Source organism: Musca domestica, unplaced genomic scaffold, assembly GCF_030504385.1.
Source record: "Musca domestica strain aabys unplaced genomic scaffold, Musca_domestica.polishedcontigs.V.1.1 1, whole genome shotgun sequence".
Lineage (NCBI taxonomy): Eukaryota > Metazoa > Arthropoda > Insecta > Diptera > Muscidae > Musca > Musca domestica.
The window spans coordinates 1,520,145-1,592,233 of NW_026712114.1; the positions used below are offsets into that span (position 1 = coordinate 1,520,145).

Here is a 72,089-nt window from a genome sequence, read left to right on the forward strand (position 1 = left end):
ATTTTTTTTTTTTAATTTTTTAATTATTTTACACATTTCATTCATTGATCGCCATCCCAGCTGTCGCTGCCTCCTGTTGGATTGATACCTAGATGCGTTCTTTCCCCTTATTTGAGCTTCCGCATCTCCTCCACTAATTCTTCACTTCTCTTGAATTCTTGCAACTTTTTGACGCCTTTACTCTGAAATGAGATTGAAATAATATACACTACAGATTCCCAGATTTATTATTCATCATTACCTTAGAGTTTCGTCCAGAAATGGGTCTTAAATTCGCGTGATTTTGATTTTAACCAAAGAAAATATTTTTTGTCGACAATTTTCACAAAAAAAAAAAAAATCAAAACAAATTTGTCAACAAAGGACAGATTTGAGAAAAGTTTGTGCAAAAAAGTGTTTCTCAAGCATTGTTGAAAAATTCTTATGATAAACTATTTCCATAATATTATTCTCAAGCTGTCTTGTATTTTTGGTATGTTGGGACGTGTGTGGTTAAAACATGTGTATATGTGTTTTCGTAAAATTGTGTATATACCTTCAGCAGAAATAGCAAACATACTTCAGTCGACAGAAAAGAAATGAAATGAAATGAAAAGAAAGGGGAAACCCTTGAAATGGAAACATATGCAGAAATATTAGAAAAACTGAAAATGAAAGTTTATGGAATTCAGTCATTCATTCACTCAATGTTCGTTTGCTACACTCAAGTCATTCATTTTTAGCATTGGGAAAATATTTACACACACACACACATGTACATACTCCCACCCAAGGAGTGGGTTAAATAATAGCATTGAAGGCAGAGAGCGAGTACAAATAATTTTTCGTTTTAAAATTCTGGTCTATCTAAAAAGAAACCTGTTTTTTCACAAAACAAAATTTCTTAAGGAGAATAATAGAAAAAAAAATAATGCCTCATAATTTATTCAATTGTGTGGCTGGTTGTTGTTTTTTTTTTCATACCCTCCCTAATGTTTATCCTTGTACTGTAAATAAATATTTCACATATGCGTAAGGTTGTCTTTTACAGAGAGGTTGAAGAGGAGTGGAGAGGCGGTGCTGGGTGATTGTCGAATGCCAGAGGAAGTTGTTTTTCCTCGTAAAAGAACAATAATAAGAATAATTGTTGGAAACAAAGACATTTACATTAACGCACATGAAGTGTTTGGAGCAATGTATGTGCGTACAAAAACACACACACATTCACTCACTCAGTCGCATAAATTTATAAGCATGTTAGTATATGAAAGTTTTTAACATTTTACTTTTTGTTGTAATGTAAATTTATAATGTTATTATAAAGACGGGGAAAAATTAAAAAAGTTAATAATTTTTTAAGTTGAAGAAAAATTGAGTAAGCAACGATTTAAAGGTGAACTATAAGCTTGTTAATTTAGTGGTATTCCTCTGTTTCCAAATTCAATAATTCAGGTTGAGCCTTGTTTATACGCACGGCTCGGGTCATATTTCAAATGACTTTTCTGCAGTGAAATTATTAAAAAAATTGCAGCGTATGTGGAAAAAATGCTAAATTTTCAGAAATAAAAAAATAATTTTTTTAAAAACAAGTAAAAAAGTTGTAAGTTCGGCCGGGTCGAACTTTGAATACCCTCCACCATTTCGTACTAATTTGGCAATTTTCAAAAAAATAAAATCCCTTAAAAATTCTGTTAAAATCTTAAAAATACCGAATGTAGCCGTATATTAGGGTCCATACGACGACGTGGACCTGCATAAGCAACTTTGAATATTACAATATTCAAATGCGAAACTTGAAAAGAATCTGTTTATAATGTAGCTAAAATCATCAAAATGCCGAATATAGGGTGGTACCATGGGTTATGAAACGTGGACCTGCACAGACAATTCTCTGTCATATTCTGTAGTATCCATTACGAACTTCAAATACCAAATTTGAAATAATTCAGGTAAATAACGTCTTTAAAATCATCCAAATACCGAATATCGGAAGGTACAGTTTACAATTTTCTGTCTTAGGCTGTACTATCCATTACGAACTTCAAATACCAAATTTGAAACAATTCCGGTGAAAAATGTTGCTAAAATCATTAAAATACAAAATATCGGGAGGTACCGCTATATGGGGGCTATAACAAGACGTGGACCTGCACAGACAATTTTCTGTCACAGATCGTAGTTTCCATTACGAACTCTAAATGCGTAATTTGAAACAATTCCGATGAATAATGACGCTAAAATCACCAAAATACCGAATATCGGGAGGTACCGTTATATGGGGGTTATACGAAGACGTCGACCTGCACAGACAATTTTCAGTCTTAGAGTGTAGTATCCATTACGCACTTCAAGTACCAATTTTGAAACGATTCAGGTGAAAAATGTCGCTAAAATCATCAAAATACCGAACATCGGAAGGTACAATTATTTGGGGGCTTTACGAAGACGTGGACCTGTACAGATAATTTTCTGTCTTAGGCTGTAGTATCTATTGCGAACTTCAAATACAAAATTTGAAACAATTCCGGTGAATAATGTCGCTAAAACCATTAAAATACCGAATATGGGGGGGGGGGGGGGGGGGGGAAGGGTAGTACCATTATATGGGGCTATACCAAACATTTGAGTGAAATTTTATCAATCTATTTCAATTCGTTCGGAAGCTAGAGTGATTTCCACAGACGGACGGACATCGCTAAATCGTCATAGAATTTTATGCTGATCAAGAATATATATACTTTGTGGGGTCTAAAATGTATATTTTGAGGTGTTAATAATATGCTGAAATCATCAAAATACCGAATATCGGGAGCTACCGTTACATGGGGGCTATACGAAGATTTGGACCTGCATACAAAAATGTTTGTCATAGGCTGTAGTAAACATTACAAACTTCAAATACGAAGTTTGAAATAATTCCGGTAAATGATGTCGCTGAAATCATGAAAATACCGAATATCGGTAGGTACGTTACATGGGGGCTATACGAAGACGTAGACCTGCATATAAAAATTTTTTGTCATAGGCTGTAGTAATTTTAAATATGCAATTAGAAATAATTCCGGTAAATACTGTCGCTAAAATCATGAAAATATCAAATATCGGGAGGTACCGTTATATGGGGGATATACGAACTACAAATATGAAATTTGAAATAATTCCGCTAAATTATGTCGCTGAAATCATGAAAATACCAAATATCGGAAGGTACGTTAAATGGGGGCTGTACGAAGACGTGGACCAGCATAGGGTCTATTATAAATATTTCGATGAGTTACAAACGGAATGATAAAGTTAATATACCCTCCCTAGAATGGTGGAGGGTATAAAAAAGAACTTTTTTATTTTTACTCAGCTTTCATAATCTGAATGTAAATGAATGTAGGGTACAATGATTTCAGTCAATAGCCCTAAATTATTCGCCATTGCCACATGCCAAAGCACATTCCATAGAAAGTAATTGTTATGTTAATTTAAATAATTTTCCCACTCTTATTCCGTTTTTCTTTCTGCACCAGACATTGGCCTGAATAGAAGAAATTAAAGTGCGTATATGCAAATGTGTATGAGAGTGTGTGTGTGTGTGCGTATGTAAATTTTGTTCCACTTTTCCAAGCATGAAGTGAAAAAATACGAATGTAAATATTTAGCGCACCACTTACTTTCTGCTCACCATTATTCCAAAAATTTTTTCAGCTATGGATGTCCCTGACGGTGTTGTTATTCCTTTTTTTAAATGTTAATATTTATGCTGTTTAATTAGTTCAATTGTATGTATGTGTGTAAACAATTATTTGCCACATTCTGTATATGTAATTAAAATTTTGAATTTGAAGAAAAAAAATTAAAATATTCTCAAGAAATGCCAACCTACAAATGTTGGCATTGAAAGGCTAATTGCGGTACTGCTCCACAAAGCCTCGTCTCCCACCATTCGAGTAAAAAGTTAAATGTGTTTATTATACAAAAAATGTATTCTACAACAGACGTTTATTTTACTTCTGCTATTGTTTTAGAATTTGGTGGAAGTTTTCCTCTTTTGCGGCATATGTTGGCGGAAATAATTGAATAAACAGTTCATATTTGTGCAGAAGCCAATGGCGTAATGTTTGTGTGGATTAATTTTACTCTTTATTTTCGGGAATAAAATGTATAAGTTTTTTAGATTGTTTTAAAGATAAAAAAATCCCGAAATTTATGGTTTTTATAGAAAGTTATTTTTAATATTTCTATAAGTCGACTTAACTTTATCGATTTTGAAATCTTCGATTTTGGTCAAATTTTCATTTTCATCAAAGCAATATTTTAAATATGCCTTTTCTTTATAGGAGAGTAAATACCAGATATATATCATTGAAACTGTACATGGTGAGAAATATGTTACAGGACATACATGGGAATTCTGAGATACACGACATACATGAAAATCCTGATTGAGGTTGTCGATTAACACGTTAAAAAAATAAAAATGTTTTAAAAAAATCTACCTATTATTTTTTTTCGAAATTATTTTTATTTGAAAAAATTATATTTATTTGGTTATTGAGTGAAAGCAAAAAAAAAAAAAATGTCGGATATAGCATCAAATTTTTGAATAAGTTTAGATTTGTTTCAATTGGTCAACTTTGGCACGAATTGTGGCCTTCAAACGGCCAATGAAACCGTCACACGCTGCCCGAATATTGCTCTGCTGTATTTTGGCCCATTCCCGGCGAAGCGATCAACACTTTGGTATTTTTTAGTGCCAACGGAGATTTTGGTGGCCATTGCGCGCTGGAAATGAAGCGTGTGCGATGGTTCTGAATCCTGTTGGAATGTTCAAGATCTGCGGCCGAAATGTTTGCGTGTCCAAGGCTTTAATACACCCTCCAGAATATTTTCGCGATAATATTCAGAATTTATTCTGATGCCACAGTCGATTAATACGAACGGAGAGCGACCATCGGCTGTTATGGCGGTCCACACTATCACTATGGCCGGCACTTGGGTTCTGGTGGCCAACCGAAAGTGCACATTTTCAGCAGACCTCTTTGGCAAGTAAACACGATCATTTTGTTTGTTTACAAACTGCTGGACAATTAATGTTTTCTCATCGGAGAAAACCAAATTCGGCAGTTCACCACTTTCGGCCAAGCGAATCAACTCTTTAGCTCTTTTGAGTATATTTTCTTTCTGTTGCGGTGTAAGATCTTTCAATTTTTGGAATTTCAATTGCTTTACCACGAGCTCATTTTTCAATATTTACCGAATGGAATATTGTGATATGTTCAGCTCACGAGCCATCGCACTCAGCACGCACCATCCAAGAATGGTTACAAAATGAGGTTCCTCGCTGCATTTCCAGCGCACAATGGCCACCAAAGTCTCTGGATACCAGTCGGTTTTACTATTATGTCTGGAGTAATTTTGAAAGCAAGGTTGCCACAAAAAAATACCAAAGTGTCGATCACCTTAAGGAAGCGCTTCGCCGGGAATGGGCCAAAATACCGCAGAGCAACATTCGGGCAGCGTGTGACGGTTACATTGGCCGTTTGAAGGTCATAATTCGTGCCAAAGGTGACAAATGCGAACAAATCTAAACTTATTCTAATAGTTGATATTATTTCTGACATTTTTGCATTCATTCAATAAAATTAAAAAAAATGTAAAAATGATGGCGCTTGACTTTGTTGCAGTTTTTTTATCTCACCCTGTATTTTGTAAAATCGTCAAAATTCCGAAAATGGGTAGCTATAGTTATATGGGGTTATACGAAGACCTACACTAATTTTCTGTTATAGGAAGTGGTAGCCACTACGAAGTCCTAAGAGCGGATTTGAAAAACAAGTAAAAAATTATTAAGTTCGGCCGGGCCGAACTTTTAATACCCTCCATTCTAGGGTAAAGGAAACATTAGAACCCATTATAACCCACATATACCAATTTTTAGACAAATCCGTGAAAAAATGTGGCAAAAATCATCAAAATACCGAATATAGGTAGCTACCATTGTATGGGGAATATACCAAATCGTGGACCTATACATGCACTGTTTCGCCACCGGAGCTAGAACCCATTATGACCTACAAATACCAATTTTCAGACAATTGGGTAAAAAAATGTGGCAAAAATCATCAAAATACCGAATATCGGGAGGTACCGTTTAGCAGAACAATTTGTATTGTGCCTAGGATGGTTGGTATTGAAAGTGAGATATATTGGTCCAGGTTGTGGTATAGTCCCCATACCACAACGTGGACCAATATATCTCATTTTCAATACCAACCATCCTAGACACAATACAAATTGTTCTGCTACATTTTGACTCTCTACGTCAAATAATGTGGGCTGTATCGTGATTTCAACAGACAGACGGACGGACAGACAAACAGACGGAGGTCTACGACCAATATTTTGGGATGTTACAAACGGAATGACAAAGTTAATATACCCTCCTTTCCAAGGTGGATGAAATAAAAATTGAACATCGGGTGGCATCGTTATATCGGGGCTTTGTCAATTTTCCGTACCAACAACTTTAGATCTGACTAAGATTGAATCAACCTACTTCATTTCGTTCGAAAGCTAGAATGATTTCCACAGAAATGGCTAAATCGACATAAATTTGTAAACTGATTAAGATTGTATATAAATTATGTCGTCCGTTTCGTTGAATTATCTCCATATTATGGTGGAGGATATAAAATGCATCTGTTTTGGATTGGAAGTTAAAAATCTGGAGTTTTTCATAAAATTTTTATATAATGACATTTGGCAGTTTATTCCAATTTGTTCAAAAATTTTACCGTGTTGTGCCCCGTTCTGCTATAGTATCGGGTCGTAAACTTCTTCAGCGTGTTTGGAATGGTGCTTAACCAATACACATGAAGTTTTTATACCCTACACCACAAGGTGGTCAGGGTATTATGTCTTGTGCATTTGTTCGTAACATGGAGAAGGAAGCGAGATAGACCCATAGTTACTTTTGAGGATCTCCATAGAATCACTTTCTGAGTTGATTTATGCATGTCAGTCCGTCTGTCCATGTATCCTTGTGAACAAAATGCAGGTAGCATTTATTAACCGATTGAGATGAAATTTTCCAAACAACATTTGTTTGGCCCAAGGATGAACCCTATTGAAATTGAAATTAAACGGTCAAAATTTACATACAGCTTCCATATATATCTTCGTCCGATTTACTTTTGTTTGTGTACCAAACATGTAATATCAGCCCGAATAGTATGGAATGTTGCACATACAACCAAATTAGACCTGAAAATAAGTATGCTAAATTTGATCGAAATCGGTTCAGATATAGCTATAGCTCCCATACATAGTGTCCTCCGCAGCCGTAATACGCATTCTGTAACAACAATATTTGGGAAAATATATCAAATTCAGCTCAGGAATACCTTTGCTAAATTTTATCGAGATTGGTTCAGATTTGGATATAGCTCCCATATATAACTTCATCCGATTTACTGTTTATTGTGCACCAAACGTCTAATATTTGTCCAAATGGAATGGAATTTTGCACTTACGACCGAATTGAGTCAAGGAGATAGTATATGAAATTTCGTGAAGATCGGTTCAGATATAGCTATAGCTCCCATATATACTGTTCATCCTATTTGTTACCCACAGCCGTAATACGCACTCCGTAACAACGATATTCAGGGAAATATATCAAATATAGCTCAGAAATATCTTTGCCAAATTTTATGGAGATCGGTTCCGATTTGGATATAACTCCCATACATGTCTTTATCCGATTTCAAATTAATTGTGCACTAAATGGTCAATACATGTGCGAATTTAAAAGATACAAATGCTTCGGCATATTTAGTCCTTTGAACTTTAAGTTATAATCTTAGCGTGTATGATTGAATTCTCCCATAAAAAAAACTTTTAGTTGTTATGCGGAGCTCTACTAAATTAGAAAAGTGGTGTAGGGTATCATACAATCGGCCCGGCCCGATTTTAATACTTTCTTTAATTTTTTTTTGTTTTTGGCAATCTGGTACGAAATTTATTCTTGGTTGCATTTCATTCATTAAATGAATGAAATTAGCAAAGTGGTGTAGGGTATCATAAAATCGGCCCCGCCCGACTTTAATACTTTCTTTCATGTTTTTTTTTTTTTTTTTTTTTTTTTTTTTTTTTTTTTTTTTTTTTTTTTTGGCAATCTATAACGAATTTTATTCTTGGTTGCATTTCATTCATTATCTCATTGACATAGCACTTAAGGACAAATAACCTTTCGTTTGCAACAATCTGGATAGGGTGCATTTGCATTGACATGATCTCCCAGTGTACAGGGTGCTTTAACACCCTGAGTTCCACAACTGCAACGAAACAGAAACATTTTATACAAAACAAATACCATACCATTTATATGATCTTTGTACATACCCCTGTACGACTCCAAGACCATCGGCACGGTTACATAAGAAACGTTTGCATTTACCGGGAATCTGACCCTCCTTGCCCGGCTCAAGAACTAGACCACCAAAGAAGCACTTTCCCGGATGATCTGAAATTCAAATTTCAATTGCTTACTAGCCGTCACTATACTCAACATTGTAACCCAATCATACCTGGATCTTTAAAATAACCTGTAAATTCGCCAGCCATACAAACGTAGGCAAAGCTGGTCAATATTAAAAATATTGCGACAAATTGACAGCAGTTCATTTTCACTCAATTCGTTTTCAGTTCTAATCACATTCAAATTAAATATTAAACTAATTCCTCTAACGGAGACAAACTAATGTCACTGCATGGTTTGGAAGTGTGTTATCAGTGAAATAAAAATAACTCGGTCGAGTCATGTGAATTGCTTTATATAATAAATCAAAGTCGTCAAATCAGCGTCTAGTCTCTTCGTCCTAAGGAACAATGAATGAATAATTGCGGCTCTCTTTCTAATGATTTGTAACAATTGCTAAGCCAAACAAAAGAGATGACGTAAATAATTATTATTTTTATTGAAAAAATACAAGTTGTCATTTGAAAATTGCATCATGATGTCTGAACTAATAAAATAGAAATGAAAAGGCTTTGCGAAAATTCTTCGAATTCTTTGTCTGAGACATTTGAATAGTGTTTTTTATTAAAAATTTTCCCCAGGCTTTCTGTTTGAACTTTTGTTTCTCAGAATGAAGTAATTCCCATGGATTGACTTAAATTCTATGATTTTGACACAAGTTTTGCCCCCAGACGAGGAAAAAAATCCATAGTCCGATTTCATGTGCTTTACATCAGCTGAGCGACGATTCAAAATATGGATAAAAGTGATTTTCAAGATACTGGAGTATATTCATTAGACCCGCTCCTAATTTTATTTATCTTTAAAAATGGTTCAATATTATTTCTATTATGGTAAATTTTGTAATTACGAAATTTATTTTAAACTTGGAAATTAGATGTTTTTTTTATCAGAGCTTGAGATATTTAAGCTACATTGGTAAAGAGTTATTTTTCTGAATTGGTTTGTTACAAAATTGACGGAGGCTTTTGTACCTCTAGTACCAAAATAACATTGCTATATAGTGCATGATATGACTTCGACAAGAATTATATTAAAGAATATTCATTGGAGCAATAGATATACCAGACTGAGTTTCACCAAATGGTTGAATATGAAAAAAAAAAAAACTATCCAATTTGGGCAGATATTACATACAGGGTGAGATTAAAAAAACTGCAACAAAGTCAAACGCCATAATTGTTATACCCTCAGCCATATGGCTACAGAGGTTATATATCATTTGATACGGTCAAAACGTGCCTAGTCGAAATAACGGTTTTAGACCCTAGGTCTCTTTGGACCAAATTCGTTTCAGAACATTTGGAGTCGATCTAGCGATGTCCGTCCGCCCGTCTATCTGTCTGGCTGGCAGGAGTATCCAATTTGGTCCAAACTTGGGTCATCGTAATATTTTTTGTCAAACTTAGATGGAGTTCGGCGATGGGCAATATCGGTCCACTCCTTCAGGTACCTCCTCCACAAAAGGTCGAAATTTTGAATAATTACAACTCCCATAAAATGGGATGTAAGGGTCCGATTGTCTTCAAATTTCACAAATCCCAATATTTATATTAACCCAAATCTGGTTTAAGATGGAATATATCGGTCCATTCCTTCAGGCACCTCCCTCACAAAAGGTCAAAAATTTCAAATAATATATTTTTTGCTCAGAAAGAGAAAGGATAATCCGATTTTGCTCCAACTTTGCAAATCTTAATATTTTCGTCAGTGCTAGGTCAGGTGTGAAAATGGACAATATCGGTCCACGCCATCAGGTACCTCCCCCACACATGGTCAAAATTTGGAATAATTACAACTCTTATAAAATGTAATGTAAGAGTCCGACTGTCTCCAAATTTCACACATCCCAATATTTTCATCAACCCAAGGTCTGGCGTTCAGATGGAATATATCGGTCCACTCCTTCTGGTACCTCCACCACAAATGGTCGAATTTTTAAAAAAAAAAAATATATATTTTTTGCACAGAAAGAGAAACGACAATCCGATTTTGCTCCAACTTTGCAAATTAGTGCAAGGTCTGGTGCGAAAATAGACAATATCGGTTTACTCCAGTAAGTACCTCCCCCACAAATGTCCCCCAAGGTCTGGTGTTAAGATGGAATGTATCGGTCCACTCCTTCTGGTACCTCCTCCACACAAGATCGAAATTTTCAAAAAAAAAAAAAAATATTTTTTTCCGCACAGAAAGAGAAGCAATTATACGGTTTTGTTCCAGCTTTGCAAATCCAAATATTTGCATCAGTTCAAGGTCAGATGCAAAAAGGGACAATATCGGTCCATTCCATCAAGTGCCTCTCCCACAAAAGGTCGAAACTTTGAATATCCATGAAGCTTATAAAACGCGAAATTAACATCGGATTCCATTTAGACTTGGCACATATGAATATTTCTATCAACACAGCATCTTTTAAAAGAAACGGTAGAGATAGGACAATTCCTTCTGGTATCTCCCCCACAAAGGGTCAACGTTTTTGAATAACTAAAACGTTTATAAAATCCAAAATAAGCATCAGGTTCTCTTCATATTTCACACCATTATTTCCACTAACAAAAGATCCGTTGTGAAGATGGGATATATCGGTACACTCCTTCTGGTACCTCCTCCACAACGGCTCAAAAATTTGAATATCCATGAAGCTCATAAAAAGCGAAATTGAAATCCGATTCCATTCAAGACTTCCCAATATTTCCATCAACACAACACATGTCATATTTATTTAGGACCGATACGAAATGGCCAATATTGTCCCATTCATCCGGAACCTACTGAATAAGGGGTTAAACATTCTCATAACAATAGCGCATAATCATAACAAAAGTCAAAATATTTTTAAATGATCGAACATTGGCTGAGGGTATACAGCTGTCGGCAAAACCGACCGAATTTTTAACTTGTTTTTTCTTTTTTTTTTTGGGAAAATAATATTCACAAACACTTTATTATGTCACGTGATCTCAAAACAACGAAAACTATTCATAAAAAGACTTTTTAATTTTTTTTTTTTTTTTTAATTTATATATTTTTCTATTTGTCATTAACGTTAAAAATACTTTGGAGAACTTGTGAAGGTCCATTTATTTCCGATTTTTTTAAAAATTTCTGTTGTAACTTAGAAAAAAAAAAACAATTCTTTCTTACTTTTTTCTACAGTTATTGTTTATATATTTTTTTTAAATTTTAAACTTATTTTCACTAAAACACAAATATTTCAATAATTTATAAACTAAACAAACACACGTACACACTCTACACATAATGTTCAGGGACATATCTGATGTTTGTTACAACACTCTGGGTAGGGCGCTTCAATGTTGATGTAATCGCCAAAAGAGCAATTTGGCATGGGAGCTTTGTAGGGACAACTGAAATTCCAAATAAAAAATTGTTAATTTATTTCTTCGGTAAGAGGCGATTTAAATTTACCCTTGAATCCTGCCAAAACCGTTTTTGTTGTCGCACAGGAATAGCATGCATTGTCCTCGGGGTTTGCCCTGTTCGCCGGGTAATAAAAATAATCCTTCATGTACACATCTGCCAGGATGGTCTAAATGGTTTTTTTTTCACAAAGAAATTTATTTTTGTTACAAATTTCGTTTGACTGCACTTTAAAAACTGACCTGAATCTTTGAAAAATCCTCTGGCCTCGTCACACACCACGAATGCCACCAACAACGAGGAGGCCACAAGGATAAGAACACCACCAATGAATTTCATCTTAATTTGTGAATGGACGAAACGGAACTAAGTTTAGAAGGCGTTGCTGTTTTACGATGAGCTATGTCTTTGATAAATAAAATACGCACATATTTGTTATATGTATTTATTGAAAAAATAAACGGCCAAGCCAATCAAATCGAGATTCAAATCACTATCGCTGTTATCGCCATCTTGCTCGATTCTGACGTAAACGTTGAAGCGTAATTAAAATCCATCAATCATTTCGAACAAATAAATGCAACATTTAAACTCGTCGGTCTGTCGATGTCCTCAAATGGGCAATGTTGCTGCCGCCGCTGTCGCCGCCTCCACCACCAACGCCGCCAAACTGATGCAAAGGAATTTTGAAGAGGTCGCTTCTAAGAAGAAAGAAGAAATGCTGATAACAGCATAGCACGGTACACATACACACACACACACACACACACACACATACACATGTATGTTGGTCAGCCCACAAAAACATAAAAGATGCATGCATCCATCCGATCCACCCATCGTTGAGACCCATATCAGCCGAGCAGCTGCTGGTGGGTCTTATCAGGGGCAGCCTTCAAGAAGCCGAGCCACAGCGTTCTGTGTCTTCTTATCTGAATTCTCCTGAGGTTGTTTACATTATATTAATGAACGTGATTTTGGCGCCACGGATCTACGTTAATTTGATTACTCGTGCGTTTGTTTTGACTTCTTCCAAGTGAAGACCAATCATCCGAATTTCGTCGAAAACATTTCCATGTATGTGTGTGTGTGTGTGTTGGAAATTTTTTTGTTGTCACATCTGATTTCAATGAATTAGTCATTTACTATAGATTGGTGGTAGTGGTGGTGGTGGTGCTGGTCATTGATGAAATTCTAGTTTGTTTACTATGTGCGGAGATTAGTTTTGAACCTCATGCCGTTAATGGGGAAACCCTTATGAGTTCGTTGTTGAATAGTTTTTTTTTCTGTTTTCAAGAATAAATGATCTTTGATCTTGACAAATAAAAACAAAACAAAATATTTTGACAAAAATGGCTGCTGTAATCACACCATCGATTCCATCATCAGAAACTTTTACAGTTTACCACGGAGATCTTTGTACTGTTTGTAAGAATTTCTTTAGCAAACGGGGGGGATGTAATTGCGTCATTTTAATTCGAAATGTTGTTTTCCTTTCACAATTCATGAAAATCAAAACAAAAATATTCCAAATCGAAAACGAATATTTTTGTGCGTAAACAAATATGTCATTGAGGCGTCACGAAGCCTAGCTGAAAACTATTTGTTTTTTAAGCCTAAAACTGCATTGTCATTGTCCACACGAAACGGCTGAAACAAGAATCTCAAGCGAACGGGTAACGCCAGAGCTCTGGAATTTTTATGTGATTTTTGGTAGGGCAAACCAAACCAGACGGGCGGGGCCGACTTCATGATACCCTAACGACTTGCCTAATTTAGTGGAGCTGCGCATAACAATTAAAAGCTTTTATGGGAGAATTCAATCATACACGCTATGATTATAATTATAATTTAAAGTTCAGAGGACTAAATATGCCGAAGCATTTGTATCTTTTCAATTCGGAATTGTATTGCCCATTTGGTGCACAAATAGCTTGAAATCGGATAAAGATATATATGGGAGCTATATCCAAATCGGAACCGATCTCGATAAAATTTGGCAAAGATATTACTGAGCTGTATTCGCTATATTTCCATGAATATCGTTGTTACGGAGTGCATATTACGGTTGTGGGTAACAAATATAAGAAATCGGATGAACAGAATATATGGGAGCTATAGCTATATCTGAACCGATCTTCGATCGGACGATGTTATATATGGGAGCTATATCCAAATCTGAATCGATTTCGATAAAATTTAGCAACGGTATTTCTGAGCTACATTTGATATATTTCCCCAAATATTTTTGTTACAGAGTGCATATTACGGCTGCGCAGGACAAAAATAACAAATTGGATGAACAATATATATTGGAGCTATAGCTATATCTGAACCGATTTCGATCAAATTTGGCATACTTATTTTCAGGCCTAATTTGGTTGTATGTGCAAAATTCCATACTATTCGGGCTGATATTACACGTTTGGTGCACAATAAAAAGCAAATCAGACGAAGATATATATTGGAGCTATATCTAATTTTTTACCGATTATCTCCAATTTCAATAGGGTTCCTCCTTGGGCCAAGCAAATGATTTGTGCAAAATTTCATCTGGATAGGGCAATAAATGCGAACTGTACTTTGTTTACAAAAATACATGGACAGACGGACGGACCGACATGAATAAATCGACTCAGAATGTGATTCTATGCAGATCATCAAAAGGAACTATGGGTCTATCTCGTTTCCTTTTGCCTGTTACCAACAAATGCACAAATACATAATACTTGTCACCTTATGGTGTAGGGTATAAAAAGGGGTATAGGAAGGTGAAAACAGGGTACCGTTTCACGATGGTTTAGAATTCATTTTTTCTGGCCAAAATTTCAAATCCAATTTTTGGTCGCCACCAATTTTTATACCCTCCACCATAGTATGGAGGGTATATTAAGTTTGTCATTCCGTTTGTAACACCTCGAAATATACATTTAAGACCCCACAAAATGTATCTATTCTTGATCAGCATAACATTTTATGTCGATTTAGCGATGCCCGTCCGCCTGTCCGTTTGTCCGTCTGTGGAAATCACTTTAGCTTCCGAACGAAATGAAGAAGGTTGATAAAATTTTATTCAAATGTGTACTATGTCTGCAGGACTTTGGGTATTGAAAATGGGTCATCTAAGTCCACGTTTTGGTATAGCCCCCAAATAATGGTACCTCCCAAAATTCGGTATTTTGATGATTTTACCGACAATATTCACCGGAATTGTTTCAAATGTGCTATTTGAAGTTCGTAATGGATACTACAGCCTAAGACAGAAAATTATGTGTGCAGGTCCACGTTTTCGTATAGCTCCCATATTATAGCACCTCCTGATATTCTGTATTTTGATGATTTTAGCGACATTATTCGCCAGAATTATTTCAAATTTGGTATTTGAAGTTCGTAATGGGTACTACATCCTTAGCCAGAAAATTGTTCGTGGAGGTCCACGCCTTATATATAACCCCCATATAACGATACCTCCCGATATTCGGTATTTTGATGATTTAAGCGACATTATTCCCTGGAAATGTTTTAAGTTTGGTATTTGAAGTTCGTTATGGATACTACAGCCTATCACCAAAGGGTCCCTGCAGGTCCACGCCTTCGGATGGCCCCCATATAACGGTATCTCCCGACATTGGGTGTTTTGATGATTTCAGCGACATTGTTCACCGGAATTGTTTCAAATTTGGTATTTGAAGTTCGTAATGGATACTACAGCCTATGACAGAAAATTGTCTCATGTGGTCCTGCATCTTCGTATAGTACCTCCATATGTTCGGTATTTTGTTGATTTTAGCTACATTATTCGCCAAATTTTTTTTTTCAAGTTTCGCATTTGAATATTGTAATGGCTTATGACAAAAGTTGCCTATGCAGGTCCACGTCGTCGTTCAGACGACATTCGGAATTTTTAAAAATTTATCAGAATTTTTAACGGATTTATTTATTTATTTATGCATTTTTTCTTTTTTTTTTTTTTTTGGAAAATGCGAAATTCGTTCCAAATGGTGGAGGTTATTCAATGATCGGCCCGGCCGAGCTTACAGCTGTTTTACTTGTTTTCCCCTTACTTTAGCACCGAGCCCTCTTCAAGGAATCTACCAATGAAATTTGCCTTTCTTTTCGGTACTGACCCTTAAGGGAACCATAACAAATTATCAAATACATCTATACGATTTATTTGTCCCCATTTTAAATGATCTAGTTTTCTGTACCGCCAATTGCAGCGCAAACGTATTATTTTGGCCATCACAATCTAGTTTCTTTGGAAATTGGTATTTCGAGAAATTTTGACAATTTTTGAAATTGTCCTCGACCTGATATACAAAAACTCACTACTTATCTAATTTACCCTCATTACATGTTGCCACCAAAGCAGGCACACATATAAATAATATGACAAAATTATAGATTCGTGTACAAATTTACACCATAAGTGGTAGGAATTACGCGACGAAAGACATGCGATTTTTGCCAAGCTCAGATAAACAAATCAGCAAATATTTTTTAGGCAATTGAGGTGGCATTGGCGTAGCTTACGCCAGCTTTTGATGGGGTCGTTAGGAAAAAACCTTAAAAATGGAACTTAAATATTTTAGAGGGGTTCTATGTACGTCCATGCTTTCGCTTATGTTTGAAATGACCCCCCGAGACCGACAATATCAATATCATAAGTGGAAAATTTTAAAATATGACTTGGCTGCTGGTTGACTGCAATAAAGTTACATGAAACATGCTTTTCTGTTGTTTATGGCAAAGACGGAGAAAAGTCACAAGAACAGCAACAACAACACCATACATGTATGGCGAAGAAGTGTACAAGCAATTGTATGAAACAGCGAACAAAATCAGCCCTTTGCTAAAGAAGCCATTAACACGCGATTTTTTATTAATGAAATATGGAGACCGAAATAAAAATTATAGCTCCAAATATACAGCATAAATTATATTTATAACCGAAAAACGCAACACCAAGAACAACACAAACAAAAATGGCATTGGTAAATTCAGTTTTTGGGAGCAACAGCCTAAAAAAGAGAGAAGTGTGCATTTCACTTCTTTCAAAATGTTGAAATGTAACGAAAAACAAGAAGAAACCATTCTTGTCATCGATGTTGTTTTCTTCGGTCAGATTTTACACGCGATAAGCCAAACAATTCCCCATACGTTAGCTTTTACACACAGCTGATAGACAATGAACTTTACTCCGAATTCAAAAGCATACATTTAGGGGCGAATTTGTAAAAGCATATATTTGGACGCAAACTCACCACCACACTACGCTATTTAATTCATTCAAATAAAGAGAATAAATTGAAAGAGTATTTTCAGGCTCTCTTGTGTGCTGACATGGATTTGCAAACAACCGATTTCGATTTCTCTCTCTCTCTCTCTCTCTCTCTTTCTAAGCTCAGAGTTTTACCCACTCATTTCCTTGCTGTGGCGAATTCATTGACCACAATTTCGCCTAATTCTACAAGCCGTGTAAGAGACCTGACCTAGTTTAATTTGTCCAATATACAGATGGGCATGTACATACATATGTTCATATATGTACATATATACACATATCTACATACAATACATATGCAATCATATCGAGTACACAAAAGGCACTTAGACAAATATATGTGTGTATGAGTGTGTTTGAATGTAGGTTTATTATGTGCACAGCTTTGGTTGCACATAGCTTTTGGGGAACATTTTTTCCGGGTTTCCATCATCATGTGGATGCAATAATAACAACAACAACAACTGCAACAGCAATAACAACATGGGCAATGAATCTATTAGTTTGGGTTACCTATGCACTCGAATTCACTTGAATTTAAATTTTTCGGTGTATATGTCCTACCTGAAGCCATTTGTTTTCGGAAACCTAGAAACTTCGTATGGTTTATGATTTTGCCGGAACGTAAAGAATGGTTCTGTGTGCTGGTCTGTTTTTTTTTTCGATAACACAGTATATGCTAGAATATCGTATTGCGTTTAGAATGCCAATTAATTTGAAAGAATGGAATCATTTAAAAATTTCAAAAATTATTTCAAAACCAAATCACTTTAAAACAAGTAAAAAAGCTGAAAGTTCGGCCGGGCCGAACTTTGAATATCCTCCACAATTTGGTAGAAATTTAACAATTTTCAAAAAAATAAAATCCGTTAAAAATGCTGTTAAAATCTTCAAAATACCAAATGTAGCCGCATATTAGGATCTATACGACGACTTGGACCTGCATAAGAAACTTTTGTCACAAGCTATTACAATATTCAAATGCGAAAATTGGAAAAAATTTAATGTAGCTAAAATAATCAAAATACCGAATATAGGGAGGTACCATGGGGGTTAAAATGGACCTGCCCAGACAATTTTCTGCCATAGGCTGTAGTAACCATTACGAAATTCAATTACAAAATTTGAAATAATTCCGGTAAATAATGTCGCTAAAATCATCAAAATACCGAATATTGGGGGTTCCGTTATATGGGGGCTATACGAAGACGTAGACCTATATGGCTCATTTTTGGTGTTATGATGTTGTATCCATTACGAACTTCAAATAACAAAATTGAAACAATTCCGGTAAATAGTGTCGCTAAAATCATCAAAATACCGAATATCGGTGGGTACCGTTATATTGGGGCTATACGAAGACGTGGACCTGCACAAACAATTTTCTTTCATAGGCTGAGTATCCATTACGAACTTCAAATACCAAATTTGAAACAATTCCGCTAAATAATGTCGCTAAAATCATCAAATTACCGAATATCGGGAGGTACCGTTATATGGGGGCTATACGAAGATTTTCAATATCAAAAGTCCTGCAGACATAATACACATTTGCGTAAAATTTTATCAACCTACTTAATTTCATTCGGAAGCTAGAGTGATTTCCACAGACGGACATACAGACAGACGGATAGACGGACGGACATTGATAAATCGACATAGAATGTTATGCTGATCAAAAATATGTAAAATTTATAGGGTCTAAAATGTATATTTCGAGGTGATACAAACGGAATGACAAACTTAATATACCCTCCATACTATGGTGGAGGGTATAATGAAAGAAATAATAACTTCAAAATAATTTAAGAATTGCAGACGTATTTTGCGTAAGCAATGAGAAGCCCTACAATATTATGGTTAAGGAATTGAAATCGATTGAGTCAAACTACTTATATCCTCCATCGTAAGGAAAACTTGAACTAAAATCTGGGATACGATATATTGTGTACGTGTCTGGGATACGTGAAAGTGTGACAAAAATATAAATATAACACTAATAGCAATTCTGTTGTACGGTATAAGAAGTAAAATGCAGACAAGTTCGGTCGGTTCGAACTTTTAATGAATTTCACCCCTTGGAAGGACCGTTACTTCGATGAGACACGGAAATAGCATCAAATTTTAGAATAATGAAATCGTCACACGCTGCCCGAATGTTGCTCTGGGGTATCTCAATATTTATATCAACCATAGATGTGGCTGTCCACTCCTTCTGGTACTCCTCTCTCAAATATAAAAATCTTGATCAACAACAAATCTCATAAAAAAGAAAATATGAGAATTTTGCACATGCCAATATTTTTATTAAAGGGTGAGATAAATAAACCAAAGATAAATAAACTGCAACAAAGTCAAGAGCCATAATTTTTGCCATTTTATTTTTTAATTTTATTGACTGAAAGCAAAAAATGTCGGAAATAGCATCAAATTTTAGAAAAACTTTTGATTTCTTTGAATTGGTGACCTTTAGCAGGAATTATGGCCTTCAAAAGGCCAATGAAACCGTCACACCCTGCCCGATTGTTGCTCTGCGATATTTTGGCCTATTCCCGGCGAAGAGCTTGCTTGAGGTGATCGATACTTTGGTATTTTTAGTGCCAAACTTGCTTTCCCAAATACTCCAGACACAATAGTCCAACGGATTGGTATTCAGAGATTTTGGAGATTTTTGGTGGCCATTGTGCGCGCCGAAATTAAGCGAGGAACCTCATATTGTAACCATTCTTGGCTGGCGCGTGCTAATTGCGATGATGCTGAGTCCTGTTGGAATGCCCATGGACTGCGGCCAAAATGTTTGTATGCCTAAGGCTTAAGTACACCCTCGAGAATATTTTTGCCATAATATTCGGCATTTTTTCTGATACGAGCGGAGCTTGAGTTCTGTTTGCCAACCGAAGGTGCACATTTTCAGTTGACCTCTTTGGCAGGTCAGTTTATTATTTAGTTTTTTTACAAACAGCTGAACAACGAATATTTTCTCATCGGAGAAAACCTAATTCGGCAGTTAACCACTTTCGGCCAAGCGAAGCACCTATTTAGCTCTTTTGAGTCTATTTTCTTTCCGTTGCGGTGTAAGTTTTTGCACTTTTTGGAATTTCAATGGCTTTACCCCTAGCTCATTTTTCAACATTTGCCGAATGGAATATTGCGATACGTTCATTTTTCGGCCACTACGACGCTGGTTTTGATCAAGTCGCATCTGAACTTTTCGAACCATTTCTGCTGATACTGCTGTTTTCTTCCGTCCACTTCCTTGACGTTGGGCTACGATTCCAATATCACGGTAAAGAGCGATGGTACGAGACACAAAAGATCTGTTCACATTTAAATGCTGGAGTGCTCTAACGATAGCCACTTGTGGGCTTACAGACAAATATAAAGAAATCACACTATCACGCTTGAATTCCATTACGAATAACTTTTTTTCTGGAAATTTTTCACCAAAAATGCTTTTGTACGCTTGTAAACAATATAATGAGCTGTCACTGGAATAATTTTAACAGCTGTCAGACGAGTGGCTTAGAAATGATAGCAGTCTGAAATTGGTTGCAGTTTTTTCATCTACCCTGTATTTTGCTGGTAAAATATGTCATAGCTTTTAAGTAAAAAAAAAAAATGCGAAAATTTCTTTTAAACGAGAAGATTTTAAGCTCCAGATATCGCATATATGGCAAAATATATACAATCTTATGTTTCAAAAAAGGGAATATGTTAGAACACTTATAGCTCAAAAACGGCCGGACGGATTTTGACACTTTTAGCTAATTCAGAATGGACTTTCGGTAGAAAAGAATAAAATATAGAAAAATCTCCTAAAATGTTCAAATAAAAAAGTCTATCTGGCTTTCCTTTTCACTGCAAATTTCAGATCATTAAGCTCGTCTCGAAAGAGAAAACAAACACTTAAAAAGTAAATATTTTTCTGTAAGATGTTGTCATGAGGATATATCCAATCTTCACACCAGATCTTGTGGTAATAAAAATATTGAGATATGTGAAATCTTAAGAGAATTGAATGCTTATTTTCTATTTTATAAGAGTTATTTTAAATGCTGAACCTTTGTGTTGGATACAAATATTGAGTGATCCTCTCTTGTTATGAACGGATAATTATTTTCTGTAAAAATATTGACCTTTAGTGGTATGGTACCATCTCCGAAATCGATGTATGATAATAATGTTACCATATACCTTGTTTGGACCGAATCGGTTATCGATAGCTAGCCAGATAGGCGGACGGACGGACATCGCTTAATCGACTCCAAATATCCAGAAACGGATTTGGTCCAAAGAGGCCGAGGGTCTAAAACCCTTATTTCGACAGTGCACTTTTTGGCTGTGTCAGATAATATATACCCTCTATAGAAAAAAAAGGCAGGCCGGGTCGAGCTTTAATACCCTCCACCATTTGGAAGGAACTTGAAAATGTTTCAAAAAATCCATACAAAAATACAGTTCAAATGAATATATTAATATGGAGGCTATACGAAGTCATGGTCCAGCATAAGTAAATTGTTATCGAACCGATTTCGAACTTCAAATACCAAATCTAACAATTCCGGTGAATAATTTGACTAAAATCATAAAAATAAAAGCAATGCTATCCATTTCGCACTCAAAATGAAAAATTAGAAACACCTTCGATGAAGTGTTGCCAAAATCATCAAAATACCAAATAAAGGGAGGTACAATTATATCGGACTGCACGAAAATGAGGACATTTATAGCAAACGACTACTACGAACTCCAAATACCAAGTTTAAGGTAAAACTGGTAAAAAATGTAGCTAACATCATCAAAATACCCAATATAAGATGGTAACGCTGTATGCTGTATATGAAGATGCGCACCTGAATTGGCTATTTCCAGTCATGGAAGGTAGGTATCATTTCGAACTCAAAATAACAAATTTGAATCCATTCCAGTAAAAAGTGTGACACATACCATCAAAATACCGAATATTTAGCGGAACAGTTTTATGAGGACTATACCGAAACTTTGAACTATGTGGACAGTTCTATGTGAGATGATCCCTACATACTAGGGACTAAAACACTTAAAACAGCTTAAACCTGGCTTTTAGTTGAATGGAGGCTATATCCAAATGTAGGCTCTTATGGCACATTTTCATTTTCAACAATTCTACGAATCTAAAATACACCGGAGTAGAAATTCATTAACCTACTTCATTTCGTTAGGAAGTGAGGGTGATGGACGGACATGGCTAAATCGACATAGAATTCTTTGCTGATCAAAAATAGAGCTGTCGTGTCTAAATTCGGATATTTTGAGGATGAGAATGGAATGATATAAAGTATAATATACTTTGGTGAAGGGTGTAACAGGGATGTTGGATGACAATAAAAGTGACGTATGTCGACTTGGTTTTCTTACCGATTTTTCTTTAAATTTCCTCATTGATTTTTTGACTGGTATGCAAGCCTTAGTGAAGATTTTAAATAGTATTTTTATACCCTACAACTATGTGTTTGATTGGGCCAAAAATTATGTTGCACCTCGAAATATTGGTTTCCCACATAGGAAAGTACATATGGATCTTCCTATCTCGCCGAGTTGAGTCGATCTAGCTATGTATGTCCGTTCGTCCGTCTGTCTATGTTAATTTGTAATCACTCTACAGGTCGCAAGTATGGCCCGATCCTCATGAAATTGAAAATGGAGGGTTATGGTCGGAATAGAACCCTATTGTTTTTGGAGATGATTGCACAATATTTAGGAGTTGAAATGGACCAAAAACTTAAAAATTTCCTCATTTTGCAGTTGCTCTACAGGCCGCAATTATAAACCAATCAACGCGAAATGGAGTTAGAGTTTAGGGCTGGGCAGAAGCCCAGCGGTGGTCATCGGTAAAATAACTCATAACTTTTATGTCAAAAAATTCGAAAATTTCCACAAAATCGCGAGCATTTTTAATCCCGGCCAAATCACAAATTTATTAGAAGGTCACTACTGACCATTACAGTTATGCTGATAGCCAACATATCGGATATGTACCGAAATAGGAACAATCTATATGTACATGAAATTGATGTTAGTTATTCCGCTTATAAGTCAAGAACCGCTGGACGGATTTTGACAATTTTCACTAATTTGCAATAGGCTCTTGCCAGAAAGGGTAAAATCTAAGAAAATCGCGTAAAAATCTGCCAACAAAAAAGTTAAAATTTTTTGTTACATTTTTTCAATTATTGTCATATTTTTTTATCGCATGCGATATTTTCAATTTGAATTACAATTTTGAATTCTACGTTTTCAAAATTTTTCCTACACCCTGCAACACTATGTTTTGAGGATATTATATACAGGTCACAATTTAAAACCAATCGACACGGAATTTTGCATGAGGAGAGGTTAAGGACAAGGAACATGTCGAGCATTTTGGATGATCATTGGATTGTATTTAATTGTAAAATGGACCACAATTTTGGTGTGAAATTGTTTTGAATACCTAACAACACGACGTAGTAAGTAAATATTGGGCCAATGCCCCCGGTCAAATGCCTAAGGGTAACACCTGGGCAGGGCCCTATGAGATTATTTCAAAAACGAAATATTTCAAAATGGATTTGAACATAAGGGGGCTTCTAACTTATTGTAGTGTTGTGGTGAAGGGTATCATATGGTCGGCCCCTCACGACGATAGCCTTTGCTTACTTGTTTTAAATAGTACTTGATAATGTCCCTTTTAACGGTTTCTATTGGAGTTGGGATAAAAATTTAAATTCTTCAGTTTTTGCACACTTTTATTGCTGTAGAAACAGTGCAAAGCTATCTCAAGCTAAGAGAGTTACAAAGTTTGCTGCTTCAAACTCAGAAGTTTTTAACATTTCTACAGCGGCTGGACAAAAGAGTGTTTCAAAGAATCGAAAAACTATTGAATAAAGTACTCCGTTATTGTTCGTTTTTTTTTCTGTAAAATCTACCTTTGTTTTCCAGGACCAAATATTTAAGGGGGAATTCGTAAAATTTAATTTCTGTCCCCAATGCGGCAATAAATTATTTGTTAATTCCAAGTTGTTAAATACATTGTTAATGAAGAAGTTTCCTTGTTTTTATTATTGTGATTTTTATTTTTTTTTCCTGAACATAATTTACAATGACCACATTCGTCAATGTGTGTACCATGGTGGCCCACATTCACATTCACGACTTGTTTTTTTTTTTTGTTCAATTTCAATAAAAATAAATATCAAACGAATTAACAAGAAAAGAACAATGGAGAAAAGTTTACACTTAAACCACATTAGTGGTAATTTCATTTTTCAATTTCCTGTTTGACTTAAATGTACACCGAAAATGCTTGCTGCTCATATTCCATTCCCCACCACCGCCCACCACGCTGTCGAACAAAAAGTTTTCCAAGAAATTTTCACTTGTTGTTGTGGTTTTTCGTTGTTGTGGTGAAAACATTTCAAATCGAATGTATATTGAATATTTGGGGAGGGCAGAATATGGCAAAAAATACATAAAAGTGCTGGTGGCATTGGTAGACAGAGGCCATGGGGGCCAGTTACACGGTTCGAATGTGTGTGCATGTAAGCCAAAGAACGAACATTGGCAAAATACTTGTTAACAATGTTATTGTTATTGGCAAGTAAGTGTGGCTATAAGTCCTTTACGACAACAACTACTAGCTGTTGTGCATTGTGTAAAACACTGCAACATGAAACTTGTGTTCTCTCCCCCCTCCATCTCCCGCAGTGGTCCCTCCATTGCTCGCTCGCTCATAAGTATGGCAACAATTTATGAACCAAAGTACCTTTTGTCGAATGTTACTTAAAAATTCAATTCAACTTTTTCTCAGTCACAACAATTGGGAAGGTGTCCTTAACAATTTTTAGTTTTGGAAAGAAATAAATGCAGCCCCTTGTCAGAGTTGGAAATCTAGTCCCCCCTCCTCATCGCACAAAAATAATAAAGAATATATATGTTCAAGATGGTAGGGAGAATGTAGAGGGGGTATGAGGAGAGCCAACAATTTTTTCACTCCTTCTTTTCCTGGACAGTAAACAAAACAACCCCAACTATTAAAGTATTATGAAAGATTGTTGTTCCTTGGTGTGTAATGCAGTTCGTTGAAAATTTGTGTTTCTTAAATAACTTCAATTACAAATGAGTTTTGAGTTCAGGGGAAACGATTGAGGGTAATACCGAATTGAAGTATCAGTAAAAAACCAAAAAAAAAAATTACATATATTATTTTCGATCATAAACAAGTAAAAAAGCTGAAAATTCGGCCGGGCCGAACTTCGAATACCCTCCACCATTTGGAACGAATTTGGCGATTCCAAAAAAACAATAAAATCCTTTAAAAATTCTGTTAACATTTTAAAAATACCGAAGATAGCTGTTATATTAGGGTCTATACGACGACATGGACCTGCACCGACAATTTTCTGTCTTAGGCCGTAGTGTCCATTACGAACTTCAAAGACCAAATTTGAAACAATTCCGGTGAATACTGTAGCTACAATCATCAAAATACCGAATATCGGGGGTACCATTATATGGGGGCTATACGAAGACGTGGACCTACATGGCTCATTTTCTACTCTAGAGTGTGGTATCCATTACGAACTTCAAATACCAAATTTGAAACAATTCCGGCGAATACTGTAGCTACAATCATCAAAATACCGAATATCGGGAGGAACCGTTATATGGGGGCTATACTAAGGCCTGGACCTGCACAGACAATTTTCTGCCTTAGGCCGTCGTATCCATTACGAACTTCAAATTCGAAATTTGAAACAATTCCGGTAAATAATGTCGCTAAAATCATCAAAATTCCGAATATCGGGGGTACCATTATATGGGGGCTATACGAAGACGTGGACCTACATGGCTCATTTTCTGCTCTAGAGTGTGGTATCCATTACGAACTTCAAATACCAAATTTGAAACAATTCCGGTAAATAATGTCGCTAAAATCATTAAAATACCGAATATCGGGAGGTACCGTTATATGGGGGCTATACGAAGACGTGGACCTGCACAGACAATTTTCTTTCTTTGGCTGTAATATCCTTTACGAACTCCAAATACCATAGTTGAAACAATTCCCGTGAATAATGTCGCTAAAATGATCAAAATACAGAATATCGGGAGGTCCCTTAATGTGGCGGCTATACGAAGTCGTAGACCTGCATAGACAATTTTCAGTCTTAGGCTGTAACATCAATTGCGAACATTAGATACCAAATTTGAAACAATTCCGGTGAAAAATGTCGTTAAAATCATTAAAATACCGAATATCAGGAGGTACCGTCATATGGGCGCTATACGAAGACGTGGACCTGCAGATGCAATATTTTGTCTTTGGCTGCAGTATCCACTACGAACTTCAAATACCAAATTTGAAACAATTCCGGTGAATAATGTCGCTAAAATCATTAAAATACAGAATGTCGGTAGATACCGTTATATGAGGGCTATACGAAGACGTAAACCTGACAATTTTCTATCTTAGGCTGTAGTATCCGATACGAATATAAAATACCAAATTTGAAACAATTCCGGTGAATAATGTCGGTAAAATCATCAGAATACAGAATATCGTGAGGTACCGTTATATGGGGGCTATACGAAGATGTGGACTTACATGGCCCCTTTTTAAAACAAAAAGTCCTGCAGACATAATATACATTAAATTGTTATCAACTTACTTCATTTCGTTCGGAAGCTAAAGTGATTTTCACAAACGGACAGACGGATAGACGGACAGACGGATGGACATTGTTAAATCGACATAGAATTTTATGCTGATCAAGAATATATATACATTGTGGGATCTTAAATGTATATATCGAGGTGTTACAAACGGAATGACAAACTTAATATACCCTCCATACTAATATAAAAATGACTTGCATTTTTTAGTTTCCCCGAATTATTATGTTCAGAGAATGCAGAATTGCACGTTGTTGATTTTTTTTTAATTGAAGGTTTATTATTTCAATTCTTGGAATGAAATGCTAGATCTCTGTTTCGTTCTTTGATTTAAATGGATTCTGCGTAATTAATTATAAATTAAGTGAGACACTAATTATAATTTGTTGACTTATTCTTGAAACTGAAATGACGGAATTTAGTGTGGCATAATTGTCAGATGCTAAAGGTCGCCTAATATGGAAGATTAAAAAAAATAAATAAATTGAAATTAAATGTCCACCAAACTTAAATAAAAGCCCGAATCTACTCTAAAATAGATCTAAAATTATGGGACACATATATTGAGAGGCAACCGAAATTGGGTAAAGAAGTTTCGCTCAGATTTATATTTTTGAAAAAAAACATTTCGAGTTAAAATTCATTGAAATCCAAAACATTAAGAAAGTCTTAAAGACGGGCCGGGTCGACTTTAGAGCTTCACATAGCAAATAAATGTTTTTATGGATAATTTGTTAGAGCTATAGCTATATCTGAACCGTTTTCAATCAAATTTGCCATACTTATTTCCAGACTTAATTTGGTCTATGTGCCATAATTTTTACATTTTTTTTTTTTAAATTTTACTGAATGAAAGCAAAAAATGAAATGAAATAGCATCAAATCTTAGAATAAGTTTCAGTTTTTGTCAGATTTGTTCGAATTGGCAACCTTTGGTAAGAATTATGGCCATCAAACAGCCAATGAAACCGTCACACGCTGCCCGAATATTGCTCTGCGGTATTTTGGCCCGGCAAAGCGATTGTTGAGGTAATCGACACTTTGGTATTTTTAGTGCCAACCTTGCTTTCCAAAATACTCCAGACACAATTGTCCAACGGATTGATATCAGGAGATTTTGGTGGCCATTGTGCTCTGGAAATGATGCGAAGAACCTCATTTTGTAATCGTTCTTGGGTGGCGCGTGCTGAGTGCGATGGTGCTCAGTCCTGTTGGAATGTCCAAGGTCTGCGGCCAAAATATTTGCGTGCCCAAGGCTTTATTACAAGCTCCAGAATATTTCCGCGATAATATTCGGCATTTATTCTGATGCCACGGTCGATTAATACGAGCGATGTTATGGCGGCCCACACCATCACCATGACCGGCGCTTTAGTTCTGGTGGTCAGCAGAAGGTGCACATTTTCAGCTGACCTCTTTGGCAGGTAAACATGATCATTTTTTTTTTTACAAGCTGCTGGACAAGGAATGTTTTCTCATCGGATAAAACCAAATTCGGCAGTTCACCACTTTCGGCCAAGCGAAGCAATATATTAGCTCTTTTGAGTCTATTTTCTTTCTGTTGCGGTGTAAGTTCTTGCACTTTTTGGAATTTCAATGGCTTTACCCAGAGCTCATTTTTTAATATTTGCCGAATGGAATATTGTTATATGTTCATCTCACGAGCCATTTTTCGGCCACTGCGACGCGGGTTTCGATCACGTCGCTTCTTTACTTTTCGAACCATTTCTTCTGATTTTGCTGTTTTTTTTCGTCCACTTTCTTGACGTCGGACTACGCTACCAATATCACTGTAACGAGCGATAGTACGAGACACAAAAGATTTATTCGCATTTAAATGCTGGAGTGCTCTAACGATAGCCACTTGTGGTTTTCCAGCCAAATATAAAGAAAACGCACTATCACTCTTGAACTCCATCACGAATAACTTTTTTTCTGGAAAATTCTCACCATAATGCTTTTGTACGCTTGTAAACAATATAATGAGCTGTCACTGGAATAATTTTAACAGCTGTAGGACGAGTGACTTTGAAATAACAGAGGTCTGAAGTTGGTTGCAGTTTTTTTACCTCACTCTGTATAAGCCGGCTTGTCGACAGATAAATGACATTTGCTTGAAAGAAGGGCCATGACCATTCTTAATAACGAAAATTCCAGTTTTTTTTTTTTTTGGCAAGAAAGTCTAAACAATGCCAGTCGATTTTTTGAAAATAAAAAAATAACGAGTTCCATGATTTAAATAAAAAAATGTGAGAAAAAGAAGCTCCCGTCTTGAAAAAATATTTGGTTGGACAATCTTAAATAGGGTCTTTAAAAAATCCACTTATTTTAGTCAGGAGACCTTTCATAATATTCTCCAAAAACTTGACGGTCGTGGAGTCCTATAAATGCTTTTTGTCAATTTTTTTTAATCTCCAATTTATGGTCGGAAGATCCTTCAAAAATACACTCCAAAATTTGATTCAATAAATAATATGATTTATATAGGGTATTTATCATTTGATACGCCCAAACCGTGCCTTATCAAAATATCGGTTTTAGACCCTAGGTCGTGTTGGAGGAAATTCGTTTCAGGACATTTGGACCCTAGGTCTCTTTGGAGGAAATTCGTTTCAGGACATTTGGAGCCAATCTACGGCTATCCGTCTGGCAGGCTGATGCGCACGCTCCGAACTTGCTACATCGTATTTATTATCAAACTTAGATTGAGTTCCAATATAGGCAAAATCGTCCCCAGCTTCTTCAGGTACCTCTCCCAACTAATAGTCAAAATTTTCACAGTAAAAATTTACTTCATAGAAATTTACCTCATACAACAGGAAAAAATGCAAAATGAGCATTCTCTTCAAATTTCACACATCCCACTATTTTTATTCGGAGAGGATTTGGCGTTAAGGTGGGATATATCGGTTCAATTATTTTGGTACCTCCCCTCGCAAATGGTTTAATTTTTGAATAACCAAAACGCTGACAAAATGCGAAATAAGTATACGATTCTCTTCAAATTTCGCACAGTTAAGATGATAGATAAAATGCCCGATCTTATCCTGTATTGTGTTAATATGGAACCATTCCTTTTGTTACCTCCCCCACAAAGGTCCAATATTTTAAATAATTATATCTCAATATATACATCAAACATAGATTAATATGAGCATGGGATATTGATATCCACACCTACTGTTACTCCCCTCTCAAATAACAGTAGTAGTCGATCTATACGTCTTCGACAAAATTAATATCAGATTTATAAATTGTTAAAGGCTGAGGATATACATCTGTCGACAGACATTATCAATGGGATTTTGTTCAACATCAGTATGTCGTCAGGATATGGCCCATAAAAAATTGGAATTTCGCCCATACTTAATTACCGAAAATGTGACCTCGGGCAAAATTTCACCTTTTTCGTTTTGCTGTCATCATTTACCGCAAAGATTCATAGAAATTTGTATCTTCATATAAGTACGGGCATAGTGTGAGGGTAGATATCTAATAGCAGAACATCTTCTTTAGATTTTCTTCAAAATTTACAAAAAACTCATGTCTAAACATTTCCAAATTTAAATAATTTAACTGGCATTAAGTCCGCAAAGAAGTAGCATATGACCAATGTTTTAATTCCCCAGCTGTACAATAAATCCTCATTTACATTCTTACAAAAGTTACTCAGGGTCATTTGTAAACGTAACCCTTTTGTTCGAAACAAATTTCCTCTGTTTTTGTTTTTGTTGGCTTAATGTTGTGCGTGTGTTGTTCTTGTTGCTGCTGTTGTTCTGAAAGAAAAATTATAAACTATATTTCACTCAGCATGTTTTCGTGGTTAAAGGATATTTATTTATATTTTTTTGGACTTTTTTTTTCATACAAAAAATATATGTTTTATTTTTGTGATGACGTTGTATTTGACTTAGGTTTTTTTTTGGTTGGCATTTGTGGCGAATATTCAGTCACAAAGGACAAAATAAACTTTATGATGTGGCGTCTAAAGTCGCGTGTATTGCTGTTCTTTTGAATTATTTCGGTGTCAGAAGGATTAAACAAATGTAAGGCCAGATAAAATGGAGGAAAGTTTATCTAAATTATGTCTTTATTGTTATTTAGTGGAATTCGGAGAAACTTTGAAATTTAAATGTTAATTTAAAGAAACAAAGCATATTTTTAGGAGCATAAATAAAATATCAGAAGAATTTTTAATGGAAGAAAGAAAAATATATGAATTACTCAAAATGTTCTTAAAATATCATTATTGTTATACAAGAAGAGTAGTTGCATTTCCCAAACTTGGCATATATTTCAATATACGTACATGAATTAGACGAAGTGTAATAATGGGGAATGTTGATTTGCTCCTTTAGAAAGGCCAATTTTGTAAAAAATTATGAAGTTTGAATATTAGGAACCTTGTATCCGAATTGTTCTAATTTTAGCTTGTCTCAAAATATTTTTACAAAGACTTTTAAGCAAAAAGTCTTGGTTAATTTTTAGAGGACTTTAAGAAAAAGGATTTCTTTTTCCGGGCCAAAAAATAGAGTTTTTTTTTCATAAAAATAATTTTAAAAAGGCTCAGCTCAACAATCGCGTGCTTTTTAGAATCTCCAACTTAAAATCGAAAATTTTTAAAATATTTCCAGAGAACTTCCTATCCAAGATTGCTGGATTTTTGTATAAACATTTCACAAGAAATTTCTAATCACGGACTCCCAAGGGCTTTTAAACCAAGTATTGTTTTTTTTAACTATCTTAAAATGGGATCTTAAATTTTATAACCTCCACCATAGTATGAATGTTATATAAAGTTTGTGTTTGCATAAAATTCTATGTCGATTTGGCAATGTCCGTCCGTCCTCCCGTCTTTGAAAATCGCTCTAGCTTCCGAACGATATGAAGTAGGTTGATAAAATTTTACTCAAGTGTGTATTATGACTGCAGGACTTTTGGTATTGAAAATGGATCATGTAGGTCCACGTTTTCGTATAGGCCCCATATAATGGTACCTCCCGATATTCGGTATTTTTATGATTTTAGCGACATTATTTACCGAAATTGTTTCAAATTTGATATTTGAAGTTCGTAATGAATACTACAGCCTATTACAGAAAATTATCTGAGCAGGTCCACGTCTTCGTATAGACCTCATATAACGGTACCTCTCGATATTTGGTATTTTGATGATTTTAGCGACATTATTCATCGGAATTGTTACAAAATTGGTATTTGAAGTTCGTAATGGATACTGCAGCCTAAGGCAGAAAACTGTCTGTGCAGGTCCACATTTTTGTATAGCCCCCATATAATACTACCTCCCTATATTGATGATATTACCTACATTATTACCGATTTTTTTCAAGTTTCACATTTGAATATAGTAATGGCTTATGACAAGAGTTGTCTATGCAGGTCCACGTCATTGTTTAGACCCTAATATGACGGCAACATTTGGCATTTTTAAGATTTTAACAGATTTTTTTTAACGGAAGGTCTTTGAATAAATAATCGGAAATATTGTTGGGAAGGTTTTTAAAAAAATATTCTTTACTAATGGGAAGATGGGAAATAATATAAGGAAATATTAAAATAAAATAATTTTTAAGAAATCCAAGTTTATTAAGTATAGAGGTCCTTGAAAAAATATTCGAAAATATTGTAGGGAAGGCCCTTGAAAAAATATTCGGAAATATTATTGGGAACGTCATTGAAAAAATATTCTTTAAAAAAATCTACGTCTATTGGTTATTGTTGGAAAGGTATTTGAAAAAATATTCAGGATTATTGTTGGGAAGGTCCATGAAAAAATATTCGGAAATATTTTTGGGAAAGTCTTTGAAAAACTATTCGGGATTATTGTTGGGAAGGTCCTTGAAAAAATATTCGGAAATATTGTTGGGAAAGTCTTTGAAAAAATATTCGGAAGCATTGTTGGGAAGGTCCTTGAAAAAATATTCGGAAATATTGTTGGGAAAGTCTTTGAAAAAATATTCGGATGTATTGTTGGGAAGGTCCTTGAAAAAATATTCGGAAATATTGTTGGGAAAGTCTTTGAAAAAATATTCGGAAGTAATGTTGGGAAGGTCCTTAAAATTTTAATTGGTCTTTGGCAAAAATGTTCTTTAAAAAAATCCACGTTAATTGGACCTTGGCAAAAATGTTCTTTAAAAAATCCACGTCTGATAGTCCTTTTTTAATTCTTTCTAAGGACATTCTGCATTTTCTTTACATATTTTCCAAGCACTTCATATTAAAATTTGTAGTTTTTTAAAAACATTTTTAACGGACTTCCTAACAAAATTTTGTAGATTATCTGTGTTCATATTTTTTGAAGGACTTTTGTAAAAAAGAATATTTTTTTTTATTTTCTTAAAAAAACCATCGATTTTCTTATAGATTTTTCAAAAGTAGTTATTTTTAAAATTTCTATTTTTTCTTAAGAATTGTATTTTTTTAATATTTTTTCGTTTCTGTAGATAAAAATGGTATTTTTTTTTATTTCTTTCTGACTAAGATGCGCATTCTTTATTTCAAGGACTTCACACCAAAAATCGTGAGTTTTCTTAAAACATATTTTAAGGAAAAAAAACATTTTTTTTTAATTTCCTTCAAAACTCGTCGATGTACCCATACATTTTTCACAAGTATTTTGTAACAATTTGTAAGGATATCCTGATTACAAATCTTGGAATTCTGGCCGAAAATTGTGGATTTTTATGTATCTCTAGGACTAAAATTGAGGTTTTTTAAGGACCTCCTGAACGAAAAGTCTTGGGTTTTAAGCTTTTTTAAAAATGTGCTTAACGATGCTTTTGATTTTTGGAATTGTTTAAGGAACTGTTGGCCGAAAACCTTGGATGTTTGAAGAACTTTCCAATGACCTCAAGAAAATCCTAGTTTCTTTTAGAATTTGAAAGAACATTCGCAAAAAAAAAATTGGGATTTCTAAAATGTGCTTTGGGATATTCTGAACAAAAAATCTTTAACAAATACGGGTTTTCTAGGAAAAAATTTGCAAGAACATCTTCCTAAGGAATGGAATTCCTAAGAAATGGAAGAATAAAAATATTTGTAAGGATTCTGAAAAAAGTCGTAGTTTAATTTAAATACTTTCTTGTTCAGAAAATGGCGACTATTAATAAACTTGTTTAAAAGTTTTCATGACAAAATATCATTGATTTTTATACCCTCAATAATGACAAGATTAGTTAAAGACCCGATAGCGACTTTGTAGTGGAACCTCTAAATTTTTGGTATGCTAACGATTTTTGCAGACCTTTCTCTTGGATTCGGTATTTTAAATGATATTCGATATTTTGATGATGGACACATTTTTCCCCGGAATTGTTTTAAATTTGGTCTTCGAGACTCGATACTTTTATTTAACTTTATTTTTTCAAATGATGGATGATATTTAAAGTCCGGCGCCGGCCGAAACCCAATTTTTTTATTCATTTATGTTTTTAATATTAACCTATCGTTGAAATTTTTGTATCCCAAATTAATTATCGTACGATGAACTTACAGAAAAATCGGCAATTCGACTAAAGGTATGTCGCCTTATGTTTTCAAATAAAATATTATAATGTTAAATCACTTCTCACTTCTCTTTAATAGCTTCCACAACATTTCTTATATTATTAAAATTAATAAAAACTTGCAACTTTAATTGACGATGCGCTCAAGGGTGGTAAAACTGCTATACTGGCACCCGCACTTGTCCGCAATTTAAATTTTGCTCTATATCCCAATTTATCGGCCACATATTCTAAGGTAGTTTGTGCCTCTCCTCCAGTACTGGGAAAATACGTTTGCTGCACTATTCCCTTGATTGTCAACATGTCATCGCCTTCGAGGGAAATTGTTTCATCGCGCAAATAGTCACCTTCAAAAATACTAAAGCCAAATGGCAAAATATAAAAACTGGTTTTAGGGTTTTTTTTAGAATTAAATACCCTATGTGGCCTAAGTCTTTTGAAGTAACATTGAAATAATTGCAATTCATTACTGCAAACATGAATATCGGAAAAAGTGTCTATAATAACAACAACAAAATTATTTTGAAAAATTGAGAAATAATTATTAATATTTTGTGATTTTACCTTCATGGTACTGACTGTCTCTTTACAAAGTCAGATTGAAACTAAAATGTTGGAGATCTATAGGTAAAACTTTACGAAATATTTAACAGGCAAACACAGTTATATTGCACAAAATGTTCAGCCGGATCGAACTTTTAAAACCTTCCGCTATTTGTAAGAAACTTGAAAAATTTAAAAAAAAAAAAATCCGAAAACTACCACTTTAATGAAAACCGTTATATATGGACTATACGAAGACGTACACCTGCATACGAAATTTTTTGTAATAGGCTGTAATACTCATTACGAACTTCCAATACGAAATTTGAAATAAGTTCGAAAAATAGTGAGCGACATTATTCACCGGAAATGTCTCAAATTTGTTATTTGAAGTTCATAATGGGTACTACAGCCTATGACAGAAAATTGTCTGTGTAGGTCCACATCGTCGTATAGCCCTAATATAACGGTACCTCCATATGTTCGGTATTTTGATGATGTGTATTACTCACTGTTTTTATACCCTTCACAATAGTATGGAGGGTATATTAAGTTTGACACTTCGAAATACACATTTTAGACTCCACAAAGTGTATACTTAGCGGACATAGCGATGTCCATCCGTCTATCCGTCTGTGGAAATCACTCTAACTTCCGAACAAATTGAAGTAAATTGATAAAATTGTGCTCAAATGTATGCTATGTCTGCAGGACTTTTGGTATTGAAAATGGCCCATGTAGATCCACGTTTTGGTATAGCCCCCATATAACGGTAACTCCCGACATTCGGTATTTTTATGATTTCAGCGACATTATTCACCGGAATAGTTTCAAATATGGTATTTGAAGTTCGTAGTGGATACTTCAGCCTACAACAGAAAATTGTCTGTGGAGGTCCACGTCTTCGTATAGCCCCCACATAACCGTACCTCCCGATATTCGGTATTTTTATGATTTTAGCTACATTATTCACCGATTTTTTTTAAATTTCGCATTTAAATATTGTAATGGCTTATGACAAGAGTTACCTAAACAGGTCCATGTCCTCGTGTAGACCTTAATGTAACAGCTACATTCGGTATTTTTTAAGATTTTAACAGAATTTTTAACGGTTTTTATTGTTTTTTTTAGAATTGCCAAATTCGTTCCAAATGGTGGAGGGTATTTAAAGTTCGGCTCGGCCGAACTTATATTTACTTGATGTATTTCGCTTGATTTGCAGTCCCTTAAATTCAATAAATTACAACAATATATTTCAAAATGATACAGTAAAACCGCAATTATTTATTACAAAGTTCACCAATGTTTGAACAATTCTGAGCACCTCGCCAATATTTGAAAAAATATTTGAAACGAAACTTTTTTATCGATGATAATTTCTGCAATAGGTAGCAATTAATACATAATATTCACTGTAGCTGCGATGATGATTTGAGTTTTTAAAACCATAATTAATCATGTCGATTAGGGTGGTCTTTGTAAATGTTCGTGGTTTATAACTCAATATCAATATAACATCTCCTAACGACTTAGCTGTAATTTTTAACATATTACAATAGTAAAAAAAATTATTTGTTTTCAGTCACACTTTTAACACCTTGACGTTCGAACCTTAAAAATTATCATGCGGGTAAAAGTTTTGAATATATATATATTTTTTTTAATTAGAATATAGACAAAATAAATTGCTTCGTCGCAGATTATTTGGCCGTTGTTTTTTATGGTTTTTGTATTTGTCGTTTGTTTCTCGAGTACAGCATCCAAAGAGCTAAGTCATATAAGGTAAGGCAATTTTTTTAATAAAAAAATCAGTTAATCATTATTTATTTTTCCAGTCTCGAAAACAGTGGATACCTGCACGACCAATCAATTTCTGTAGACGATGAGGAAAACTTGCACATTAATGGTGCATTGGAACAGACATTTTTATCCACATCGAATGGCAATGATTTTATTGTACGAACATCATTGGAATATATGGCCGATAAACTCGGTTTCAGAGTAAAATACAGATATACAAATGAAGGCGGATTTTTAGATCCTCTATTGAGTGGAGTTTCTCTAAAGTCGTTGGTTGGGTAGTTTTATAGCAGATTAATGGATTTATTAAAGTTTCGAATAAATAAGAACATATTCTCTTACAAAGTGATTGAGTTAGAAAACTCGATCTTAGTTTCATAATAATATTACGATGTAACAAGTGAAAGACCTGTAAGTTCGGCGGACTGATTTTTGAATAATCTCCACCATTTGGAACGAATTTGGCAATTTTCAAAATAAAAAAAAATAAATAAATAAATAAAATTCCTGAAAAATTCTATTAAAATCTCAAAAATACCGAATGAAGCAGTTATACAAGGGTCTATACGACGAAGTTGACCTGCATAGGCAACTTTTTTAATAAACCATTAGAAGATTCAAATGCGAAACTTGAAAAAAAACAAGTAATAAAGCTGTAAGTTCGGCCGAGCCGGACTTTGAATACCCTCCACCATTTGGAACGAATTAGGCAAACCGTTTAAAATTCTGTTAAAATCTTAAAAATACCGAATGTCGCTGTTACATTAGGGTCTATACGAGGATATGGACCTGTTTAGGTAACTCTTGTCATAAGCAATTACAATATTCAAATGCGAAACTTAAAAAAATCGGTGAATAATGTAGCTAAAATCATCAAAATGCCGAATATCGGGAGGTACGGTTATATGGGGGCTATACGAAGACATGGACCTGCACAGGCAATTTTCTGTCTTAGTCTACAGTATCCACTAGGAATTTCAAATACCAAATTTGAAACAATTCCGGTGAATAAAATCGCTAAAATCATCAAAATACCGAATATCGGGGGGTACCGTTATATGGGAGCTATACGAAGAGGTGGACCTACATAGCCCATTTTCTATACCAAAAGTCCTGCAGACTTAACATACATTTGAGTAAAATTTTATCAATCTACTTTAGTTCGTTCGGAAGCTAGAGTGATTTCCACAGACAGACAGACAGACGGACGGACATCGCTAAATCGACATAGAATTTTATGCTGATCAAGAATATATATACTTTGTGGGGTCTAAAATGTGAAGTGTTACAAACCGAATGACAAACTTAATATACCCTCCATACTATGGTGGAGGGTATAAAAAAATTCACGATTTTTAAAAATGAAATTTTATTAACCTGCCAAGGAATACAAAGTAGATCCACATAAGGCTTCAACAAAATATCCAGGATCGGTTTCATATTTGTATTTTGTACGGTAACCAAGTTTGTCGGCTACATATTCTAGGGTAGTTCGTAATATATCTCCATTGCTGCTGACAAATGATTGCTGCAATGTGCCCTTGATCTCCAAATCTTTTTCGTCTATCAAAAATAGGGATTCTTCTCGAGTGTAATCGTCGTCATTTATGCTAAAATTATTATTTTCATTAATTATTTGTTATTTATTTATAGAAAGCTGGATTTCTACCTTATGTGACTTATCTCCTGCGTAGCTGCGTTGGAGAAACAACAACGGGAGTAAATGAGAGACACCAAAAATATTATCTACGAAAAAATAATATTTTTTTAATTTTATTTTTATAAATATTTTCGTGCGCTCACCTGAACTTTCATGATCTATGTATGCACTTTGATGCTGTTTGATTTCAAATAGAAATTTATTTATTTTTTTCAACACAATAAATTGTATGGCTGATGTGAAGCGTTAGATATTCAGATTTGCATTTCTATTGAATACTTACGAAATGTTATAATCATCACTTTAAAAGAAAAATTAATTATGATGTTGAAAACACGAATATCCAATTCATTTATGGACAAGTGGAAATTATAATAATTAACAAGTAAAAAAGAAGCTAAGTTCGGCCAGGCCGAACTTTGAATACCCTGCACCATTTGGAACGAATTTAAAAATTTTCAAAAAAATTAAAAAAATTCAGTTAAAATTTAAAAAAATACCGATTATAGCCGTTATATAGGGGTCTATACCACGTGGACCTACATGGGCATTGTTTGTCATAAGTCATTACCATATTCAAATTCGAAACTTGAAATAAACGGTTAATAATGTAGCTAAAATCATCAAAATATCGTATATAGGGAGATAGCGTTATATCGGAGATGTGCGAAGACCTGGACAAGCATAGACAATTTTCTGTCACAGGCTGTAACATCCATTACGAACATCAAATACCAAATTTTAAACAATTCCGGTGAATAATGTCGCTAAAATCGTCAAAATACCGAATATAGGGAGGTACTGGTATGTGGGACCTATACGAAGACCTGGACCTGCATAGACAATTTTCTGTCACAGGCTGTAGTTCCCATTACGAGATCTAAATACGTAATTTGAAACAATTCCGGTGAAAAATGACGCTAAACTCATCAAAATACCGAATATGGGGAGGTACTGTTATATGGGGACTATACGAAGACTTGGACCTTCACAGAAAATTTTCTGTTTTAAGCTGTAGTATCCATTTCGAACTTCAAATACCAAATTTTAAACAATTCCTGTTAATAATGTCGCTAAAATCATCAAAATACCGAATATCGGGAGGTACAGTTATATGGGGGCTATACGAAGACGTGGACCTACATGGCTCATTTACGAACTTAACCTGCCTACTGGAAAAATTAACATTAAAAATAAACGAACAAACATGCCAACACTGTTCGATTGCTTATATCCATAAAATAGCTCAGCATTTTGCTATAGCTGAAAAATGTCATTTCGATCGATTTTTGTTTTTTATACCCTACACCACAAGGTGGTCAGGGTATTATGTCTTTGTGCATTTGTTTGTAACAGGCAAACGGAAACGAGATAGACCCATAGTTCCTTTTGATGATCTGCATAGAATCACATTCTGAGTCGATTTATGCATGTCCGTCTGTCCATGTATTTTTGTAAACAAAGCACAGGCCGCATTTATTGCCCGATCCAGATGAAATTTTGCACAGATCATTTGTTTGGCCCAAGGACGAATCCTATTAAAATTGGAGATAATCGGTCCGATTTACCTTTTATTGTCCGTGTAATATCATCCCGAATTGTATGAAATTTTGCATATGTACCCAAATTAAGCCTGAAAATAAATATGCCAAATTTGATCGGAATCGGTTCAGATATAGCTATAGCTCCCATATATATTGCTCATGCGATTTGTTGTTTTTGTAATATGCACTCTGTAACAACAATATTTGGGGAAATATATCAAATACAGCTCAGAAATATCTTTGCCAAATTTAATCGAGATCGGTTCAGCTTTGGATATAGCTCCCATATATAACTTCGTCCGATTTACATTTTATTGTACACCAAACGTCTAATATTTGTCTAAATAAGATGCAATTTGGCACTTACGACCGAATTGAGTCTAGAAGCTAGTATGCCAAATTTGGTGCAGATGGGTTCAGATATAGCTATAGCTTCCATATATATTGTTCATCCGATTTATTATATTTGTTTCCCACAACCGTAATATGCACTCTGTAACAACAATATTTGGGAAAATATATCTAATACAGCTCAGAAATATCTTTGCCAAATTTTATCGAGATCGGTTCAGATTTGGATATAACTCCCATATATATCTTTATCTGATTCCAAATTAATTTTGCACCAAATGGGCAATACAAGTCCGAATTTAAAAGATACAAATGCTTCGGCATATTTGAACTTTAAATTATAATTATAATCATAGGGTGTATGATTTAATTCTCCCATAAAAACTTTTAATTGTTATGTGGAGCTCTACTAAATTAGCAAAGTGGTGTAGGGTATCATAAAGTCGGCCCCGCCCGACTTTAAGACTTTCTTTACTGTTTTTTTTTGCGGTCTGCGTTCCAGCCTCAAATTTCTGGCATTAAAATCAACTGAACTACTTTCCATTATTTCATAATTGCTCTTCTTGCATGCACGTAATTCCAATAATTTTTGAAAATCATCACACTCTTTGCCTAAACAATTTTTTTTGGAATTCCTAACAAATCCTTTGAGAACGCTTCAATTGCTTGGAAAATCACTTTCCATTATCACCACGACAAAAATTGACTTTATGTAATTATTTCTCAAATTTCCATTAAATAGAGTTTTAATTAAAAATGTACACTGCACCTACCATACACAGACACACGCATAGACAGCTCGGCTGATGTGTTGGCAAGTAACGACAACATCACAGGGAATAACTTTACACGTCTCTGTGGGTGTAGCTATGGGTTTGCATGAATGTCTACGAGTAGATGGCGTTGACTTCTGTTCCTCAACTCAAAATGGAAAAGTTTTTTTTTGTTTTTCATTTTCTGTGGCATAACATGAAATAATGAAGGAAAATTTTCATAAAAGTTTTGTGTACATGAGAGACCCATAACCATAAGAAATAAATAGACACTGTAAATACATTCAACGACATGCGGAAGTGGTACACTGTTTTTGGATGGAAAACAGTGATGTTAAGGGAAAATTTTGAAAATCCTATTAAAACCTCTGTTTCGGAAAAGGAAGCCCTGAGAAACAAAATTTAAACGAAATAAATTGGAAAATATAGCCTTAAACCTCCCAAAATACAGAGATTTCCTTATATAAAGGCTATATCGACATGTGGACTTATTTCGTCAATTTTTTGCAATTAACAAGTAAAAAACTATAAGTTCGGCCGGGCTGAACTTTGAATACCCTCCACAGTTTGGAACAAATTTGGAAATTTTCAAAAAATTACAATCCATTAAAAATTCTTTTAAAATCTTAAAAATACTGAACGTAGCCGTATATTAGGGTCTATACGACGTCGTGGACCTGCATACGCAACTTTTGTCATAAGCCTGCATTGACAATTTTCTGGCATAGGCTGTAGTATCCATTACGAACTTCAAATACAAAATTTGAAATAATTCCGGTAAATAATGCCGCTAAAATCATCAAAATACCGAATATCAGGGGGTACCGATATATGGGGGCTATACGAAGACGTGGACCTGCACAGATAATTTGGCCCATTTTCTGTTTTAGGCTGTAGTTTCCATTACAAATTTCAAACACCAATTTTGAAACAATTCCGGTAAATAATCTCGCTAAAATCATCAAAATACCGCATATCGGGAGGTACCGTAATATGGGGGCTATACGAAGTTGTGGACCTGCACAGACATTTTTCTGTCCCAGGCTGTAGTACTCGTTACGAACTTCAAATACAAAATTTGAAATAGTTTCGGTAAATAGTGTCGCTAAAATCATCAAAATACCGAATAAAGGGGGGTACCTTTATATGGGGGCTATACGAAGACGTGGACCTGCACAGACAATTTTCTGTCATATGCTGTAGTACTCATTACGAACTTCAAATACTAAATGAAAAATAATTCTGGTAAATAATGTCGCAAATCATCAAAATACCGAATATCGGTGAGGGGGCACCATTATATGAGGGCTATACGAAGACGTGGACCTGCACAGACAATTTTCTGTCCCAGGCTGTAGTACTCGTTACGAACTTCGAATACTAAATTTGAAATAGTTCTGGTAAATAATGTCGCTAAAACCATCAAAATACCGAATATCGGGGGATATACTGTTATATGGGGGATATACGAAGACGTGGACCTACATGACCCATTTTCTGCTTTAGGCTGTAGTACAAAAAAAGTTAAAAAGAATCAGTCGGTTTCGGCGACAGATGTATATTCTCATCTAATTTCCGTCTATTTTATACCCTCAGCCATATGGCTAGATAGTGCCTTATTAAAATAGCGGTTTCAGACCCAAGACCAAATCCGTTTCAGGACATTTGGATTCGATCTGGCGATGTCCGTCCGTCCGTATGACTAGTGCGCACGATAACTCTCGAAGGCAGTACCAGTTTTGGTCCAAACTTGGTTCATCGTAATGTTATTATCACACTTACATCAAGTTAAGAGGTGGGTGATATCGGTACACTCCTCCTGGAACCTCCACCCAAAAGTTCGAAATTCCCGAAGAAAATATTTTATTGCACAGAAAAAAAAGAGCTATCCGATTTTGCTAGGTCAGGTGCGAAAGTGGACAATATCGGTCCACTCCATCAAGTCCAATCCAATCACTCTAGCTTCCGAACGAAATGAAGTAGGTTGATAAAATTTTACTCAAATGTGTATTATGTCTGCAGGACTTTTGGTATTGAAAATGGGCCATGTAGGTCCACATCTTCATATAGCCCCCATATAACGGTACCCACCGATATTCGATATTTTGATGATTTTAGCGACATTATTTACCGAAATTGTTTCAAATTTAGTATTTGAAGTTCGTAATGGATGCTACATCCTAAGCCAAAAAGTGAGCTATGTAGGTCCACGTCTTCGTATAGCCCCCATATAACGGTACCTCTCGATATTGGGTATTTTGATGGTTTTAGAGACATTACTTACCGGAACTATTTCAAATTTAGTAGTTGAAGTTCGTAATGGATACTACAACCCAAGACAGAAAATGAGCAACGTAGGTCCACGTCTTCGTTTGGCCCCATATAACGGTACTGCCGATATTCGGTATTTTGATGATTTTTGCGACATTATTTAACGGAATCGTTCCAAATTTGGTATTTGAAGTTCGTAATAGATACCACATCCTGAGACAGAAAATGAGCCATGTAGGTCCACGTCTTCGTATAGCCCCCATATAACGGTACCTCCCGATATTCGGTATTTTATGATTTTAGCTACATTATTTACCGGAATTGTTTCAAATTTGGTATTTTAAGTTCGTAATGGATGCTACATCCTAGGCCAAAAAATGAGCTATGTAGGTCCACGTCTTCATATAGCCTTCATATAACGGTACCTCCCAATATCGGTATTTTGATGATTTTTGTGACATTATTTAACGGAATCGTTCCAAATTTGGTATTTTAAGTTCGAAATGGATACTTTAGCCCATGCCAGAAAATAACGGTACCACCTATATTCGGTATTTTGATGATTTTAGCTACATTATAAACAGATTTTTCTTCAAGTTTCGCATTTAAATATTGTAATAACTTATGACAAAAGTTGCCTATGAAGGTCCACGCCGTCGCGTAGTCATTCGGTATTTTTAAGTTTTTAATAGAATTTTTAACGGATTTAATTTTTTTTTGAAAATTGCCAAATTTGTACCAAATGGTGGTGGGTATTAAAAGTTCGGCCCGGCCGAACTTACAGCTTTTTTACTTGTTTATGCTGATTTCGTTGACGAATATAACCAAATATTGTAGACAAACAAATTATATAGATGAGTCTAAATTTGTAGATGATCTCAAAATATTTAGGGGTTCATATGAACCAAAAACGGAAAAAAATTCCTGATCACACAATTGAAGCCAATCGACACGCCTGAAAAGAGAGTTAAGCGCAGGAAAGAATTCCAGCATTTTGGATAACCATTGGATTATATTTAGCTGTAAAATGGACCACAACAAGTAGGAGGACGACGCAGTGCGTAAATATTGGGCAAATGTCCCTGGTCAAAATGCCAATTTTTATATCTGGGCAGAGCTCCGTGATATAATTTCAAAAGCGAAATCTTCCAAAAATGGATTTGGACATAAGGGGGCTTCTAACATATTGTAATGTTGTAGGGTATCAGATGGTCGGCCCTGCACGACTATAGCCTTTGCTTACTTATTAAATATATATTGCTATTAAAATGTTAGTTATATCTATCTCTTATGTTATGGGATCCCCTCCCCCCTCCTGATTATATTCCCTTGTTCCAATTTCTTTAATAATTTCCCAAGAAATGTTTAATCACTGTGCCGGCCTAATAATCTTGTTCGTTAATATATTTTAAAAGCATTTTTATAAAATGGCTGAGTGCTGCTTGTTCGTTCATTTAACTCGCTTGGAGACCTCTTTTAAACGACCAAAACTAAACTGTCTCCCCAGATAGTGCAACATGACAAAACACAAAAACGAGAAAAAAAGAAACACAATCAGGAAAAAAGCAAGTAACCAAGCTAACGAACAGTTTAACCAATAATAACAGCATACATTAAACTGATTGCTAGTTATCGATAGGTATTATCCGTTAACATATACCTACATACACACACACATAGATACATGACAAACAGACACTTGCACATCATGCGGCCAACGTAGACACAACTAATACCAATCGAACGATCAATGTTCAAGCAAACAAAACGGCAATACACAATGTATGTGTGTATGTATGGGTGTAGTATATGTGAGAGATAGCTTTTTTTTATATGTATAGGAGTATACAACCATAATGACTATCCTTTGTTGGCTGATGGTGCAGCAAGGATAAATGCCAGGCATTTGTTTTAACCCAGAGAGTCAACAACGGCAGCAGCAGCAGCAGCAGAAAAAATTGTGTCCTCCGAATGTGTGTCATTCGCAGTCTGCTGTCGTCAGTGCAACGTAGCAACATATCATATTCATTCAGCCCAACCATTCTGACAGAATGTCAGTCAGGCAAACTGTCATCGCCACCCACCATGCCATATCCAGAAGTGCATGTGTGTGTGTGTGGGCGTGTTCGGTAAGGAAGTATATGCTTCTTGCTGTTGTTTTTGCTGTTGTTCAGTTAGTAATTGGTAAATTGATTGTTTTCGTAGAAGAAGTTTAAACATTTCCTAGATTTTCTATAACGCCCAAGAGATCCGGCAGGTGCTTGGCGAAGAGAAAAAATCACAGCAGTCTATGACACGAGTTTAATTGTAATACAATTGTTACGAAACTTCATTGTTAGAGTGGAGACGACGAAGCGAACACTTGAAATGGCCAGCAGGATGAAATTGTGTTAGAGCCAACTTAATTTCTTGTGGTTTGACGAAAGAAGTCAAAGTATAAGACAGAACCAGTAAAGAAAGTCTTAAAGTCGGGCGGTGCTGACTTTATAATACCCTACACCACCTTGCTAATTAAGTAGAGCTCCGCATAACAATTAAAAGTTTTTATGGGAGAATTTAATCATACACGCTATGATTATAATTATAGTTTAAAGTTCAAAAGACTAAATATGCCGAGGCATTTGTATCTTTTAAATTCGGACTTGTATTGCCCATTTGGTGCACAATTAATTTGGAATCGGATAAAGATATATCCAAATCGGAACCGATCTCAATAAAATTTGGCAAAGATATTTCTGAGCAGTATTTGATGTATTTCCCTGAATATCGTTTTTACAGAGTGCATATTACGGCTGTGGGTAACAAATATAACAAATCGGATGAACAGTATATATGGGAGCTATAGCTATATCTGAACCGATCTTCACCAAATTTAACATACTAGCTTCTAGACTCAATTCGGTCGTAAGTGCCAAATTTCATCCAATTTGGGCAAATACTAGACGTTTCGTGCACAATAAAAGGTAAATCGGACGAAGTTATATATGGGAGCTATATCAAAGTCGGAACCAATCTCGATAACATTTGGCAAAGATATTTCTAAGCTGTATTTTATGTATTTCACTGAATATCGTTGTTAAGGAGTGCATATTACGGCTGTGGGTAACAAATATAACAAATCGGAGCTATAGCTATATCTGAACCGATCTTCACCAAATTTGACGTACTAGCTTCTAGACTCAATTCGGTCGTTAGTGCCAAATTCCATTCCATTTGGACAAATATTAGACGATTGGTGCACAATAAAAGGTACATCGGCGAAGTTATATATGGGAGCTATATCCAAATCTGAACCGATCTCGATGAAATTTAGCAAATGTATTTCTGGGCTGTATTTACTATATTTCCCCTATAGAGTGCATATTACGGCTGCGGAGGACATAAATAACAAATCGGATGAACAATATATATGGGAGCTATAGCTATATCTGAACCGATTTCGATCAAATTTGGCATACTTATTTTCAGGCCTAATTTGGTTGTATGTGCAAAATTCCATAATATTCGGGCTGATATTACACGTTTGGAGCACAATAAAAGCCAAATCGGACGAAGATTATCTCCAATTTCAATAGGTTTCGTCCTTGGGCCAAATAAACGATCTGTGCAAAATTTCATCTGGATCGGGTAATAAATGCCAACTGTACTTTGATCACAAAAATACATGGACAGACGGACGGACATGCATAAATCGACTCAGAATGTGATTCTATGCAGATCATCAAAAGGAACTATAAGTCTATCTCGTTTCCTTTTGCCTATTACAAACAAATGCACAAAGACATAGTATCCTTACCACCTTGTGGTCTAGGGTATAAAAATAGTAGAGATCGGAATATGTGTCTAGTACTTTAATGTAGAGAGATCCCAAAACATTTGTAAAGCTCATATTTTGCTCAGTCTTTAAATTTTTCTCTCTGAGACAATTGAGGAATTATTGCCTCCTTTTTCCGTAATCCAAATATAAACAGCAATCCTCCACATAAGAAATATGGAATCGATCTGCAAAAATGGCTTGTACTTCCATTAATTTAACAAAAATTCTCCCATTGAACGTTTTGTTTTCCCATAACTTCAATTGTTTGTTTATATTGTTATTGCACTTCAAGGAATACAATTGGATTGTTCATTGAATGGCGGTATCGATTATCTGTAACTTCATATATGGATATGTAATAAAACCATTTAAAAACGTTTGTACCAAAAAAAAATATTTGAAAATTTCCAAGAGACCAACTAAAATAACAACCAAATAAAAACACAAAATTGGCGACGACGACGAAAAAAAAGGAAACGCTAATTTCGACATCTCCATTTGCATGTCAAGTGGATTTGTTTTTTCCGCACTTGTTGTTCTTTTTGTTTGCCCTCTCTGCGGTATCATCATCAGTTCAAAGCTTATGATGACAATGATAAAAATTACATATTTTTTTCTTCCGGTCTTTTTTTGATATTTTTATATTCTCTCCTTTTTTTTGAAGAGTTTCAGTTTTTGTCCGAATAATTTCGGGTTGATTGTAATCATTATCATTGTCGTCGTTGTGACAATTGGAAAAAATATTAAAAGTAATGGCCTTTGGCATTAAAATATAAAAACAATTCACAAAACTTGTTTCGAGAGAAAAAATCATTCTGCAGTTCTAACCAAAAAATGAAAAAAAAGAAAAATGTGGACAAATATTAGGCATTTGATAATAAAAATGTTATGCTGCTACTCTCAGATATCCTTTGGATAGCTTTTTTTTGCCATCATCATTGCTGTTCATTCGGAAATGTAATGCAAATGGGAAAAAGTTATTCTTTCAATTTTCATATTCATTTGGTTACTTTTGACAGTTGAATTGTCTGTGACAAAGAGAAAAAAATCTTAATTCGGCGTTGAAGGGTCCTCTGTTGACAAAACAAAACTATTTCAACAGCTTGAAATATAAATAGTCGGAAGTGAGTAAAGTATTTTTAATGGATTATTTGTACAGTAAATTATCAATTAACATAAAGAAATTGGTTTGAAATTATCCGTCCACTAACTCAAGGAGCATCCGATTCGTTCCAAACTTAATATATCGTTATATTTTTACTAAAGTTTCGATTTCGGATATGGACAATATCGGTTCACTCCTTCTGCTACCGACCCAAAAATATTCAAAATTTTGCAAAAAAAAGAAAAAAAAATACAAATCTTATATTGAACGATGGGAGAAGCTGATATTTGAACTATAACTTGGCATATCGAAATATTTATATAAAACTTAGGTCAGTTGCCAAATAATACAATATTGATTCACACCTTTTTGTACCTCCCATATCGAAGGTAAAAATTTCGATTTAAGCGTCTATTTAATGTAAAATTAATGCTAGATTTTCTTCAGATTTAGATCATAATATTTTGTATATATTGGGGATGGTGTACAAATCACCAACAAGGGGCCAACTTTAATAAAAATCATAAAAATTAAAAATTTTGTAATTATTCCCTAGTTCTACTCAAAGTTTCTAATAATATTAGAAATGGCGTACATTTGTCCCTCAAAGATGCCTTATACAATTAAATAGTCAAATACTGAGGGTAGATATCTGTGGAATATTAAATTTTCTAATATTATTATACCCTCCACCATAGTTACACCTCGAAATATACATTTTAGACACCACAAAGTATATATATTCCTGATCAGCATAAAATTCTATGTCGATTTAGCAATGTCCGTCCGTCTGTGAAAATCACTCTAGCGTCCGAACGATTTGAAGTAGATTGATAAAATTTTACTCAAATGTATGTTATGTCTGCAGGACCTTTGGTATTGAAAATGGGCCATGTAAGTTCACGTTTTGGTATAGCCCCCATATAAGGGTACCGCCCGATATTCGGTATTTTGATGATTTTAGCAACATTATTCACCGGAATTGTTTAAAATTCGGTATTTGAAATTCGTAATAGATACTACAGCCTATGACAGAAAGTTGTCTATGCAGGTCCACGTCTTCGTATAGCCCCCATATAGCAGTACCTCCCGATATTCGGTATTTTGATGATTTTAGCGACATTAGTCATCGGAATTGATTCAAGTTTGTCAGTTAAAGTTTGTAATGGATACTACAGCCTATGACAGAAAATTGTCTTTGCAGGTCCACGTCTTCGTATAGCCCCCATATAGCAGTACCTCCCGATATTCGGTATTTTGAAGATTTTAGCGACATTATTTATCAGAATTGTTTTAAATTTCGCATTTGAAGTTCGTAATGGATACTACAGTCTATGACGGAAAATTGTCTATGCAGGCCCAGGTTTTCGTATAGGCCCCATGTATCGATATCTCTCAATATTCGGTATTTTGATGATTTTAGCGACATTATCCTCCGGAATTGTTTGAAATTACGTATTTAGAGTTCGTAATGGAAACTACAGTTTGTGACAGAATATTGTCTATACAGTTCCAGGTCTTCGTATTGGCCCCATATACCAGTACCTCTCTATATCCGGTATTTTGACGAGTTTAGGTACAATACCCACCGAAATTGTTTGAAATGTTGTATTTGAAGTTCGTAATAGATGTTACAGCCTACGACAGAAAATTGTATGTCCTGGTCCAGGTCTTCGCACAGAAGGTACCGTCCTCCCTATGTACGATATTTTGATGATTTTTGCCACGTCCACGTCGTATAGCCAAATATAACGGCTAAATTCGGTATTTTTAAAATTTAACAGAATTTTTTAGGGTTTAAATATATATATTTTTTTTTTTTTTTGAAAATTTCCAAATTCGTTCCAAATGGTGGAGGGTATTCAAAGTTCGGCCCGGCCGAACTTACTGCTTCTTAACTTTTTACGTGTTTGCTAATAATTATACCCTAAGCCATATGGCTAGAGAGCGTATATATATAATTTCCACTCCACATATCATTCCGGTCCACTCCTTCTGGCACTTCTCGAACGAAATTTCAATATTTTCAAAGAAAATAATTTACTGCACAGAAAGCGAAAGGATAATCCGATTTTGCTATATCTGTAATCTCGCGCATATTTCCACATTTTCCAAAACTATGCACATATAAACCTGGCACGTTGTTATACCAGTCTTAGGTCAGATACGAATTGGTCAATATTGGCCAACTGTTTCTGTACCTTTCCCATAAAGGGTCAACAGCTTCAATAGTCATAACTCAAGGCGTATAATCCAGCCTGTCAGACACATGGAATTGGCTAGAAATACTCCAAATGTTCTGAAGCCTATTTCGTTCTACGATATATGACAGCTTAATCTCTTATTTCTATGGGGCACATGTTAGTCGTATCAAATAATTTATACTTAAGGTATAAAGAAACTCTATTGGCGGTCAGAATGCCCAAAAAAGATTTTAAAAATTCCACAATTATTGATTAAAAATGGTATCCATGAAAAATGTTCTTAAAAATCCTCGAAGTCCTTGTAATGTTCTCATAAAAAGCCCACAATCTTTGTCCTTATTTTTTTAGAAAAAAAATTGATTAATTAGGAAACCTTCTTTAAAAGCAAAACTGATTTATAATGTACTGCTTCACAGGTTGCAGATAGTGGAAGACCCGATATAATTATTCGGCAAATACGAATTAAATATACCAAACTTTGAACCTACATTGATATTTTTCTGCTACAAGGATTGGTCTTGATTGCCAGTTTCAAGTAACAAATTTGAAACAATTAAATTGAACCATGTAAAAAAGCAGCTGACTTCTGCCTCGCCGAACTTAAAATATTCTCCAGTTGGCATTAATTACAGTTATATGGTACTATATGAAAAAGTAGACCTCTGCAGACTATTATCTGTTAGAGAAGGTTGTGCCTATTACGAACTCCACTCTCAGACTGATACTATTTTACTTGGTTTTTTATTCATTCACCTTTTTCCGACAAAGACCGAAAAATATGTATCCCAAAATGGTTTATAAAAAATAATTTAAAAACTTATTTCCCCATAATATCCAAATATATCATCTTCTATCTATCAATAATTAAACTAACTAAACAAAGTTCATTGGCTGCGGCGATCCTTGAAAAGAGGCCAACAGTTGTATGTGTTAACATAAGACAATATCAATTATTGTGTCAATTAAGTAAATGCAAAGGCCAAAATGTCATCAAGAATAATCCGGCTTTCATTCATATCACAATGCGATGCCTTCTCTTTAACGTGACTTTATTCCACTTAACACTTAATAATATTTTTAATGTAATGAGAACTTTTGCAAACGGTCCTGGCTGCATTGGGGGCGGGGGTGGGTGAGTGACTAACTGACAAACGAACTAAAGACCTATCAACCAAAATATTTATTATATTTGTTGATGTGGTTGTAACTATTCCTGTTAATAACAACAATAATAATGATAGTAGTAGTAGTTGGTGTAGTGGGGCAAGTAATATAAATAAAATTGCATAAAGGATGTGTGAATGTGTGTGTGTGAGTGCGTGTGTGCAGATAGACAGACAAAAGGAAAATATGAAAAGGACATCAGCAGGACTATCAACCATTCCATGCCAGACCAAACCACCCACACTTACTCCAATACAATGTTCACAGGCATTTGGTGTGTATTTGTGTTGCTGTTAAAGCCGAATATGTGCGTGTGTGTGTACGAGTATGTGTGCCTGTGTCAGTGTGTAGTTTAAGCTCACTCGTATAGAAAAGAAGACACAAAAGGCTAAACTCATATAAGTGTGAGATTAAATTCCGCTTTATTACAACGTATTACAAGGACATTTATAAACATCCGTACAATTACATAGAAAGGATCAAAAGCACATACGAGGATGTGACACATGCGTATCTGTATGAGCAATTCTCTGAAAAGCAGTGGAGTTTTTGTGTGTGAGCAATAGGGCAGAGAGTAAGGATATATTTATGTATACCCTCAACCATATGACAAGAGAGGATATATATAATTTGATACGACCAAAACGTACTTCACCGAAATAATCGTTTTAGACCCTAGAACTGTTTGGACCAAATCCTTTTGAGGACATTTGGAGTCAATCTAGCGATGTTCGTCCAACTGTCTGGCTTGCTGGATGGTGCGCAAGTCAACTCTCAAACTTAGTACTTCGTAATTATACCCTCCACAATACTATCGAGGGTATGTTAACTTTATCATTCCGTTTGTAACTCCTCGAAATACTCATGTCAGACCCAACAAAGTACATATTTTCTTGATCAGCGTCTTTTGTAATCACGCTATATTTCGAACGAATTGAGATAGAAGGCTAAAATTTGCTTTGGTTCGTAAATGGGCCATGTAGGTCCACGTTTTCATATAGCCCCCATATAACGGTACCTCCCTATATTCGGTATTTTGATGATCTTAGCGGCATTATTCACCGGAATTGTTTCAAATTACGTATTTGGAGTTCGCAGTGGGAACTATAGTCTGTGACAGAAAATTGTCTATGTAGGCTCAGGTCATCGTATAGGCCACATATATCATTACCTTCCTATATTCGGTATTTTGACGAGTTTAGGTACAATACCCACCGAAATTGTTTGAAATGTCGTATTTGAAGTTCTTAATGGATGCTACATCCTGTGACAGAAAATTGTTTATGCTGTTCCAGAACCTCGATATAACGGTACCTCCCTATACACGATATTTTGATGATTTTAGCTACATTATTCACCGTTTATTTCAAGTTTCGAATTTGAATATGGCAATGGCTAATGGCAAACAAAGCCTATGTAGATCCACGTCGTATAGACCCCAGACATAACGGCTATATTCGGTATTTTTAAAATTTTAATAGAATTTTGTAAGGATTTTATTTTTTGAAAATTTCCAAATTTGTTCCAAATGGTTGAGGGTATTCAAAGTTCGGCCCGGCCGAACTTACTGCTTTTTAACTTGTCTTATTGTCAAATTTAGAAAAAGTTCGAAAATGGACAATATCTGTCCAAAAAAGTCACAATTTCAATGATAATAATTTACCTCATAGAAAGGGAAAGAATAATTATATTTTGTATAAACTTAGCATATTCCAGGTCAGGTACGAAAATGGACAATATCAGCCCACTTCAGCAAGTAAGTCCTACCACAAAGGGTCAACATGTGGAATAATTATAACTCTTATAAAATGCGAAATAAGACCCCGATTATCTACAAATTTTGAATATTTCAATACTTCTACAAACACAAGATCTGACGTAAAGACGTAATATATCGGACAACCCCTTCTGGTACCTCCTCCACAAAAAGGTCGAAATTAAAAAAAAAAAAATACTGCACAGAAAGAGAAAGGTTAATCCGATTTTGCTCTAACTTTGCAAATCCCAATATCTGCATCAGTGCTAGGTCAGGAGCGAAAATCAAGTCGATCCACTCCATCAAGTTCCTCCCCCCACCAAGGGTCAACATTTTGTATAATTATTTTAAAAGGTTATTATTTAAAAAAAGTTATTATTTTTATTAACCCAAGGTCCAGTGTGAAGATGAAATACTTGGATCCACTCCTTCTGGTACCTTCCGCACAAAGGGTCAACATTTTGTATATCCATAAAGCTCATAAAACGCCAAATTAACATCCGTTTCCACTAAGACTTTGTACATCTCAATATTTCTATCCAGACAAGATATGTTATAAATATGGCAGACATCGGACCACTCCTTCTGGTACCCTCCCCACAAAAGGTCAAAGTTTTGAATAACCAAAACGATCATAAAATCCAAAATAAGCATCCGGTTCTTTCAATATTTCACACATTCGATTCCTTTTACTAACACAAGATATGAGCTATAAATGACATATGTTGGTCCACTTCTTCTGGTACCTCCCCCACGAAGGATCAAAATTTTAAATATCCATAGAACTCATAAAACACGAAACTAACATCCGATTCTATTCATACTTGACACATCTCAATATTTTCGTCATCGACACAAGATCTGTTATAATGATGGTAGAGAGCAGACCATTTTTTCTGGTACCTCCCTCAACACAAAGGGTCAAAGTTTTAAATAACCAAAACGATCATAACGATTTTGCAATCGGGTGTAAATAAGTGAAACGTCTCACATTGCAGTGTCCTCTCAACTGTTGAAGTTGTATTTTCCCACAACCACGCCAAAGAAAAGAAGAGATCCAAAAATCCAACAACAGCCATGTCCGTCCCAAAAAAGTACCCCAAAAGATACACGCCGACAACACACTAGCAAACACACACCGAAGACGCTGATGACAAAGTGGAAGAAGACAAATGTGACATTGAAGCTTAAAATGTGTGCCATTCATTCATTTATGGCACTGACAATGATCGGGCGAATGATGACTGCCAACCATTGGGCGATGATGGCGGTAAGAAGGAAGAAAATGCTGCCCGGTTGCTTCAATGCTAACGATGCCTGTTAGGTTGGCTCTGTGTTATGACAACAATAGTCGGCATCATCATCATTCCCGTCGTCATCGCCATCGCCATCATAATAATAAGTAAGTATGTGTAAGGACGAAAAGAAAAGGACTGCACATATGACCGACCGACCGCACACTTGCACAGCTAAATACATGTAAACCATACCTACACACACATATATATGCATATGTTTGTTTGTGGCCATAAATCCATGCGATACTGTATGTATGGCCGCGCGTTTATGTAGTGTTAGTGAACATAGTTTTGTTTATTGCATTTATGGGGATCTCAGCGTGACTACAGTACTTCATGTTAAGCCAGTTTAAAAGAAAATCCGGGGGAAGGTATGTTGAGGCGGGAAACCTTTGGATAAATAAAAATCGAGTATTGAAAATATAATAGATTCCGGATATTTGAATTAAACCAGTAAAGAAAGCCTTAAAGTCGGGCGGGGCCGATTTTATGATACCCTACACCACTTTGCTAATTTAGTAGAGCTCCGCATAACAACTAAAAGCTTTTATGCGAGAATTCCATCATACACGCTATGATTATAATAATAATTTAAAGTTCAAAGGACTAAATATGCCGAAGCATTTGTATCTTTTAAATTCGGCCTTGTATTGATCATTTGGTGCACAATTAATTTGAAATCGGATAAAGATATATATGGGAGCTATATCCAAATCGGAACCGATCTCGATAAAATTTGGCAAAGATATTTCTGAGCTGTATTTCATATATTTCCCTGAATATCGTTGTTACGGAGTGCATATTACGGCTGCGGAGGACAAAAATAACAAATCGGGTGAACAATATATATGGGAGCTATAGCTATATCTGAACCAATTTCGATCAAACTTGGTATACTTATTTTCAAGCCTAATTAGGTTGTATGTGCGAAATTCCATACTATTCGGGCTTGAATTACAGGTTTGGTGAATAATAAAAGGCAAATCATACGAAGATATATATGGGAGCTATATCAAAATTTTTACCGATTATCTCCAATTTCAATAGGGTTCGACCTTGGACCAAACAAATGATTTGTGTAAAATTTCATCTGAATGTGGCAATAAATGCGAACTGTACTTTGTTTACAAAAATACATGGACGGATGGGCATGCATAAATCGACTCAGAATGTGATACTATGCAGGTCATCAAAAGGAACTATGGGTCTATCTCGTTTCCTTTTGCCTGTTACAAACAAATGCACAAAGACAGTCAGTGTTGCCGACAGGTGTATATCCTCAGCCAATGTTCGATTATTTAAATATATTTTTATTTCTGTTATGATTATTCAAATTTTGGATTCTCTATGGAGTATGTTCCGAAGGAATATGACAACATTGTTCATTTCGTACCGGACCTAAATAAATATGATATAAATATTGCGACGTGCCAGGTTTGGACTATATTGGTTATTTCCTTCACTTTGTATGATATATGTGATAATTTTTAGAAAATGTACCAGATATAGTAGAATGAAGTATTCTATGTTCATACTTCATTTAATACAGATAAAAATATTGGATGGGCCAAATTACAAGAACTTCGAACATTTATATATAATTTTATGCGAAATCATAAATTCCATATTTATCTCAGGTTTCTGATTGAGAGAAATATTTAGATATCGCCTACCTGTTCCGCAAGTTTATTTGGTCCTTGAAGTAAATATTCTTTAAAAAAATCCACGTTTATTTGGTCCTTGAAGTAAATATTCTTTAAAAAAATCCACGTTTATTTGGTCCTTGAAGTAAATATTCTTTAAAAAATCCACGTTTATTTGGTCCTTGAAGTAAATATTCTTTAAAAAAATCCACGTTTATTTGGTCCTTGAAGTAAATATTCTTTAAAAAATCCACGTTTATTTGGTCCTTGAAGTAAATATTCATTAAAAAAATCCACGTTTATTTGGTCCTTGAAGTAAATATTCTTTAAAAAATCCACGTTTATTTGGTCCTTGAAGTAAATATTCTTTAAAAAATCCACGTTTATTTGGTCCTTGAAGTAAATATTCTTTAAAAAATCCACGTTTATTTGGTCCTTGAAGTAAATATTCTTTAAAAAAATCCACGTTTATTTGGTCCTTGAAGTAAATATTCTTTAAAAAAATCCACGTTTATTTGGTCCTTGAAGTAAATATTCTTTAAAAAATCCACGTTTATTTGGTCCTGAAGTAAATATTCTTTAAAAATCCACGTTTATTTGGTCCTTGAAGTAAATATTCTTTAAAAAATCCACGTTTATTTGGTCCTTGAAGTAAATATTCTATAAAAAATCCACGTTTATTTGGTCCTTGAAGTAAATATTCTTTAAAAAATCCACGTTTATTTGGTCCTTGAAAAAAATATTCTTTAAAAAATCCACGTTTATTTGGTCCTTGAAGTAAATATTCTTTAAAAAATCCACGTTTATTTGGTCCTTGAAGTAAATATTCTTTAAAAAATCCACGTTTATTTGGTCCTTGAAGTAAATATTCTTTAAAAAATCCACGTTTATTTGGTCCTTGAAAAAATATTCTTTAAAAAATTCACGTTTATTTGGTCCTTGAAAAAATATTCTTTAAAAAATTCACGTTTATTTGGTCCTTGAAAAAATATTCTTAAAAAAATCCTCGTTTATTTGGTCCTTAAAAAAATATTCTTTAAAAAATCCTGCAGGAATCGGACGTTAATTTCGCGATTTATGAGTTTCAATGGAAGTTCAAAATGTTGACCCCTTGTGGGGGAGGTACCAGAAAGAGTGGACCGATATATTCCATCTTTACAGCAGATCTTCTGTTAGCGAAATATGAAGAGAATTGGATATTTATTTCGAATTTTATAATCGTTTTGGTTATTCAAAATGTTGATTCTTTTTGTGGGAGGTACGAGAAATAATGGTTCGAACACTACCATCTTTATATAAGATCTGGTGTTAATGGAAAATTCAGATATGCCAAGTCTCAATAGAATCGGATGTTAATTTCGCGTCATGGGCACTCGAAATTCTGACCCTTTGTGGGGGAGGTACCAGAAGGAGTGGTCCAATACAATCTTCACACTAGACCTTGGCTTAATAACATATTATGATATGACTAATTTGAAGACATTTTATATCACATTTTATAAGAGTTATAATTATTCAAAATGTTGTCCCTTTGTGCGGGAAGGTACTTGATGGATTGGGCCCACATTGTCCATTTTCTCACCTGACCTGGCATCGATGCAAATGCTAGGAGTTCCAAAGTCGTAGAAAAATCGGATTAGCCTTTTTCTTTCTGTGCAGTCAAACATTTTCATTTTCAAACATTTTCTGCTTTTGTGGGGTAGGTACAAGAAGGAGTGGACCGATATTGTCAATCTCCGAACACGATCTTAGTTTGATAATAATATTACTATGTTTCAAATTTAGACCAATTCTGATAATCTCTTCGACAGAGATCCTGCGCACCAGACAGCCAGACAAATGAGCGGACGGACATCGCCAGATCGACTCCAAATGTCCTGAAAAGGATTTGGTCCAAAGAGATCTAGGGTCGAAAACCGCTATTTCGATGAGGCACGTTTTGGCCGTATCTAATGATATATACCATCTCTAGCCATATGCCTGAGGGTATAAAAAAAACTTCGAGAGATATCAAACTTCGAGAGATATCCAACCAACTGTAATGGCTTTGATAGATCGACTTCAAATGTCCTGAAACCGATGTCACCTAAAAAGACATGAGGTCCTTAAAATTTTTATACCCTCCAGCATAGTGTGGAAGGTATATTAAGTTTGTCTTTCCGTTTCTGACACCTCGAAATATACATTTTGGAGCGATGTCCGTCCGTCTGTCTGACGTCGATGTCTATCCGCCTATGGAAATCACTCTAGCTTCTGAATGAAATGAAGTAGTTGATAAAATTTTACTCAAATATGTATTATGTCTGCAGGACTTTTGGTATTGAAAATTGCCAAAATCGTTCCAAATGGTGGAGGATATTCAAAGATCGGCCTGGCCAAAGTTACAGTTATTTTTGTTTTCGTATTAAATGATATATTCCCTCTGTTGCTATAACTCTAAGGGTATTAAACTTGGTCTTTTGTAGGTCCACTTTTTGTATAGCCCCCATAACTTTTTGGTATAGTCCCTTTTTTCTATATTTTGCTGATTTAAGCGACATTATTCACCGGAAATGTTTCGAATTTTGTATTTGAAGTTCGAAATGGGTACTACAGCTTATGACAGAAAATTGAATGTGCAGGTCCACGTTTTCATACAAACCCCATATAACGGTACCTCCCGATATTCGGTACTTTGATGATTTTACCGACATTATTCACCGGAATTGTTTCAAAGTTTGTATTTGAAGTTCGTAATGAGTACTACAGCCTATGACTAAAAATTGTCTGCGCAGGTCCACATCGTCCTATAGCCCCCATATAACGGTACCTCTCGGTATTCGAAATTTTGATGATTTTAGCAACATTATTCACCGGAATTGTTTCAAATTTGGTGTTTAAAGTTCGTAATGGAATCTACAGCCGGTGACAGAAATTTGTCTGTACAGATCCACGTCTTCATGTAGCCACCATATAATGGTACCCCCCGATATTCGGTACTTTGTTGATTTTAGCGACATTATTCACCGGAATTCTTTAAAATTATTATTTGATGCTCGTAATGGATGCTACAGCCTATGAAAATTGTCTGGTCCACGTCTTCGTATAGCCCCCATATAACGGCACCTCGCGATATTTGGTATTTTGGTGATTTTAGCGACATTATTCACCGGAAATATTTCGAATTTTGTATTTCAAGTTCGAAATGGGTACTACAGCTTATGACAGAAAATTTTCTGTACAGGTCCCCCACATAAGGGCTCCTCCCGATATTCGGTACTTTGATGATTTTAGCGACATTATTCACCGGAATTTTTTAAAATTTGGTAGTTGAAGTTCGTAATGGATACTACAACCTATGACAGAATAATTTGTTTTCAGGTCCATGTCTTCATATAGCCCCCAGATAAGGGCACCTCTCAATATTCGATGCTTTGATGATTTTAGCGACATTATTCACCGGAATTGTTTCAAAGTTGGTATTTTTAGTTTGTAATGAGTACTACAGCCTATGACTGAAAATTGTCCATGCAGGTCCACGTCCTCGTATATCCCCCATATAACGGTACCTCCCGATATTCGGTACTTTAATGATTTTAGCGACATTATTCACCGAAATTGTTTAAGATGTCGTATTTGAAGCTCGTAATGGATGCTACAGCCTATGACAGAAAATTGTCTACGCTGGTCCAGGTCTTCGCATAGCTCCGATATAACGGTACCTTCCTATATACGATATTTTGATGATTTTAGCTACCTTATTCACCGTTTATTTCAAATTTCGAATTTAAATATGGTAATGGCTAATGGAAAACAATGCCTATGTAGGTCCACGTCGTATAGATACCAATATAACGGCTATATTCGGTATTTCTATTTCTCTATTTCCAAATTCGTTCCATATGGTGGAGGGTATTTAAAGTTGCTGCATTTTAACAGAATTTTTGGCGGATTTTTTTTTTTTTTTTTTTTTTTGAAAATTGCCAAAATCGTTCCAAATGGTGGAGGATATTCAAAGATCGGCCTGGCCGAAGTTACTGTTATTTTTGTTTTCGTATTAAATGATATATTCCCTCTGTTGCATAACTCTAAGGGTATTAAACGTTGGTCTTTTGTGACATTTTTTTGTGTCGTAAAAAGATTTCCAACCATAACCGAAATATTCAACTCATTACTATACCACCCCCCATTATGTTTGTGGCTGTTGAGCGTGAAATATATCAATGCGTTGTTGCTGTTATTGTGTATTGTCCTTCCAGCAGTTTTGAAGCACAGCACGCGTTAACAGTTTTTCGTTTTTTTTTTTTTTTTTTTTGCAGAGGTCCTTTTCATTCTCATACATGCATTCATTCATTCATTTAATTTTGAACTCCAAACTCTTCAGAAAGTACCTCCAATGAATGTTGCTGGTGTGTTCACGGTGGGTTAAAACATGAACTTATGCTCGTTTGTTGTTGTTGTTGCTGTTGTTGTTGCCAGTGATGTTTTGTATTTAATAAAATAAATTAAATAAAATGAAAGTTTAATAACAATGTTTTCCACAATATGTATGTCATGGTTACCCAAGCGAGCCATTGGTGGCCATTGGTTGGCAACGATGCTCGAGATGGTTATGTTGTCGTCCATTTTGCTGGAAATGAAAATGGACAATTTAGTTGTATGTCACTTATACTCATTTAGCCTGACATAAACGATGTTGAAATGTATTTATGATGTGAGAATACGCGCATTAGCTTCGTTTCCGTTTTTCATCTGGTTTCGTTTCGCTTCGCTTTTGGTTCGCATTACAATTTTGTTTTTTTTTCAATGATACAGGAATTTATAAATTTAATGGCACTTAAGCTCGATGCGTGTGCGCCACCATCGTCAGGGGGAGATTAAAATTAATTTGTATTAATTTTTTTCTGAGGAAAAAAAATCGTAAACCTTATGAATGCTAATGAATGCCGGCGTAAAAACGAGAAATATTGCAAAATGCTATGGAATCGGAGCTTTTGTTTTATTGCAAAAATATTTATATATTTCGCTGAAAGTAGCCTTAAATATTTCAATTAAATCAAAGCATTTAGATTTTTCCGGAAATTATTGAAGAAGGCATTATCGTTTATTAATAAATCCATTTTTGTGGAAAATTGAGTATGTATTATTTACAGATATGTTGTGGAATTTGGCGTAGGTAATCTTTTCTTCCTGAAGAGGAATAACGCTGGGAAGCTGTAAAATCGTTTAAGAATTTTTGTTGGAAAACATTGCGATATGGAATGTTCGATTACCACTGCATTGCCTTCAATTCGTATGGATTTTTATACCCTACACCACATGGTGGTCAGGGTATTATGTCTTAGTGCATTTGTTTGTAACAGGCAAAAAGAAACGAGAGAGACCCTCTTCCTCTTTTATGATCTGCATAGAATCACATTCTGAGTCGATTTAGGCATGTCCGTTCGTCTGTCCGTCAGTCCATGTATTTTTGTGAACAAAGTACAGTTCGCATTTTTTACCCGATCCAGATGAAATTTAGCACAGATCATTTGTTTTGCCCAAGGACGAACCCTATTGAAATTGGAGATAATCGGTAAAAATTTAGATAAAGCTCCCATATATATCTTCGTCCGATTTACGTTTTATTGTGCACCAAACGTGTAATATCAGCTCGAATAGTATGGAATTTTGTATATACAACCAAATTAAGTCTGGAAATAAGTATGGCAAATTTGATCGAAATCGGTTCAGATATAGCTATAGCTTCCATATATATTGTTCATCCGATTTGTTATTTGAGTCCTCCGCAGGCGTAATATGCACTCTGTAACAACAATATTTGGGGAAATATATCAAATATAGCTCAGAAATACCTTTGCTAAATTTTATCGAAATCGCTTCGGATTTGGATATATCTCCCATATATAACTTCGTCCGATTTATATTTTATTGTGCACCAATCTTAAACATTTGCCCATGGGATGAAATTGGACCATTACGACCGAATTGAGTCTAGAAGCTAGTATGTCAAATTTGGTGAAGATCGGTTCAGATATAGCTTTAGCTCCCATATATATATATATTGTTCATCCGATTTGTTATATTTGTTACCCACAGCCGTAATATGCACTTATTATTATAGGAAATACAGCTCAGAAATATATTTGCCAAATTTTATCAAGATCGGTTCAGATTTGGATGTAGCTCCCATATGCATATCAAATGGGCAATACAAGTCCGAATTTAAAAGATACAAATGCTTCGGCATATTTAGTCTTTTGAACTTTTAATTATAATTATAATCATAGCGTGTATAATTGAATTCTGAATGATTGAGCTCTACTATCATAAAGTCGGCCCGCCCGACTTTAAGACATTCTTTACTGGTTTGTTTATATTTTTTACGATTTGATTTGCAAATAAGGTTGAGATTTGGTCCACATGTAAGATAGATCTGTATTATTTAGTCAAAAAGTCCAAAGCTCTTAGTATTGAAGAGAAGGAATCAGACTGAGTGCCCTGACATTGCCCTAACATTTACTATACACACAATTTTACCAAGTGGTTGGCGTAGAATTCGAAGACGATCTGTATTTTCTCTACAGGCAGATCAAGTTCGGAGATGGGTTATATCGGTCCACGATAACATATAGCCGCCATATAACGGTACCCCAGATATGCGGTATTTTGATGATTTTAACCAAATTTTTCAATGGAATTGTCTAAAATTCTACATAAAGAGTTCTTCGTGACTACTTTACCCCCTGAAAGGGAATTGTCTATAAAGGTCCACGATATTGTATATCCGCCATATAACTGTACCTCCCGATATTTTTATGATTTTTGCCACATTTTCAATGGAATGATCTGAAAATCCACACAAGGAGTTCCTTCTGAGTACTTAATCCCCTGAATGAGAATTGTCTAGAAACGTCTTCGAAATAGCATAATCACCATAAAAAAGTACCCCTGATATTCGGTATTTTGATGATTGTAGCCAAAATTTTCAATGCAATTGTCTGAAAATCCAAAAAATAAGTTCCTTCTGTTTACTTTACCCCCTGAAAGAGAATGGTCTAAATACGTCTACGATATTGTATAACCCTCATATAAAGATACCTCCGATATTCGGTATTTTGATGATTGTAGCCAAATTTTTAATGAAATTGACATTTTTTACACGAATTGTTTCGTACTTTAAGTTCATAATGGATACTACAGCCTATGACAAATAATTGCGTATGCAGGTCCACGTCTTCGTATACCCTCCACACAATGATACCTCCTGATATTCAGTATTTTAATGAATATAAAGACATTATAGACCGATATTGTTTCAAATTTCGTATTTGAGGCTCGAAACGGTTACTACAACTTACGACGGAAAATTTTGTAGGTAGGTCTACGTCTTCATATAGCCTATATATAACGATACATTCCAATATTCGGTATTTTAATGATATTATCGACATTATTTACAGGATTTTTTTTTTTTTTTTTCAAATTTTGTACTTGAAGTCCGAAATTGGTACTAGAGCCTATGACAAAAAATACCAATGAAGGCGCACGTCTTCGTATAGCTCACATATAATGTGATTCATTTGAGAGGTATTTTTCAACTGATTTTTTTATTAAAAGTTCGGTCCAGCCGAACTTAGCTGTTTTTTTCTTGTTACCTGTTTGACTTTTGTGAGAGCGGACTGTTTTTCATACCCTCAGGCATATGGCTTCTGAGGGTATATATGATTTGATACGACCAAAACGTGCCTCATCGAAATAACAGCTTTATACCATATGGCTGTTTGGACCAAATACATTTCAGGACATTTGGAATCTATCTAGAGGTGTCGGTCCGTCCGTCCGCCCGTCTTCTGTTTGGCTGGACAAAACTTGGTACATAGTAGTATTATTATCAAACTTAGATCGAGTTCGGTGATGGACATTATCGGACCATTCCTTTTAGTACCTCCCCAACATAAGATCAATATTCCCAAAGAAAATAATTTAACTCATACTAAGAGAAAAGAAAAATGGCGATGAGTTATTAAGTCCGTCAGTCTAGTCAATGACTCTCTACCTTGATTCTCATTCAAAGTTTAAAGATTTTAGTTCTAACCGCTCACATGATACGAAATGGTACCAAATGTAGAACATTTTAGTACATTTCGTACACTTATAGTGAGAATTTTCAAAAACCCTTTGCTTAATCCATCATACACTCCATCAGTGACCCTCATTCCAAATTTAAGACTTCTAGCTCTTTATCATATTTTAATACTTTTCGTACCTTTATTGTACGAGTTTCCAAAAACCCAACCTTATCTGACCTCTTCGGACCAAGAGTAACCCTCATCCAAAATTGCAAGATTCCATCTTCATCCGTTTCCTCCACTCCAATATATGTGAAAATAAATTCGTTCAACATTACCCCATAACGTAACGACCACTCCTTCCTCATTTTAGAAAAAAAAATAGTAAAAAAGTACTACCGGGGCGAACTTTGAATACCCTCCACAGCTTGGAACGAACTTGGCAATTTTCAAAAAAAAAATCTTTAAAATCTTAAAAATACCGAATGTAGCCGCTATTTTAGTTTCTATACGACGACATGGACCTGCATCATCAAAATCATTAAAATACCGAATATCGGGAGGTACCGTTATATGGAGGCTATACCAACTAACATGGACCTACATGGCCCATTTTCAATACCAAAATTCCTGTAGACATAATATACATTTGAGTAAAATTGTATCAACCTATTTCATTTTGTTCGGAAGCTAGAGTGATTTTTTAAGACGGACATACGGATAGACGGTAAATCGACATAGAATTTTATGCTGACCAAGAATACATATAATTTTTGGGGTCTGAAATATATATTCCACCTCACTATGGTGGTGGGTATAAAAATGGTCCAATTATGTCTTCGGACCAAAATGCACACTTCACTTAAAAAGGATCAAAATTTTAAATTATAATGACTGTGCAGGGTATGACTGTGCAGGGTATGACCTTAACAATGCTTGACTATAAAATCGCATGAAACTTCTTTATGGGAGATATTGCTATTACTGAATAGATTTGGTAAACATTTGACAGATTTTATTCTAGTGGGAACTTGAATTCCATTTACATCATGTTGGAAGAAAATATATGTAGGAGTTATATAAAAATCTCCGATCAAAGTTGATGTCGCACATTTGGTGCCTAATTAAATTAAAATCGAACGAAGATATGTATGTAAGCTGCATTTCAGCCGAACCGATCTCTGGAACCGGAAGTTAGAGTGATTTCTTCAAACGTACAGACGGATAATCGTAAATCGATGTAGAATGTTATGCTGGTCAAGAATACATATGCTTTGTGGAATCTACAATGCATATTCCTTCATACTATATTGGAGGGTATAAAAATGGCCCAATTATGTCTTTGGACTAAAATGCGCACTTCACTTAAAAAGGATCAACATTTTAAATTATAATGGTTGAAATTTTGCACACATGTATATTTTGCCAGTAGGCAGGTTAAGTTCGTAAATGGGCCATGTAGGTACAAGTTATCATATAGCCCCCATATAACGGTACATCCCGATATTTGGTATTTTGATGATTTTAGCGACATTATTCACCGGAATTGTTTCCAATTTGACATTTAAAGTTCGTAATGAATACTACAGCCTAAGACAGAAAATTATCTGTAAAGGTCCACGTCTTCGTTTAGCCCCCATATAATGGTACCCCCGATATTCGGTATTTTGATGATTTTAGCGACATTATTTACCGGTATCGTTTCAAATTTGGTATTTGAAGTTTGTAATGGTTACTACATCCTAAGTCGAAAAAATGAGTCATGTAGGTCCACGTCTTCGTATAGCCCCCCCTATAACGGTACGTCCCTATATTGGGTATGTTGATGATTTTAGCGACATTATTTACCAGAATTGTTTCAAATTTCGCTTTTGAAGTTCATTATGGATACTACAGCCTAAGACAGAAAATTGTCTGTGCAGGTTCACGTCTTCGTATAGCCCCCATATAACGGTACCTCCCTATATTCGGTATTTTGATGATTCTAGCGGCATTATTGAACGGAATTGTTTAAAATTAGGTATTTGAAGTTCGTAATGGTTACTACAGCCTAACACAGAAAATTGTCTGTGCAGGTCTACGTCTTCGTATAGCCCCCATATAGCGGCACCTGTCAATATTCGGTATTTTGATGATTTTAGCGTCATTATCCACCGGAATTGTTTCAAATTACGTATTTAGAGCTCGTAATGGGTACTACAGCATGTGACAGAAAATTGTCTATGCAGGTCCAGGTCTTCGTACAGGCTCCACATACCAGTACCTCAATATATTCGGTATTTTGACGAGTTTAGGTACAATACCCACCGAAAATTCGTAATGGATGCTACAGTCTATGACAGAAAATTGTCTATGTTGTTACAGGTCTTCGCACAACTTCGATATAACGCTACCTCCCTATATACGATATTTTGATGATTTTAGCTACATTATTTACAGTTTCTTCAAGTTTCGGATTTGAATATGGTAATGACTTATGGCAGACAATGCCCATGTAGGCCACGTCGTATAGACACCAATATAACGGCTATAGTCGGTATTTTTAAAATTTTAACAGCATTTTTTAAGTATGTTATTTCCAAATTCGTTTCAGATGGTGGAGCCCTTTTCCTTTTTAACTTGTTAAAATTTAAAATTTCGCTCCTGATTATCAAATATCGTCCTACTTCTGAGCCATAGTTTATTTACTTTTTACACATTTTACCCAATTTCTCGTTATATTTAAAATGCAAATCGATTGGAAATTCAAAATATCATTCAACCCCATTCAACTGTCTTTTGTTTTGACAAAGTGTTACAAATTTGTCCATATTTTTCGACACAAAGTCGATTTGACACAATTTCTATGAATTTTATGAGGCAACAATTGCCCTCTCAAAAATTATGTTGCAGTCGTTGAATGGATTTCCTTCCTTCTTTCACCTTTAATGGCCAGACACCAACAAAAAAAAAAAAAAAAAAAAAAAAGGAAATTACAATAAAACGCCATAATATTCAGATTATGGCACAGGGCAATATGCAGTCACTTTTCATTTGCTGGCAATTGCAGTAGTTGCAGGCTACTTCTTTGTTCGCGGACACATACTCGTTACATACACACACACACACACATAGTGTAGTTATGATTTACAAAACGATGAAAAAAGTTAACACACTTCAAATACACGATGATGATGATGATGATGACGACCATGATGATTACTGCTGCAATGAATGAAACACCAACAACAGTTAATACAATAACCAGTTGTTTATTATTATGAGGCTGGAACTTTGAATCGTAAGGGGGGATTTAGATTTCAGTTTTGATTCAAATTGGAAGCTGTTGCAATAAATGCTCCTGCCTTTGCTTGCAAAGCGATCATAATAGCAACTTCTGTTTTGATATGACTTAATGTTAAATTTCCGCAGCGTTTTGTTTGGATTAACCAACCAGCCCAACGTGAGGCTTAAATTCAAAGCTAAGGCGGCTGCTGCTGCAGCAACATTCGAATTGCGACGGCATTCACATTCAATTCCAGCACGGCCATTAATAATGGAAGAGACAGCACAATGCCAAAGAAATGGCCTTTACTTAAGACAGCATTACAAAATCAAGGTAATACCAAGTGATTGTAAAGAATCAAAAGATTATGCACTGGAAGAAATTGTTGTTGTGTTGTTGTTGTAAACTATGCTCAAGTATCCACATATTTTTGCGTGACAATGGTTGTTGGTTAATATGACAATATTCAAACCGATATTTTGATACTCTTAAAGAGTTTGATTATCCTTGAGGTTTTTACGGCCCTTTTTTATACCCTCCACCATAGTATGGAGGGTATATTAAGTTTGTCATTTCGTTCGTAACACCTCGAAATATACATTTTAGACCCCACAAAGTATATATACTCTTGATCAACATACAATTCTATGTCGAATTAGCAAATGTCCGTCCGTCTATCCGTCTGTGGAAATTACTCTAGCTTCCGAACGAATTGAAGTAGGTTGATAAAATTCTACTCAAATATGTATTATGTCTGCAAGACTTTTGAAATTGAAAATGGACCATGTAGGTCCACCTCTTCGTATAGCCCTTATATAACGGTACCTCCCGATATTTGGTATTTTGATGATTTTAGCGACACTATTTGCCGGAATTGTTTCAAAATTGGTATTTGAAGTTCGTAATGGATACTACAGCATAAAACAGAAAATGGGCCATGTAGGTCCTCGTCTTCATATAGCCCCCATATAACGGAACCCCCGATATTCGGTATTTTGATGATTTTGGCGACTATATTTACCGGAAGTATTTCAAATTTTGTATTTGAAGTTTGTAATGGATTCTACAGCCTATGACAGAAAATTGTCTCTGCAAGTCCACATCTTCGTATAGCCCCCATATAACGGTAACTCCCGATATTGGGCATTTTGATGATTTTAGCAATATTATTGTTTCAAATTTTGTATTTGAAGTTCGTGGTGGATGCAACAGCCTATGACAAAAAATTGTATTATTTCGGATTTTATGCCTTGTTTTTGTTATTCAAAATTTTTACCATTTTTGGAGCCGGTACTAGGAGGAATGGTACGACACCTACCGTCTTTATATCAGATCTCGAGCTGATAGAAATATTGAGATGTGCCAAGTCTGCATTGAATTGAATCTGAATTTCGCGTTTTATGGGTTTCATGGTTATTCAAAATGTTGAGGGAGGTGCCACAAGGAGTAGACCGATATATTCCATCTTCACACCAGACCTTGGGCTAATAAAAATTTTGTGTTGTGTGTAGTTTACAGACAACCGGACTATTACAACACACTTTTATAAGAGTTATAATTATTCAAAGTTTTGCCACTTTGTGGTAGAGGTACTTGATATAATGGACCGATATTGTTTGTTCTCGCTCCTGACCATGCACTTTTGCAAATATTATGATTTGTAAAGTTGGAGCAAATTCAGATTATATTTTTTCTTTCTGTGCAGTAAAATATATTTTTTAAAACTTCGACCTATCAGAAGGAGTTTGCCCATATCCGAACTCGATCTAATGTTACCAATTATATTACGATGAATCAAGTTTCGATTAAATCCCTTGGAGATTTATCTTGCCCACCAGCCACACAGGCGGACGGACGGACACCGAATGTCCTGAAACGGATTTGGTCAAAAAGAGACCTAGGGATTAAAACCGATATTTCGAGTTTGCAAGGTTTGCACAAAATTGGATGAAACTTGATCTAAGTTTCACAATAGTACCAAGTTTGTAGAGAGTTATGGTGCGCACCAGCCAGTCAGGCAGACAGACGGACAGACGGACGGACACCCTTAAAACGACCCAAATGTCCTGAAATGGATTTGCGCCTCAGAGACCAAGGGTATAAAACCATTATTTCGACGAGGCACGTTTTGGCCGTATAAAATGATATAAACAGCCACATAGCTGAGGGTATAACAAGTTAAAAAGAAGTAAGTTCGGCCGGGTCGAGCCTTGAATACCCTCCACAATTTGGAACGAATTTAGAAATTTTCAAAAAATAAAATCTTTTAAAAATTCTGATTAAATTTTTAAAATGCCGAATATAGCAGTTATATTGGGGTATATGCGACGTGGACCTATACAGGCATTGTTTGTTATAAGCCATTACCATATTCAAATTCGAAACTTGAAATAAACGGTGAATAGTGTAGCTAAAATCATCAAAATATATAGGGAGGTACCGTTAAATCGGAGCTGTACGAAGACCTGGACCAGCATAGACAATTTTCTGTCATAGGCTGTAATATCCATTACGAACGTCAAATACAAATTTTGAAAAAATTCCGCTGAATAGTATCGCTAAAATCATCAAAATACCGAACATAGAGAGGTACGGTTATATGGGGCCTATACGAAGACGTAGACCTGCACAGACAATCTTCTTTGTTAAGCTGTAGTATCCATCTCGAACTTCAAATACCAAATTTGAAACGATGCCGATGAATAATGTCGCTAAAATCATAAAATGCCGAATATAGGGAGGTACGGTTATATGGGGGCTATACGAAGACGTAGACCTGCACAGACAATTTTCTGTTTTAGACTTTAGTATCCATCTCGAAATTTAAATATACAATTTGAAACAATTCCGCTGAATAATGTCGCTAAAATCATCAAAATGCCCAGTATAGGGAGGAACAGTTATATTGGGCCTATACGAAGACGTAGACCTGCACAGAAAATCTTCTGTCATACGCTTTTGTATCCATTTCGAACTTCAAATACAAAATTTGAAACAATTCCGGTGAATAACGTCGTTAAAATCATCAAAATACTGAATATAGGGAGGTACCGTTATATGGAGGCTATACGAAGACGTAGACCTGCACAGACATCGTTAAATCGACCTAGAATTTTACGTTGATCAAGAATATATATACTTTGTTGGATCTGACATGAGTATTTCGAGAAGTTACAAACGGAATGACAAAGTTAATATACTCTCCATAGTGTGGTGGAGGGTATAAAAAATGGAGGAGCGCAAATACTTCTTCATCCTGAACTAGTTGAAATTTCATTTTGCAGAGTTTATTTAATAATACCCACACACTCTTTGTGACAGTGTATGCCGCGTAATATTTATCTGCTACTGCAGTTCATAATTTGTCTGTCGATTATACAAATGGGACTCTTGTAAAGGAAAGTAAAATTTTTTTCCTCGATTTTCATTCTCTTCCTGACCGGCGTAGATGGAGCGGCTAATGTTTGCAACTCCTTGTTACCATTTTTGTAAAAATTTAACTTGCATATTTTGTTATTTTTTCTTCTGGGTTTCAACAAAGCAATTTGAAAATATTGTTTCACTTAATCTCTGTTTAGACGTTAAGAAATCCGACCAACAAAACACAAAAAAGAGCGATACCGTTTACTAAAACAATAACCCAAAATTTGTTGGACAATTCTATGGCACAAGAAAGAAGGAAAGAAAGAAAGGTGAATGGCGGTGTTGTAATTGCAGGTTGTAAATTGCAGTCCCATGAGCCAAGTGAACGCCTTTTTGCCAACATTGGGTACACCTGTAAGCCAAACGATCTGGGGCGTAGGTTGCCGTGTCAAATCTAAGAAGGGCGGGGATTTGCATGTGATTAGAGACGATGAGAGAAGATTTTCCTTTTTTTTTTTTGGAAAGCAGTTAACTTTCTGAATGTCATGTTTCGAGCTGTCGATTGGTTTGCCTTGGCTGTACTGGGCTCTGGTCACATGCGGTGCTTAAGAAATGTAACGTAACGTAACTTCTACCGCCGTTGCTGCTGCTGTTAAATCCCCTGCACTGCAGTTTGTTGCAAGTTGTGTTGTTTTTTTTTTACTTTTCGCTTACTTGCGAATCTGTGAGTATTTATTTAGTTCAACACTGAGTGCAGTGCAGTTGCAATAATCTGTTTCGAAAAGAGGGAGGCATGGCCACAGCCCCAGCCATCACATTACCAGCGTGAATGTTGTGTTTCTTAATTGAATGAGGAAATAACTTGGCCCGCCAAAAGATCACTTTACCTTTTCATTATTAAACTGCTTTGATTGCGATTATTGTTCGTATTTCGTTTTTTCCGTATTTTTCTTCCTTGGAAGAAAAAGGGAAGAAAAGTCAGCGTTTAAGTAAAAGTGTTTTGTAATAATGGGCGAAAGTAACAATTTATGAGTGAAGAATGAATGATATTGGCAGTTTCTTGGCGAAGTTTGTCTAAACGAAAATTG

General features: G+C 35.2%; 4 protein-coding genes across 4 annotated transcripts; 1 reads left to right on the forward strand and 3 right to left on the reverse strand.

Annotated features, from left to right (window-relative positions):
- Positions 1 to 8,145: 8,145 nt before the first annotated feature.
- On the reverse strand, positions 8,146 to 8,723 carry LOC131801276 (uncharacterized). The gene is made up of 3 exons (XM_059119799.1): positions 8,559 to 8,723; positions 8,374 to 8,494; positions 8,146 to 8,306 (listed from the first exon to the last, which is right to left on the reverse strand). The coding sequence occupies exons 1-3, from the start codon at positions 8,653 to 8,655 to the stop codon at positions 8,204 to 8,206; spliced, it is 321 nt and encodes a 106-aa protein (XP_058975782.1). The 5' UTR covers positions 8,656 to 8,723; the 3' UTR covers positions 8,146 to 8,203.
- Positions 8,724 to 11,642: 2,919 nt separating this feature from the next.
- LOC101889042 (uncharacterized) lies at positions 11,643 to 12,422 on the reverse strand. Its single transcript, XM_005175861.4, has 3 exons — positions 12,133 to 12,422; positions 11,939 to 12,059; positions 11,643 to 11,877 (listed from the first exon to the last, which is right to left on the reverse strand). Exons 1-3 carry the CDS (start codon positions 12,227 to 12,229, stop codon positions 11,775 to 11,777), a joined length of 321 nt encoding a protein of 106 aa, XP_005175918.1. The 5' UTR covers positions 12,230 to 12,422; the 3' UTR covers positions 11,643 to 11,774.
- Positions 12,423 to 34,501: 22,079 nt separating this feature from the next.
- On the reverse strand, positions 34,502 to 35,044 carry LOC131803111 (uncharacterized). Its single transcript, XM_059124140.1, has 3 exons — positions 34,958 to 35,044; positions 34,811 to 34,890; positions 34,502 to 34,751 (listed from the first exon to the last, which is right to left on the reverse strand). The coding sequence occupies exons 1-3, from the start codon at positions 34,961 to 34,963 to the stop codon at positions 34,502 to 34,504; spliced, it is 336 nt and encodes a 111-aa protein (XP_058980123.1). The 5' UTR covers positions 34,964 to 35,044.
- Positions 35,045 to 36,483: 1,439 nt separating this feature from the next.
- On the forward strand, positions 36,484 to 37,166 carry LOC109613509 (uncharacterized). The gene is made up of 3 exons (XM_059119895.1): positions 36,484 to 36,566; positions 36,636 to 36,718; positions 36,772 to 37,166. The coding sequence occupies exons 1-3, from the start codon at positions 36,561 to 36,563 to the stop codon at positions 37,016 to 37,018; spliced, it is 336 nt and encodes a 111-aa protein (XP_058975878.1). The 5' UTR covers positions 36,484 to 36,560; the 3' UTR covers positions 37,019 to 37,166.
- The last annotated feature ends 34,923 nt before the right edge of the window (positions 37,167 to 72,089 follow it).

Coding starts and splice junctions, on each gene's coding strand:
- LOC131803111 (XM_059124140.1), bottom strand. Junction 34,752..34,810: donor AAAGACTTAGGCCACATAGG/GTATTTAATTCT, acceptor ATTTGGCTTTAG/TATTTTTGAAGGTGACTATT.
- LOC131801276 (XM_059119799.1), bottom strand. CDS start 8,655: ATGAACTGCTGTCAATTTGTCGCAATATTTTTAATATTGACCAGCTTT. Junction 8,495..8,558: donor AGGTTATTTTAAAGATCCAG/GTATGATTGGGT, acceptor TTTGAATTTCAG/ATCATCCGGGAAAGTGCTTC. Junction 8,307..8,373: donor GGTCTTGGAGTCGTACAGGG/GTATGTACAAAG, acceptor GTTTCGTTGCAG/TTGTGGAACTCAGGGTGTTA.
- LOC101889042 (XM_005175861.4), bottom strand. CDS start 12,229: ATGAAATTCATTGGTGGTGTTCTTATCCTTGTGGCCTCCTCGTTGTTG. Junction 12,060..12,132: donor AGGATTTTTCAAAGATTCAG/GTCAGTTTTTAA, acceptor AAAACCATTTAG/ACCATCCTGGCAGATGTGTA. Junction 11,878..11,938: donor GGTTTTGGCAGGATTCAAGG/GTAAATTTAAAT, acceptor TTGGAATTTCAG/TTGTCCCTACAAAGCTCCCA.
- LOC109613509 (XM_059119895.1), top strand. Junction 36,719..36,771: donor AAAGAGCTAAGTCATATAAG/GTAAGGCAATTT, acceptor TTATTTTTCCAG/TCTCGAAAACAGTGGATACC.